Here is a 71,005-nt window from a genome sequence, read left to right as displayed (position 1 = left end):
CTTGCTTCTCGCTTGTGCCTCAACTTCTCTGAACAAGAAATCTCTTTCAAAATGTGGCCCAAACCTTTTTGGGGGTGACATTCCTTCTGCCTCCTCCAACAGCCTTTGCACCCATTCTCCAGTGACTGCATACGTGGACAGAAAACCAGAGACCCCTAAAGTGTTACAGTTCCAAATGTGTCATAAAAGCAGGTGGACACCTCAAAGACAGAGACAGCATTCAGACCTGGCAGGAAAATCTCACAAGCTCCCTGCTCTTTTCACAGGGACAATTTCTAAAGCACACACACCCTGGCAATAAGAGATTACTAACACCACTGCTCACAACAGCACTAGATTCATTTAGCAGCCTCAAAAGTCTACTTGGACTCCCTGGCTGACCGGGAGGAGGCTGCAAGCTTCTGCTTAGCAAGAAGTGGAGAGTCCAACTCCATGTCCATGTCTGCCAGAGAACATCATCCACATTTGAAATGTAGCAGTACTAACGCATGATGACTGAGCGGAATGAAATTTGTGCCAGATGATGGGGAACATCTACTTCTGCCTGATTAATGAGTTGCATTTCTGTACTGCTGTAGAGCTCTTCAGGGGTCAATCCCTCCTCTGAGCACACGCAACAAACCCAGAAGTGACCTCACCACCAACATCCAAGCCATGTGTCTTCTCCTCACCTATCAGCTGCTCACAGAGAGGTGACCTCACAAGTGCATACTCCCACCACTTGTTTAACTGCCTGCTGCTGGCCTAGCAGGAGCTCAGAAAGACGCGACCTCACAGTCACCTTCACAGCCGTGTCTCTGTCACTGGCCTAAAAGTCTCTAAGACAGAAATTACCTCACTACAAGTTCCCCAGCCATGAGACAAATCCTGGCTTTTCAGCTGCACAGGCAGAAATGATCTCAAAAACACACATCCCTGCCATGGACCTGCTGCTGCCCTATCAACCACTGAGGTAGAAATGACCTCACAATCACCTCTCCAGCCACATGGCTCCTGCTACCCAATCAGCTCAGCAGTCAGAAGGGACCTCACAAGCAACAGCCAAGCCTTCTTCCTCCACCTGCACTATCAGGTACTCAGGCAGAAGTGACCTCGTCATCAACAGCTGAGCCATGTGCCTCCTGCTGGCCTATCAGCTCCTTGCAAAGAACTGATTTGACACTGGTGATTTTCTGGCATAGCTCTCACAGACAGTGGTGACCTCACTGCCCACACCCTGACCATGGGGCTGTTGCTGCCTCCAGCTCCCCCTGCCCTCCCCGAGGCTGAGCCAGCTCCTGAATGGCCTCCCTGATTTACCTCGTGGCTTCACAATGCTCAGAGTGCAGCAAAACACCCCTCAGGTACCAGTTATGACCCCAAAACAAGATTACCTTTTGCCTAGGTAGTCTCACACATAGCCCATTAAAGTTAGGAATTGGGAAAAGGTCTGCAAGTAATTCTTGGCAACATTTTCTAACAGGAGGGTTGCATGGGAGCAGCGATCATGAACCTGAAGACAGCAGGGCCTCAAGTCCCAGGCAGAGGGAGAAGCCTTCCCGCAACTCAGAAGTCTGATTCCTTCCGCCATGCTGAACAATCCCAGCAAATCCTCTACACATCCAGGACAACAAGCATTCTCCTATTTTATGCCCCAACAATTGGTGACACGCAGAAGGACTCAGGCCATGCCATCTCAGCTGGTGAAACCAGCAGAGCCACAATTCAGCAACTCTTCATCCTGACCTAAGAGGATGGAAATAACAACAGCAAGTGTGAGGACTGGTCGTTCATCAACTTTCAAGGCCCTTGACAAGCAAAACAGCTCACACTTATAGAGCTGCTCTGGAAACACCCTTCACACTGCTGCCAGGCTCACAGGTCTCAGGGAGAAGCAAGAGGCCTGGAGCAAAAACACCGGCTAAGGCATGACATGACTTGCGGGGACAGCCTCTCTCAGAGACACTCGGAAATGCCGTTTTCAGAACAGAAGAGACCGTTGGGAAGGGCACCTCACGAGGACACCAGCAGCCTGCTCACACTCTGCCCAGCAGCTCCCAAACGCAGCTCTGAGCAGCACCTGGGGCTGCACTGGCAGCAGCAGCTCAGGGAAACGCTTTAACAGAGATTCCAGAGCCACCACAGGAACAAAGGTTCCTGCACCCAAACCCCACCGAGCCGCCCCGGCCCAGCTGCTTGGGGCAGGCTGCCATGTCTGGCTGCAGGGCAGCTCCCCGCTCTGGCCCACATCGCTCTGGCCCCTGCTCACGGCCCCTCCAGCCCCTGCTGCAGCTCCTGCAGCAAAGCAGCCCCGGCGCCAGCATCGCTGCCCCCGCCCCAGCGGGAGGGCACCCGTCAGCAGTTGAACGCACCCGCAGCCCCCACCAAACCCACTCACACCCACTCTCTCTCCTGCTCGCTTCTTGCCTGCTTTGCTCCCGCTCCTCCTTTACTTCCCTCCTTGGTGTCTTTTTCCCTTGCCATGTTGGATGGTAATTGGCTGTCAGAGCCATCAGTGAAATTGATGCCCGCCCTCCTCCTCCTGCCAGCCAATAGGAGGTCTGCACTGGGGTGGTGCCATGGCGACGTTGAGTCCTCCTGTCCTGGTGGCCCACTCTGCCCCCTCCCCCACAGTCGGGCACCATGTTGTGGGCGGCAGTGCGGGGCCAGGGCAGGGCGGGGCCTGGGGGCAACATGGTGCTGTGTGGCTGAGCAATGCAGGGCCCCATGGTGCGGCCGCTGCCCGCCGGGGCTGGGTTCTGCAGCAGGGGCCCTGTGGGTCTGCTGGCTGCCCTGCGCCCTGGAGGCTGTGGGGGCATGGGGGGGCAGTTCTGGGGCCTGTGCTGGTGGCACTAGCCTCGGGGTCACAGGACCCCTTTCCTCTCAGAGCCAGACGCCAAAGGAGGACCCACTCCCAGGGAAACCTGGCCATGGATTGCCCACCCCATCCCTCCACCCAGAAGGGCATGGAGCTGGCCCCACAGAAGCCTTGTGGCTCAGGGCAGCCCCAGCACCAGGACCCAGGAGTCCTGGCTGCCACATTGTCCATTGGAGCCAGAGGGAACCCTCAGGCAGGACTCTCTTGGCAGCCCCCAGCCCTGTGCAGCCACCACCACAGCTCAGGATCCCCAGCAGTTTTTGCAGTTAACGGGCTCTGTGCGACACCTTGGGAAGGAGCTCCCAAAGACCTTACCCTCAGTGGAGAGCTGCAGGAGCGTTGGGAAGAAGGAACTGTGGTCCAGGCTGATGGTGTCCATCCAGCAGTCCTCCATGTCACTTATCCCCTTGCCCTCGGCTTGCCTCTCCAGCCACAGAGGAAGGATTCTCTTCCTGTTTCATCCCCCCAAACTCCTTTCCAATGTGCTCCTGCTCCTCTGCCTGCTGGCGAGGGGCCCCCAACACGGCCCCACTGCCTCCTGTCCCCTCTCCTTGCTGTAGAGCCACTACGAAGGGCAGCTGTGGGTATCGCATGAGCAGTGCCCAGCAGCACACAGGGAAGTGAGGGCCCCCACCCATGCCACCGAGAAGACCTGCCTGTGATGCAGCACATCCCACTGTGACCTCAGCTCATGTCATGTGGGGGCTCGGTAGGTCACTGCCATGGAGATGGCAGAGGCAGGAGAGAGCAGAGAGATTTCCCCTCATGTCCTGGAAAGCAGTCACCTCCCTCCACCCCAGGTATTTTTCTGTATATTCTTCTGATAACTCCTTGAGGAACATCTCCAGATGTTGCCAAAGGCAGTGAAATTCCTAAAATGGGGAACTAGAGAAGTCACTTCTGCATCCCTGCACTGGCAGATGGCTGCACTAGGCAGATCTTTGCAGGCATCTGGGGTCTGGGGATTGGTTTGAGGCTTGGCATTTTTACAACATCAAAGTCAATTGGGTTGAAACAGCACAAAGCGTGGCCACGCGTTGAGATGCTTTGGTGAGCCTCAAGACTGGTTTCTCCTGTGGGTCCCTCTTTTTGGAGAAGCAGGATGTAGGAGAACATGGGAGAGGAGAGAGCCTTCCTCCTTTGGGCACCAAAGCAGGCTCTTTGCTTGTGAAAGTCCTCAGCAAGGTTTCTCAGTCTGCGGTGCTTAAGATAGAGATGATGTGCCATAAAAGAGCAAACGTGCTGCGACAGTGTGCTCCTTTCCCCTTGTGATGTGCTCTCTCCCCCTCAACCTGACCTCCCTGTATAGAGTATGTATGCAGGGGCTAATTGAGCATGCACCAACTAAGGCCTGTCTAGCATGCAAATATGACTATGAGTCAATCACCCCCTCCCCAAATATAGGGGGCAGTCCTGAGCCCATTGAGCTCTCCTGCACAGCAGCGGGCTGCACTGCAGAACCTCCTCTTGAGCAGGGACGCCTCTCAAGGTTCCTCCTCAAGGTTGAGCGATTCCTTACCCATGACACATCCACTGCAAAACCTCACGAAATTTTGCTGAGTTATATCTCTGATTAATTGTGCACATAATCCCTTAGACATCAACCGTTGACCAAGTCTGAGACTAGGATTGGATCCAGCCACAACTAGGCTCCTCTCCAAAGGAATTTAGAAAGCAAGGGGGTCCTTTCTGAACCTCCTGACTCAACAGAAGGTCTCCATTGCATGTGTATCTGACCCTGTCCTTCATGCAATAAATAACTGAGTGAACCTTGCCAATCGAACCTCTTTATACCATTCTTATTTACGCTTGGAATTTGTTAACTCGCTATCTTACCACAATAAACATAGTGCTGCTTCCCTCTTGCGAGTGAAGTGCATCACTCCTTTGTGAGACCTTGACATCCCCTGCAAGTGTCTATCCTAGAGGAGCTTTGGCTTCCCGAACAGCAACCCTACTTTGCTTGACAACAATACACTGTTTAGTCCAGCTGTTGTCCTGAGATGTCTACTGGTTTTACTGAGTATTGGTCTGGACCATTTTTGCGCTTGTTGGGTGCTGTTCACAGAATCACAGAATCACAGAATCACAGAATCACAGAATGGTTGAGGTTGGAAGGGACCTCTGGAGATCACTTAAGTCCAACCGCCCTGCTCAAGCAGGGTCACCTAGAGCACCTTGTACAGGATCACATCCAGGTGGGGTTTGAATATCTCCAGAGAAGGAGACTCCACAGCCTCTCTGGGCAAGCTGTTCCAGTGCTCTGTCACCCTCACAGGGAAGAAGTATTTCCTCATGTTCAGATGGAACTTCCTGTGTTTCAGTTTGTACCCGTTGCCTCGCGTCCTGTCACTGGGCACCACTGAAAAGAGTCTGGTCCCATCCTCTTGACACCCTCCCTTCAGATATTTGCATACCTTTATAAGATTCCCTCTCAGCCTTCTCTTCTCCAAGGTAAAAGGCCCAGCTCTCTCAGCCTTTCTTCATAGGGCAGACGCTCCAGTCCTCTTATCATCTTTGTATCCCTCCGATGGACTTGCTCCAGTACTGCCACATCCCCCTTGTACTGAGGAGCCCAGAACTGGACACAGTACTGCAGCTGTGGCCTCAGCAGGGCTGAGGAGAGGGGGAGGATCCCCTCCCTTGATCTGCTGGCTACACTCTTCCTGATGCACCCCAGGATATGGTTCTTAAAGGCCTGCTGGCTTTCCTGCGCTCCTGTGCCCTTCAGAGCTCACTCCCATGGGATCCCCCAGCAGTCCTCAAATAGGCCAAAGTCTGCTCCTCTGAAGTCCTGAGTCTGTACTCTGCTGCTGTCCTTCCTCCCTGCCTTCAGGATGTGGCACTCCACTATTTCATGGTCCCTGCAGCCAGCGTTTCCACTGATGGTCACCTCCCTGATCAGTTATTCCTTGATTGCGAGTACCAGCTCCAGGAGAGCGTCGCCCTTCTTAGCCCATCTGGCAGCTGTGCTAAGAAGGTGTCCCTGACACCCTGCAGAAACCTCCTGGACTGCTTTCACCCTGCGCTTTGCCCTTCCACTGCATGCCAGGGGGATTAAAATCCCTTCATAAGCAGCAGGCCCTGTGTGCCACAGACTTCCTCAGCTTGCTTAAAGGAGCCTGCGTCCACTTCCTCGCCCTGATTGGGTGAACTGTAACTCCCATCGCAAGGTCACCCTTACTCCGATGCTCACTCACCTTTTCCCATCCAGCACCTTGTCCTTCCCTTGGAAGAGCTCCACAAATCCCAGATGTCTCTTCGCACAGAGGGCATTGCCCCCATCATCAGCCCTAAGAGTCCCTGCTGAAGAGCTCGTAGCACGCCATCAGAGCACTGCAGTCTGGTGAAACATATGTAATGGTGAAAGGAGGTTCCCGCTAAGAGAGCAAGGCCTGCAGTGCACAAGGCCAGGGAGAAACAGAGCTGGGCTGTGCAGAAATGGCAGGAGAGGGGTTTGCTGCCTGAGCTGCCTCTGCAGCACATTGGCGCCTTTGATGGAGGTAAATCGATGTCCAGGAAGGAGAAGGTGCCCCTGAGAAAGTTTTGGACCTGCACAGCCTGCCATGCAGCCATGCTGTGGACATCATTAGCACAGTCCCTGTTCATATGATGTGGGAGTGGGAAGAGCCTCAGGGAGAGGAGAGCTAGAAGGTGTTAAGCGTGCAGGGACATGAGTAGAGCCCTTGGTGTGATGTGCAGCTCTCTGCTGCACACTTGGATGTAGAGGGGATGGACTTCACCTAAAGACAGAAGTGGGATTCAGTTGTTTGGACACAGGCAGGTCCCATGCGGTATGTGCTGGAGACATATGGTTGTGCTTGACACCCCAGGCATCACTGAACCTAGTGCCTGCACTGAATGACATGAACTGCTTGCAGTGTAGGGATCTGCTTGTGCCTCAGCCTCGTAATGTGTGGAGCTCTGGCAGTATTAGGCATCTCGTGTCATTTCAGATGGCCAAGGAGATTCTCCACCTGGCCACCACCTAATGCTCTAGAAGGATGTGGGTCTCACGGTTGCTCCATCAGAGCCAGCAGACACTGGCATATGCCTTGCACCACCTCTCTCTCTTCAGATGTCACCACGTGTTTGTGTGTGGGCAGCTGGCTACTCCCCTGCCTCTCCAGTGATTATCATGGGAGCTTAGAGAGGGAGCTCGCATGCCGGCATCTTTGTTGTGCACAGTCCAGGTTGTGAAAGGCGAATCCCACCTCCTGTGTGTTTGTGGAGTGCACAGAAGGGCTCTGAATCCCACTCCATCCCAGGGGCTTCTAAACCAGCATGAGAAGCACAGACTGACGTGCCTGAAGAAATACCTGAGCCATGGAGATTTGAAATCCCTTCTTGCCCCTTTCCTAGGTGTCCTGCCTAGTTAAGAGATGGGAATAGGGTCTTCCAGAGTGGGACATTTCCATGTGTCCTAGATGACCATCCTCTGATGAGACAAATTGCAATGCTGGAATGGGTCTCTCTCCACTCTTTAGAAAAGGCCCATAGGTGATTCTTTCAGTCTACTTCAGTGACCGTGTCCCAGGAGGAGGAAGCACAAGGGAGAGAGAAATTCACGCCTTCAGCTGGACCACTGTTGCTGAGCAGAGGCAGGCTCCTGGGACAGAGAGAGCTCCTGGCAACGTGGCAGCCCTGCTGGGAGACAACTCTTTGCAGGAGCAGCTCCCCTGTCAAGAGCACCAGGGCTCTGGGCACTGCCTGCTCTTGCTGACATCCATGAGAGAAGGCAGAGAGAAGTGAAAGGGAGTGTGGAGTGGGAGGCCGGAGGAGAGCTCCTTGTGGGAGGAATCTTCACAGCCCTTTGCACGGTAAGCCTCTGGCTGCAGGGCAATGCTACTGCTGTTGCTGCAGGGGTCTTCTAAACCCAGCCCAGAACGGAGAGTTTTCTTCAGGCTTGCTCTCCTGGCTTCTCCAGAGTGGAGTAGGGATTCCCTGCCACAGCATGCCAGGGACAGGGTGTCCTGCTGCCTTCTGCCAGGGAGAGCTGCATGGGTGTGAAGCCAGGGTGTGCCACAGGTCTAGCCAGGGCTGTCATTCAGAGCAGTGTTCCTGCACCCCAGGGTGCTGTGTGCCCCGGGCACTGAGTCTGCTGCCTGCGAGGCTCACCACTCAGCCTGACCAGCAAACTCCCCACAGTGCTGCAGGGAGAAGCTCTGGGTGGGAGGAGAGAGCCCAGCAGGGGAGGTTGAGTGTGCTGTGGAGAGGGTGGTGCGTGGGTCAGGGCTGCTCACAGCTCCAGCTCACCCTGAGAACATTTCTGGAGGGCACTTTTCAAAAGGAAAGTCAAAGCAGGGGATACTTGTAAGGGAAGGAGCTTTCCTTCTAGGCTGTGTGCTTTCAGTTTTGTAATTTGGGGAGGGGTGAAAAACAGGAAAGAGTTTTGTGCTTTGGGAAGGAACTGAGACTCTCAACCCTTCCCTCTCTGAGATCACTAGGTGTGTGAGAAAGCTCAGCAAACCCCTTCAACCCCACCTCAGCCTACAGACAGCACCAGCATCACCTTTATGGTCTTGTCAGGGTTTTTCTGACCTGCTCCTCAGGACCTTTGAGCACAGCAATGCCTCTGCCCAGCGCCCTGTCCCGGTAGGTTTCTGTCAGGCAGAACTGAGCGTGCAGAGGGTGGGATGGGGTCTGTGAGCACCGTCAGGGAAAAGACATTGGGATAGAGAAGGAGCTGCCAGCAGGGAGAGCTCCAGGCAGCGAGATGGGCAGGGAACGAGAGGGAACTGCAAAGAGAATTGCCATGGGGGAAGGATTTGGGCAAGTCATGGTCAGTCCCTCTGATGCAGACACCTTCCTCTGAGTCAGTCCCCTGTGTCTCTGCTCCCACCCAGCAGATCCTCTGCCCTGACACCTGTGGAATACAGGCCATGAGCCACCTCTTCTGCAGCCAGACCTGCAGCAGAGAAAAGGGGCATCTTTCCTGCCACCAGCCACATCCCTTGACTCTGTAGAAAGTCACGGTGAGCCCTTTTTTCCTCTTGGGGTGCACAAATGCTCATCCTCAGAGCAGCTGAAATGCCAAACATTTCTACAGCATTCTAAAGCTTTCTGTGCAACAGCTTTGGTCAATCACACCCTACCTTATCCCCTGAGCTTCATGAGCACATGCCCCTTGCCCTCCTCGCCTGAGACTTCTTCCGTTGTAGGGGTTTATTGGTTGGTCCAAGTGCTATATTCCTCTCTCCTTCTGGTAAACAGAGACTATTCCCACTGGGTCACCGGACTGAGTGTCCTTAGCTCAGCTCATGGAGCCCAACCCCCTCCTATCCCAACCAAAGAACTGGAAATGATTGTCACCTTCCTCCATTTACACCCCTCAGCAGAGCAGCACTGACTCCTCTGGAAATTGTTAGCAGAGGCCCCTGCTCTGCATGGCACACTCAGGCAGCACAAAGCGGAGCTCGAGCCAGGGAGCTGAACGAAGGTAAAGGAGAGAGGCAAAGTGGGAGGTTCAATGAGAAAGGCAAAGGGTTTGTCTCGCAGAAGACTGCTCTAATTTGTCCCTGTCTTTTCCTCCTTGGACAGGCCCCCATGCCCAGCGTCAGCAAATGTCCAACAGCAGCTCCTTCAACGAGTTCCTCCTCCAGGCATTTGCAGATACGCGGCAGCTGCAGCTCTTGCACTTCTGGCTCTTCCTGGGCATCTACCTGGCTGCCCTCCTGGGCAATGGCCTCATCATCACAGCCGTAGCCTGTGACCATTGCCTCCATACCCCCATGTACTTTTTCCTCCTCAACCTCTCCCTCCTCGACCTTGGCACCATCTCCACCACTGTCCCCAAATCCATGGCTAATTCCCTGAGCAACAGCAGGGCCATTTCCTACTGGGAATGTGCTGCACAGGTTTTTAATTTTAACTTTCTCTTGTCAACTGAGTATTCTCTTCTCACTGTCATGGCCTATGACCACTACGTGGCCATCTGCAGACCCCTGCACTATGGGACCATCATGAGCAGCAGAGCTTGTGTCAAAATGGCAGCAGCTGCCTGGGTCAGTGGTTTTCTCAATGCTCTCCTGCACACTGCTAACACATTTTCCATACCACTCTGCCAAGGCAATGTTGTGGAGCAGTTCTTCTGTGAAATTCCCCACATCCTCAAGCTCTCCTGCTCAGACACCTACCTCAGGGAACTGGAGGTGCTTGTGATTAGTATTTGTTTCGCTTTGGGATGTTTTGTTTTCATTGTATTGTCCTACGTGCAGATCTTCACTGCTGTGCTGAGGATCCCCTCTGAGCAGGGCCAGCACAAGGCCTTCTCCATGTGCCTGCCTCACCTGGCCGTGGTCTCCCTCTTTGTCAGTACTGGCTCGTTTGCCTACCTGAAGCCCCCCTCCCTCTCCTCCCCAGCTTTGGATCTAGTGATGGCTGTTCTGTACGCAGTGGTGCCTCCAGCAGTGAACCCCCTCATCTACAGCATGAGGAACAAGGAGCTCAAGGACGCACTGAAGAAACTGGTTCAACTGCTACTACTTCAGCAGCAATAAGCTGCCCATCTCTCCTCACAAAGGATTTCCAATTTACCTTGGGCAACTCTTGTGCTTTGGGCATTCTGCCTGTGATCGTCATTTGTACACAAATACTTGAACTGACCCCACTTCTAAAGAGGCACAAACCCTGTCTGCCAAATTGATTAGTCAGTGGGGACTGGATTTGGAGACTGACTCATTGTAATAAAAATGTCCATGTTTTCCCATGATGAAACACTGGAAATTGTCAGGGAGTTTGTGAATCTCAGGAGAAGAAATTTTCATCTACCCCTCAAGCTGGTGTGCCACTGCTTTGTCTGTTATGCGAAGGACTTAATCTCCGTAAGCTTTCACATATTTCCCCACATCCTGATTAAATTGATCATTTCTAAAGTCATCTTTGCAGCAGACTATCTGGACATAGACACTTTCCCTTGTTTTCCACTTTTCCTTCTCTCCTTTCTCTTTATTCATTCAGACACCTCTGCACTCTCTAGGTGCTGCTCTGAGCTTCAGGGAGTGTAAAGCTTGCCTCATCTTTCAGGAGGCTAATTGTCTCTTTAGACAATGCCTTAACTGGATTTTTTCTCTATCCTTTCCTATCAGTCTGTGTAAAACATTTCTACTAAGGCTATCCCTTGTGGAAAGTGCACTTCCCTGGAGGCAGCCTGGACTTGAAACACAGTTTAGGAGTTTATTTTGATTTTCATTCAACTCCATCATGTTTTACTTTTGCTGGATCCCAGTAAAGAAGAACCCTTCTGTGTCTATTTGCAGCTAGTTCTCGAAGGAAAGCCGGTGGGAATTGGTGCATAGAGGCTGTAACATTCAGCTACAGACTTGAGTGGAAGAAAGCTTCGATTTTAACAAGAGTGAGGTAGGTCCCCAGTGGCTGATGAGAGAAATGGCAGGGCTGGAGAGGTGAGGAACAAGGCTGTTCGTACATGTCTCCTCTCCAAAATACTGCTTTTCTCACACATCATGATTCCTTAGGAGACCCTCTGAGTCCCTATGAGTTGGAGAATGTGGCTATCACTTATTCTGTAAGCTGAAAAGTAAAGAAAACGTTACCAGCAGAAATCCTGTCTCTTTTTTTTTAGGTGCTCATTGAAATCTTCCTCTTGTAAAGACACTCCTGAAACCTCTCCAATTAGCCACACGAGAACTGCAGGAAATTATGGGGATAGACAGGGCTTGTTAGGGCTTTTTGCATTTTAATGGCCCTCGGGTGTATTTGGTGCTGAGTCCATGAACCTCAGATACTGAGAACAGGCTGAACAAAACTCTCAAGAAGATGAATTCAGAAGCCAGTCCCAAAGCTTCTAGGAGCATTAAAGGGTCCCCCTGAGGGCCATTCCTCACAGAGCCTCCCTGTTGGCTGATTAGAGCAGAAATTTGGAGGCCCTGATTGCAGGTAGGCAAAGGAAATGTGCAGGTGGCTCTGATGCCAAGTCACCCTTGATGTGTTTCATCATACAACATGGCCAGGCACTGACACCCAGCCCCTGGGTAGGGTGATCCCTTGCCTCACACTTTGCTCAGGCCTCTCTGGGGGGGCAGTGTGGGGGTGTGCAAGACTGAGTTAGGGACAACAAGATGGCACATCCCTGGCCCGCCCTGGGAGGCAGGAGGAGGAAGCAAGGGCTCTACTGCCCTTAACCTCCACTTCATCAGGATAATGTAGCCCACGTCCCTCAGCCTCCCTCTACAGGTCATGTGCTGCAGGCAACAAGCCCCATCTTGGCAGACCTCCTCTGGACCCTCTCCACATCCTCCCCATTCCTCCAGCACTGGGCATCCCACACTGGCACACATGATTCCAGATGTGGCCACACCAGTGCTGAGTCAACGGGGGATAGTAACTGTCCTTGTCTGGGTGGCTAGATGCTTCCTAATGCAGCCCCGTATGCAGCTGGCCTCATCTGTGGTGAGCACGCACCACAGGCTCATATGGCATCCCTCGTCATGTCCAGGCCCTTCTCCGCAGGGTCACTCCCCCAACGCAGCACCTGCCACTTCCCCTTGCACAACTCCAGGAGCCTTCTGTTGGCCTCATCTCCAAGCTTCTGCAGCTCCCTCTCCACTCAAGCTCCTTTCTGTCAGCTCTGAATGTGTGCCTGCAGATGCCTCTTCCCATCTTGCCAGGCCTCTCACAGGATAACAGCATGACGAACTGCAGGACACTACAGATAATAAAGGGGGTACTATTGTAAAGGAAGTGCTGGCAGTGGTGGAAATGAGCATGGCAACCATCTCGGAGAAGGCAAAGGAAGGTACAAAGGCAGCAAAAGCAGGGTCAATGGGGACAGGGTAAAGAGAGGTGGTCTGATTGCATGGGAGGAGATCAGAGTGGTAAAGGAGAAGAGCTGATAAGGTGGAAAAGAGGGGAAAATGCAATAAAAGGTGAAGCAAAAGAAAACCCAGGGCTATGTGGGAGTACCTGCCAAGCAGCCCTGAATCTGAACTCCTCTCACCAGAGCAGGACAAGACAGGAAGCGGAATGTTTTCTCCAAGATCAACAAGAGAAGACCCAGGGTGGAAGGAAATGCCAAATGCTTCAGGCTGGAAGGGACCTCAGGTTGTCTCTAGCCCAACCTCCTTCTCACAGCAGGCTCAGCCATCAGCTCCAAGCAACTTGCTGAGGCCTTCAGTCATTTAGGTCTTGAAAACCTCTGAGGATGGAGATGGCACAAACCCTCTGGGCAACCTGCCCCAGTGCTACACTGTTTGGATGGGTAAAACGTTGGCCCTTATCCCCAGCCTGAACCTCTCTTCTTTCAGATCATGCCCACTGGGCCTCATCCTCCCATGGTGCACAATGGTGAAGAGCCTGGCTCCATCTTCTGGATGACCTCCTGGTACGGATGGGCAGGCTGTTATTCGGTGTCCCCAAAGCCTCCTCTTCTCCACGCTGAACCAACCCAGCTCCCTCAGCCTCCCACAGTGACAAAGCTGACCTCACAAATGTGTGCCTAGGATGTTGAAGGCCCTCCCAATCCTTCTGGATTTTCCTGGATCTGCAAAGGACCTGAGGCCTGTTAGAGTGCAATCACCCTCATGCCATGACTTTCTGCATGCATCACACTCATTGGGAGTCGTGTTGTAGTGAAGTGGTGTTGTAGATGGTGAGGAGGGCCCATTCTGGACAAGCAGTCCTTCATCATTAAGTCTTGATTCATTCTCTTATTCTCCTGCCATGAATCCCTGTAAAATCCTGGTTCACTATGGGTGGCAGCCTTTAGTTGGGAAGCTGCTACGAGTCGCTCGAAAAGCCTTCCCTTCTCTAGGCTGAACAAACTCCTTCCCTCTGCTTCTCCTCACAGGACAAGTGCTCCAGCCCGTGATCACCTTGGGGGGCCTGCAACTGAAATTACTCAGAGGGATCAGCAGTGCTCTTATGGAGGGCCCCCAATGGATGCAGTATGGGACGTGCCTGAACTCAGGCCTTTCTTCAAAGATGGAGCCAAAAATACACCCAAGGAACTGCACCACAAAAGGGCCTCTGCTCTGCTTGTGAACTCTGTGGGCTCCATAGGACGAGCTCAGAGTGCCAGAGTGATCTGTTACAGAGCAAGGGCTGGGTCTTGGTGATGAGTGCCAGTGGAGTTGGGGAGTGGTCTCTGAATTGCCTGCTCAGGGCTGTGCCACAGGTGACAGTGCAATGAGAGATGTCCAGCCTTCTGGAGGGGAATCTTCGGTACCAGGAGAGCTCAGGGGATCTCCAGGGACATCATGTGCCTTGGGGTGGGCAGTGAGTGGAGCCTCACAAAATGAGGGACAGTCCATGGTGGAGTAACCAGAAGGTGAAGCAGTAAACCCATGTATGGATAGGGAAAGGAGGGCTCTGCAATCCCAGAGAGGCAGTGGGGACCCAGGAGGCCCAGGGAAGGGGCACTGGAGAGTGATTCCTGCACCCTCAGTGAAACACCACAGGCTGGAGCTAGTGCACACCCAAACACATCTCCTGCCATTGCAAATGCCCTGGGCTCACTCTGAGCACAGGCCATGAGCTCCGATGGGTGGCAGCAGTATCAGTGGTGGTGAGCCCTGTCCAGCTGGTTTTGCTTCCCACCCTGACCAGCACGGCCAGCGCAGAGTCAGGGGTCACCCTGTGGCCTCAGGGCCCCACAGCCCACTTGCTCTACAGAGCAGCAGTGCCAGCCCAGTGCCCTGCAGGGAGCACAGGGGAGGATGCAGGAATGGCTGGACAGACCAGCATGGACACATTCCTCTGGGGAAAGGCTGTCTGGGGAGCAGGGACGTCCCAGGAAAAGAGGAGGGCAGCATTCACAGAGAGAAAATGAGAACAAGAAACAGGTTTCTCTGTGCACAAGCTCGGGGCAGGCAGCTCTGTCCCCGGGGCAGCAGGAGCTGCCAGAGGGGCTGCAGAGCCAGGGCTTTCGTGCTGTCCTGGACAGCAGGATGGGCATGGAGGGTCTGCAGGCAGAGAGGGAGGGGGATCTGCTGGGCACAAGAGCAGGGGAGACAGAGAGTGACTGGTGTCATTGTGGGGCCTCCTGCCCTTTGCTGGAGAGCTGCTCCCCTTGTCCTGGGGCCTGGCCTGAGTTACGCTGTGGACATGCCTGTGCCTGGCCCTGCACCTCTTGGGTGCTGACCTGCCCTGTGCCCATCCTGCTGACCTGACTCCCCATCTCTGCCTCAGACCTGCCCCCTCACTACAGGCAAGAAAGCCTTGGCAAGGGAAGCTGGGATCTGAGCAGATCCCAGAGAAGGTTGTAGGTACAAAAGGTGACCGCATATCCCCACCGCAACTCTTGCCTGAAAGCCAATTCAAAGGTGTAAGGAGGGCTTCAGATTTCAGCCCCTACCCACGTAACACTGCACATGGACTCTTAGCTGAATGAAAAAGTGAGGGCAGCCACTTGGGGTCTGATTTGATGATGCATAGTTCCGAGAGCAAGTGTTTCTGTATCCCAGCTCAAGTGTTTAAGCACCATTTACCTCTGGGTTCCTGCTACAAAGAGGATGTTGTAGGGAGCAGCAAGAGCCCTTGTCCTGTCCCACTCTCCCTCATCTCCTCTGCCTCTGAGCAGGTGTCCTGCTGCCTGCCTGGTGCTGTATCCCCGATGTGGTGAGAGGTGGGGAAGGCCAGGGAGCTGCTGCCTGCAGAGCTGGTCCCCAAACTGCCAGGAGAGGGTCCAGGGGCTGGGATTGAGGGGGCAGCAGGCCAGACAGGGGCAGGGGTGGGCAGGAATGTGGCAGGGGCCTCATGGTGGGGGCACAGACAGTGATGCTGCACCGCAGCAGCTGTCACCTTTGCCTGCCTTGTAAAAGGTCCCGCATGGCCCCCAGGAAGGAGCAGGCTCTTTCCTCATCCCCATGCTGCCCTCCCAGCAGCATCGGACACACAAGGAGATATTGGCCTGCCCTGTGCTCAGGGCCAGCTCCCCGGGGCTGGCACAGCTTGGCTTGAGGCACCTCCACCTCCTCAGCCTCTGCTCCAGCACGGCTGGCACAGGGATGAGAGCTCCTCGGGCAGGGCAGAGTGAGCCTGGCTGTGGCAGCATGAGGGGTAAGATGGTGAGAAAGGGGGGTAAGAGGGGTAAGAAAACTCCCTCATGCATCCTGAGAGGCTCCATCTGCCTCTTCCACCCTGCCCTCTGCTCCCCTCCTGCTGGACAAAGTGGAGCTCAGCATTGCCTGGGGACTCTCCTCCCCATGGGGAGCAGAGGGAGGGCCTTCACCAGCCCCACACTGCCTTTTCCACCCCCAGCCTTTGCACTTGCACTTTTGCCCACTTGCCTTCACCACTGGAAGCCCATGAAAATCCCAGTGCTCCTGCCCTCGAGCTGACATCCACTGTGAACCTGGAGCCTGGCTGGCCACAAAGGCACCACCTGTCCAGTGCACTGCCAGGGTGGCTTGGGAGAGGGCAGCTCCCCTCTGCCTCGCTGGGGCGTGGCATGAGGCCGGGGCTGGGCTCAGCTTTTCCCCAGGGAGCTCCCTGAGGAGCCACTCTGGGTGCTCTTCCACCTCTGCCCTGGCAGTACCACCCATGCTCAGGGTGCCGGGGGGAAATGCACAGAGGGTGGAAGGGGGACGGGCTGCCCAGGGGAAGCATTGAGACCTTGTCCGTGCACACAGGGATGGATTGAGAAAAGCCAAAACTCAGCTGGAGCTGGAACCAGAGACCTCGCACATGGAAAGGGCTGGAGTATTATTAAACGATTAAGAAATGATCCCCCGGATTCTGGAGGATCCAAGCACCCGGCCCCTGCCCAGTCCAGGCTGGGGCCCCCAGAGCTGTTAGCAGACAGCCGTGCTCCCAGATCTGCTGGGGTCTGGTGCAGAAGAGTGACCATGCAAGGCTGGCCTTTTCCCCTCCATCGGGATATGGAGAGTTGCAGGAGGACGGAGCTGGCCATGCACCACCCCACAGCTGAGGTGAGCAGCCAGCGGTGGGAAGGGGCCATGTGAGGGGCTGGTCCAGAACGATGGCTGTGGGGCAACTTCCCCAGTGTGTCCATGCAACACAGGGAACACCCTGGGCTCTTCTCTTCTGCACCCTCCACGTCCTGCTGCCTTTCCCAGGAGACCTGCATTTGCCTGCAAGCACACTGGTGGGTGCTCCCACACTGCTGTTCACACACAGGAGCTGCCTGCTGGCGTTTTGCCTCTCCCAGGCCTTTTCCAGCCCATCGCAGCCCCTCCCCAGCTCTCCCCACCTCCCCTACCCTCTCCCCAGACCACCCAGCAGAGCAGCCCAGGCTGAGGGTGGCCCCACAGCAGTGCCCACCACAGGCGGCTGCAGAGCTCTGGGCACTTGCACCACAGCCCCAGCCCCTGTCCAGGACAGCACCAGAGTCCTGGTCCCAGGGCTGCTCAGGCAGATCCTGCTGCCCCAGGGATGGAGACACCTGCCCTGAGCTGGTGCACACAGGAAAGGGTTTCTCTTTGTGTTCCTCCCCTGCACACACATGCACCCCTACTCCCTCCTGGATGTCCCTGCTCCCCAGAGAGCCTTTCCCCAGGGGAGTATGTCCATGCTGGGATGGCTGGTTGTTCCTGCACCCCTCCCCTTTGCTCCCCAAAGGGTCCCTGGCTGCCAGTGCTGTTCTGCAGAGCAAGTAGGCTGTGGAACCCCAGGGTGACTCCGCACTGGCTGTTCTGGTCGGGGCAGACCCAGCTGGACCAGCACCATTGAGCCCGACCACCCCCTCCCAGGCTCTGTGGCTGTGGACGATGCTGGAAGCAAACACAGGACATTTCAAATGGCTCAGGAGGTGTTCACATGTGTCATTTGGCAGAATGATGGTTTTTTTTCATTTTAGATAACGTAATTATTATAGATAGAATGCCCAAAGCACAAGAGTTGCCCATGGTAAATTGGAAATAGCTTGTGAGACGAGATGGGCAGCTTATTGCTGCAGAGACAGTACTCATTGAAACAGTTTCTTCACTGCATCCTTGAGCTCCTTGTTCCTCATGCTGCAGATGAGGGGGTTCACTGTTGGAGGCACCACTGCATAGAGAACAGCTACCACCAGATCCAAAGCTGGGGAGGAGAGGGAGGGGGGCTTCAGGTAGGCAAACATGATAGTGCTGATTGATAAACAGGGAGACCATGGCCAGGTGAGGGAGGCACATGGAGAAGGCTTTGTGCCGGCCCTGCTCAGAGGGGATCCTCAGCACAACTGTGAAGATCTGCACATACGACAGCACAATGAAAATGAAACACCCAAAGCCTAAACAAGCACTAATCACAACAACCCCAAGTTCCCTGAGGTAGGCGTCTGAGCAGGAGAGCTTGAAGATCTGGGGAATTTCACAGAAGAACTGCTCCACAACATTGCCTTGGCAGAGTGGTATGGAAAATGTGTTAGCAGTGTGCAGGAGAGCATAGAGAAAACCAGTGCTCCAGGCAGCTGCTGCCATTTTGACACAAGCTCTGCTGCCCAGGATGGTCCCGTAGTGCAGGGGTCTGCAGATGGCCACATAGCGGTCATAGGCCATGACAGTGAGAACAGAATACTCAGTTGAGATGAGAAAGTAAAAATGAAACACCTGTGCAGCACATTCCCAGTAGGAAATGGCCCTGCTGTTGCTCAGGGAATTGGCCATGGATTTGGGGACAGTGGTGGAGATGGTGCCAAGGTCAAGGAGGGAGAGGTTGAGGAGGAAGAAGTACATGGGGGTGTGGAGGCGGTGGTCACAGGCTACGGCTGTGATGATGAGGCCATTGCCCAGGAGGGCAGCCAGGTAGATGCCCAGGAAGAGCCAGAAGTACAAGAGCTGCAGCTGCCGTGTATCTGCAAATGCCAGGAGGAGGAACTCATTCAGGAAACTGCTGTTTTACATTTACTTCCTCTGGCCTTTGGGGCCTGTCCAAGGAGGAAATAACAGCGACAAGTTAGAGCAGGCTTCTCTAAGGCAAACCCATTCCATTTCTCTTAGAAAACCCCATGTCTTCTCTGTCCTTTACATTCAGGTACTGCTCCCTGTCTGGAGCTCTGCTTTGCACTCGCTGAGTGTGCTGTGCGGAGCAGGGGCCTCTGCTAACGATTTCCAGAGGAGTCAGTCCTGCCCTGCTGGCGGGTGTAAATGGAGGTGTCAAAGAGTCCCAGGTATTTGGTGGGATTCCTGTGGATGGACACCATGAGATGAACGGATGGGTCTTGGTACAATGACCTAGTGGGAATTTTCTCTGTTTTCCATAATGAGAGATGAATATAGCACTCATGGCAGCTGTCTCTGAAAGAGAAGACCCTTGTGAGGGATTCCTCTCCCTCACCCTTGAGCACCTCTTGAACAGAGGTGTCTGTATCTGAATCAGTGACACCAGCTGCCACTCCAGCAAGGAAAAGAAACACTGAGGTGAAGGCAGGCGCTGACCTGCTCCTTTCTTGATGTCTCCGTTCCAATGAGATAGACCCTCTCCTCACACCAATTCACCATCTGTGCTCTTTCTCCAGGGACCGTAATGGGAGTGGGAAGTGGCTAGCTCTGATGCACACGTCCTGCAGCAGTTTACATCTACCCCTTATGTGGAAAGACTGTCCAACATGTTGACACCTATTTTCTCCAGAAAATAATCTTCAGCAGGGAGTCTGATTATATATATTGATTTCATTTTCAGATGCCTCCATCACACTGTGGGAGCATTCTTTGACTGGGTAGAAATCCTTGCCATTTCAGTTGCTCTCAGCATGAGCACTTGTGCATCCCAAGAGGAAAAAAGGGCTCGCTGTGATTTTGCAGAGTCCCGGGATCTGGTCTGTCAATGAATCTTGCCCCTCACTGCCCTGCCCTTGCACCTCACTCAGCTAAAGGACACTCACACTCACAAGTTTGTCTCAGAAAGAAACTGCACTGAGCTGAGAGCAGAGGAGTACAGTTTTAAAAGAAAGATTTCCAAATTCTTCTCTCTCAGGCCTGATATGGAGAGAGTGATGAAGAGTGTGAGAAGGCTTCCGACTCACAGGACCAGACCAAGGACTCTCAGCACAAAATCCTAGAGGGAAGCTGTGCTCTTCTGGAGGGCAGCTAGCAGCTTGGCAGGACACCCCAGGGAAACTGTCAAGGGTCCTAAAGATGGGCTCTCCTTAAGACTTAAGAGGGAGACAGCTCACTAAGACTCTAAAGGGAGAGACAGAACAAAAGGTCTGTGAGAAACCTCAGCAGGTCCCTTCATCCCCACCTCAGCCTACAAACAGCACTAGCATCACCTTTAGGGCCTCAGGAGAGTTTTTCGGACCTGCTCCTTAGGACCTGTGAGCACAGAGATAGCCCTGGCCAGTGCCCTGTCCCGGAAGCTCCAGGCAGCAGAGATGGGCAGGGACTGAGAGGGGACTGCTAACAGAAACAGCATGGGAGGATGGATTTGAGCAAGTCAGGGACAGTGGTGCAGTGCTGATGCCTTCCCCAGGGTGCTCAGGTCTGCCCTGCACAAACCTCCCAGCAGCAGCGCACTGTCCAGGGACATTCCCCTGCGTGCAGGTGAGAAGGAGCAGGTCAGATGAACCCTCAAGAGGTGACCATCCAAGGGGAGTCTGCTGCTGTCTATAGACTAAGGGGTTGCTGAAGGGTCTTTCAGAAGTTCCTAGCTGAACTATTGATTGCTCTTTGAAACTGTTAATGAATCTCAGTCCCTTGTCCCAACCTGACAGCTCCATTTCCATTTTCCCCATGCCAGCTAGAAGGAAACTTAAAGCACGAACTCAGAAAATAGCTTTTTCTTTCAGGAAACACCTGTCTTGGCCTTCCTTTTGCAAAGTGCCCTCAGAAATGTCCTGTGCCTGAACCAGAGCTGTGAGCAGCCCTGATCCACACAGCACCTTCTCAAAAGAATGAACTCTTCTACCAGCGGTCACTCCTGCCACCCAGAGCTTCTCACCACAATGCCATAGGGAGCTCTCTGGGTAGTGCTGACCTGTGCAGGCAGCAGAGTCACTGCCCCGGGCACACAGCACCCTGGGGTGAAGGGACACTGCTCCGGAAAAGAGCCCTGGGCAGATCTGTGTGCACATCCAGGCTTTGCACCCCTGCAACAGTCCCTGGGAGACGATAGTGGGATGCCCTGTGCCTGTGACGGAGTGGCTAGGAATCCCTACTCTGAAGCACCTCCTTCTCCTCTGCACTGGAGAAGCCAGAGGTACGATCCTTAAAAATCATGGGATGGGATGGGTTTAGAAGACCCCTCCAGCAACAGCAGTAGCATTGCCCTGCAGCCAGAGACTTACCGTGTCAGGGGCTGTGAAGATTTCTCCCACAAGGAGCACTCAGCTGTCCTCCCACTCCTCACTGCCTTTCACTTCTCTCTCTCTTGTCTCATCGCATCTCAGCAACAGCAGGCAGTGCCCACAGCCCTGCTGCTCTTGACAGGGGAGCTGCTCCTGGACACAGCTGTCTCTCAGCAGTGCTGCCAGGTTGCCAGGAGCTCCCTCCATTGCAGGAGCCTGCCTCTGATCAAGAGCAGAGGCCCAGCTGAAGGCATCAATCCCTTGTGCTCCCTCCACCTGGGAAAGGTTCACTGACATAGATGAAAATAATCACCAACAGTCCCTCTCTGAACAGTGAAGGGCGACTGATTCCGGCATTACAATTTTTTTCTCATCAGAGGATGGTTATCTGCAAGAGGTGGAAATGTCTCACTCTAGAAGACCCCCTTCCCATCTCTTAACTAGGCAGGAACCTAGACGAGGCCAAGAAGGGAGGTCATTTACCCATGGTTCAGGTATTGATTCAGATGAGTCAATGTGGGCATCACATGACAGTTTAGGAGCCCCTGGGCTGCGGTGGGATTCAGCTCTCTCTCAGGAACTCCACAAACACACAGGAGGTGGGATTCCCCACGCCCAACCTGAAGCGTGCGCAACAGAGATGTCTGTATGCGAGCTCCTTGTCTAAGCTCCCATTATAATCACTGGAGATGAAAGGTTGAAGGCAGTTCCTGGCAAAACCTGGTGACGTTTGCAGAGATAGAGGTGGCCCAAGGCACGTGTCAGTGTTTGCTTGTGCTGATGGAGCAAGTGTGAGACCTACATCCTTTGAGATCCTAAGCAGGGGGCCAGGTGGGGAATTTCCCAGGCCATCTGAAACAACACTGCAACTAGAGCTCCACTCATTATGAAGCTGAGACACATGCAGAACCCGACAGTGCAAACTGCTACTGTAATTCAGTTCAGACACTTGTTATAATGACAGAGAAATAGGCTGGCAGGGCCATGCCAGATTCCTGGGGTTTCTAGCACAAGGGCTCGTTCAGAATCACAGAAGCACAGAATGGTTGAGGCTGGAAGGGACCTCTGCAGATCATCTAGTCCACCCTCCCTTGCTCAAGCAGGGTCACCTAGAGCACATTTTCAAGGGATGCGAGGAGGAAGGCTAAGGCCCATTTGGAATTAAATCTGGCAAGGGATGTCAAGGACAACAAGAAGGGCTTCTTCAAAGACATCAGTAGCAAAAGGAAGACTAGAGAGAATGTGGGCCTGCTGCTGAATGGGGTGGGTGCCCTGGTGACGAAGGATGCAGAGAAGGCAGTGTTACTGAATGCCGCCTTTGCTTCAGTCTTTACTGCTCAGGCCAGCCCTCAGGAACCCTAGACCCTGGAGGCAAGAGAGAAAGTCTGGAGAAAGGAAGACTTTCCCTTGGTCGAGGAGGATCAGGTTAGAGATCATTTAGGCAAACTTGACACCCACAAATCCATGGGCTCCAATGGGATGCACCCACGAGTGCTGAGGGAGCTGGTGCATGTTATTGCTAGGCCACTCTCCATCCTCTTTGAAAGGTCCTGGAGAACAGGAGAGGTGCCTGAGGACTGGAAGAAAGCCAATGTCACCCCAGTCTTCAAAAAGGGCAAGAAGGAGGACCCGGGAAACTACAGGCCAATCAGCCTCACCTGCATCCCTGCAAAGGGGATGGATGCTCATGGGAAGTGAGCTCAGAACCAGAAAGAGCAGCAAGGGGTCTGCCGCTGGCCTATCAGATTCTCCAGCAACAATGACCTCAGAATCTCCACTGAAGCCATGGGCTTGCTGCTGGCCTGTCAGGCCCTGAGGCACAAGTGACCTCACCAGCCCCAAAGCACCAATGTGCTTGATGCTGTCTAAGCAGGTACTGAAGCAAAAGGAGCAATTGGTCTTGCTTTTCCTTTAGTACCATCAAGTCCGAGCTGGGAGCCTTTGCACTGCAACACCTACACAATGACAGCACGATGCCACTTCCACTCCTAGTGCCAAGGTGCAGAGATCAGCTGAGGGAGCAGCTGCACTGGAAAGCGTTTCTGACACTGTCAGATCAACTCAGCACTGCAGCAGGCATCAACCTGATGCCAGACCTCTGCTCTGCCACCTAGTCTACAAACACACTGTCTCTGCCCCACAGAGCTGGCTGGTCTGCTACATACAACCAGGTGCCAGCAAGAAGAGATGGATGCAGGACACTCGCCACTTGCACACTCCACAGCCACTGCTCTGCTCGCCGCCTTGCCTTGTATCCTCAGCCCAGACACTCTTGTGGAAACACCAGAAGGTGGCCAAGGCACTCTAGGCTCACAAGGCCTGTGCAAATGAGCAGCACAAGATCAGGCAGAGACACAGCTGGCTCCTTGGGCGATGCTTTTGTTTTCAGAGGGAAGGATCCTGCTTTCTTTGGGCACAGCAGGCTGCTGCTTTCCACCCCCATCCCCTCACAAACCTCCAGCTAGGCATGGGGGATGGGCATTTTCTTTAAGTATACAAAAGTTACAGATACAATGGAGAAACAGTTGAGAGTCCTGAAGGCCTCCTGAGCCCAAAGGAACCTCCTTCCTTCCCTTTAGTTACTTGGACAAGGGGCCCCAGTGAAGGGACAAAGGGTGCAGAGGCTTTGAAATGAGGCCCAAGCAATGAGAAAGCCCCAGACTGCAGGTCTGCTGAGATGCCAGCTGTCCTGGCTGCGCAGGCTCTGCAGCAGCAGTCCGGGCTCCACAGCTGGGTCCACAGAGCACTGAGGGCTGGGTGCCACAGGCAACCTGGCCCTGGGCACATCTTCACCCCTCACAGAGCCAGCAGCCCAAGAGCTCTGAGACTTCCTCAGGTCAAGCTACGGAGGCTTTGGGGCACTCACAGAAAGGCACCCAAGACATTCTGGCATTTATTATAAGGGTCTTGCACTCATCCTATATGGCACCGCAACCTTCTAGGAAAAGGAGGGGGCACAATAGCATTTGCTGAGGGGGCTGGCAGTAACAGCAGTTGTGGGAGGAGGAATTTTCAGCACAGCAGAGGTACCAGGAGGTGAACCCACACCCCAAGTCACCCAGGAAAGCCAGGCGCATGTATGGAAGCCTTCACATCCATACACAGCCTCATCTCATCCACTTGCAGCTGCTTTCATGGACGGCTCACGATGTTGGCAAAGATCTTCACAGCTACAGGGAGACACCCTGGCACCCTGCCTCCATCCTCAGGGGCTCTAGGACTGCACTGGGAACCTACATGGGTGGAGTAACCTAGAAAGAAAGAAAGAATCGGAGTGTTACTGTCAGTTCTGCTGGCCTTACACAGTCGCAACAGTCAGGGGCAAATGTCTCCCCTCTATGCTGAGCTGTATTGGTGACAGCACAGCCAGCAGGGCCACAGAGACGTTCTACCCCTCCTTTTGGCCCAGGTGAGACCATGTCTGTACACCGGGACCCGTTTGGACTCTCCAATTCTACAAAGGCACTAGCACACAGGAGGGAGTCCAGCACCTGGACACCAAGATGGTCGGGGCTGGAGCGTGGGGCATATAAGGAGGGGCTGGGAGTACTCGGTTTGTTCAGCCTAGACAAGAGAAGGCCAAGGGGGATCTTCATGCTGTGCACAGCTCCCTTATGGAGGGCACAGGGAAGATGGAGCCATATTTTCTCGGAGGTGCACACTAACAGCATGAGAGGCTCTCTGATGGATCGGAATGGATTAGGGTCTGAGATGGGAAGATGCAATGAGGGTCCAGCTTCAACAGAAAGCCTTTAAGGAGGGAGAAGATACTGGGACTTTCTCCAGGGGAGTCAGTAAAATCCCAGAGACTCAGGGAAGCATCAAGACCTTCAGAAACTGCAAGCCTGGACCTCAGCTGACAGAAACCACCAAACTGCGAGCAGCCCTGCCTCACACCAGGATGCTCCAAGGAGGGAATATGGTCACCAACAGTCCTCACCCAGATCTCCCAGAAGGACACTGTGATGGTGGGCTGGGCTCTGGGAGCAGAGCACTGCTCTCTCCAGACACCTCCTCCCATGCTGAGCAGCAAAACACTGGGGCCACCACCCAGATCCACCACAGGTCATCTTGCCCTGCAACACGCCTCTACCCCCGCACCTCACAGAGGGTTGGCAGCCAACATGTACCTCTGCATTAGTGACACACAGGGCACAGCACCACACATGGCAGCAGGCAGGGCACCCCCAAGCACCCCAACACACAGAAAGCCCAACTCTCCAGCCCTTCCATTTCCTTCTAGGCCTCCAAGGCCTTGCAACTCGCACTTCCTCTGAACATCCACTCGCAGCCTGGGGCCTGCTCACTTCCCATCTCCAGGAAGCAGAGAAGAAGTGCTCTCACAGCGGCTCATTAGGCCAGCTCTTGCCTCTCGCTTGTGCCTCAACTTCCCTGAAAAACAAATCTCTTGCAAATTGTGGCCCATAACTTTTTTGGGGGGTGACATTCCTTCTGCCTCCTCCAACAGCCTTTGCACCCATTCTCCAGTGACTGCATACGTGGGCAGAAAATCAGAGACTTCTAACGTGTTACAGTTCCAAATGTGTCGTAAAAGCAGGTGGACACCTCAAAGACAGGGACAGCATTCAGACCTTGCAGGAAAATCTCAAGCTCCCTGCTCTTTTGACAGGGGCAATTTCTAAAGCACACACACCCTGGCAAGAAGAGATTACTAACACCACTGCTCACACCAGCACTAGATTCATTTAGCAGCCTCAAAAGTCTACTTGGACTCCCTAGCTGACCGGGAGGAGGCTGCAAGCTTCTGCTTAGCAGGAAGTGGAAAGGCAAACTCCATGTCCATGTTCCCCACAGAACATCATCCACATTTGAAATGTAGCAGTAATAACTCATGATGACGGAGTGGAATCAAATTTGTGCCAGATGATGTGGAACATCTACTTCTGCTTGATTAATGAGTTGCATTTCTGTACTGCTGCAGAGCTCTGCAGGGGTCAATCCTTCCTCTGAGCACAATCAGCAAACACAGAAGTGACCTCACCACCAACATCTAAGCCATGTGTCTTCTCCTCACCTATCAGCTGCTCAGAGAGAGGTGACCTCACTGGTGCATACCCCCACCACAGGCCTGCTGCAGGCCTATGGGCTTCAGAGACACAAGTTCCCTCCAAATAACTTCGCCAGCCATGAACTACTGCTGGCCTAGCAGGTACTCTGACAAAAGGGACCTCACAATCAACGCCCATGCCTAACTGCCTGCTGCTGGCCTAGCAGGCACTCAGAAAGACATGACCTCACAGTCACCTTCACAGCCATGGCTCTGTCACTGGCCTAGAAGCCTCTAAGACAGAAATTGCCTCACTACAAGTTTCCCAGCCATGAGCCAGATCCTGGCTTTTCAGCTGCCCAGGCAGAAATGATCTCAAAAACACACATCCCAGCCATGGACCTACTGCTGCCCTATCAACCACTCAGGTAGAAATGACCTCACAATCACCTCTCCAGCCACATGGCTCCTGCTACCCAATCAGGTCAGCAGTCAGAAGGGACCTCACAAGCAACAGCCAAGCCTTCTTCCTCCACCTGCACTATCAGCTACTCAGGCAGAAGTCACCTCATCATCAACAGCTGAGCCATGTGCCTCCTGATGGCCTATCAGCTCCTTGCAAAGAACTGATTTGACACTAGTGATTTTCTGGCATAGCTCTCACAGACAGTGGTGACCTCACTGCCCACACCCTGACCACGGGGCTGTCGCCTCCTGCAGCTCCACCTGCTCTTCCCCAAGGCTGAGCCAGCTCCTGAACGGCCTCCCTGATTCACCTCATGGCTTCACAGTGCTCACAGTGAGCAAAACACCCATCAGGTACCAGTTACGACCCCAAAACAACGTTACATTTTGCCTAGGTAGTCTGTACACATAGCCCATAAAATTTAGGAATTGGGAGAAGGCCTGCAAGTAATTCTTGGAAACATTTTGTAATGGGAGGGTTGCATGGGAGCAGCGATCATGAACCTGAAGACAGCAGGGCCTCAAGTCCCAGGCAGAGGGAGAAGCCTTCCCACAACTCACAAGTCAAGTTCCTTTCTCAATGCTGAACAAACCCAGAAAATCCTCTACACATCTAAGCATTCTCCTATTTTATGCCCCAACAATTGGAGACACGCGGAAGGACTCAGGCCAGGGCATCTCAGCTAGTGACACCAGCAGAGCCACAATTCAGCAACTCTTCACCCTGACCTAGGAGGATGGAAATAACAACAGCAAGTGCAAGGACTGGCCCTTCATCCACTTTCAAGGCCCTTGACAAGCAAAACAGCTCGCACTTACACAAAGCTGCTCTGGAAAAACCCTTCTGCTGCTGCCAGGCTCACAGGTCTCGGGGCAAAGCAAGAGGCCTGCAGCAAAAACACTAAGGCACGGCATGACATGCGGGGACAGCCTCTCTCAGAGACACTCAGAAATGCCCTTTTCAGAACAGAAGACATCACTGGGAACGGCACCTCGCGAGGACACCAGCAGCCTGCTCACAGTCTGCCCACCAGCTCCCAAACGCAGCTTGGAGCAGCACCTGGGGCTGTGGTGGCAGCAGCAGCTCAGGGAAATGGTTTAACATGGATCCAGACCCACCACAGGGCCAAAGGTCCAAAGACCCACCACAGGGCCAAAACCCACCAAGCTGCCCCGGCCCAGCTGCTCGGAGCAGGCCGCCACGTCTGGCTGCAGGGCAGCTCCCCGCTCTGGCCCAGGTTGCTCTGTCCCCTGCTCACTGCCCCACCAGCCCCTGCTGCAGCTCCTGCAGCAAAGCAGCCCTCTCGCCAGCACCACTGCCCCCGCCCTGGCGGGAAGGCACCCACCAGCAGTTGAACGTGCCCACAGCCCCCACCAAACCCACTCGCCCCTGCTCTCCTTCTCGCTTCTTGCCTGCTTTGCTCCCGCTTCTCTTTCACGTTCGTTTTTTTTTCCTCCCATGGTGGGCTCCAATTGGCTGACAGAGCCATCAGTGAAATCAATGCCCGCCCTCCTCCTCCTTCCAGCCAATAGGAGGTCTGCACTGGGGCGATGCCATGGCAACATTGGGCCCTCCTGCCCTGGCAGCCAGCTCTGCCCTCTCCCCCCACGGTCAGGCGCCACATTGTGGGTGGCAGCGTGGGGCTGGGGCGCGACGGGGAGAAGAGATGCCTGTGATGCGGCACATCCCACTGTGACCTCAGCTTGTGTCATCTGGGGGCTCGGTAGGTCACTGCCATGGAGATGGCAGAGCCAGGAGAGAGCAGAGATTTCCCCTCATGTCCTGGAAAACAGTCACCTCCCTCCACCCCAGGTATTTTCCCAAATTTCTGATAACTCCTTGAGGACCATCTCCAGATGTTGCCAAAGGCAGTGAAATAGCTAAAATGGGGAACTAGAGAAGTCACTTCTGTGCCCCTGCACTGGCAGGTCACTGCACTAGGCCGATCTCTGCAGAAATCTGGGGTTTGGGTTTTGGTTGGGGTTGGCATTTTTCAAAACCAGGATCAAAGTCCTGTGGGTTGAAACTGCACAAAGCGTGGCCACGTGTTTAGATGCTTTTGTGAGCCTCAAGACTGGTTTCTCCTGTGGGTCCCTCTTTTTGGAGAAGCAGGATGTAGGAGAACATGGGAGAGGAGAGAGCCTTCCTCCTTTGGGCACCAAAGCAGGCTCTTTGCTTGTAAAAGTCCTCAGCAAGGTTTCTCAGTGTGCGGTGCTCAAGATAGACATGATGTGCCGTAAAAGAGCAAACGTGCTGTGACAGTGTGCTCCTTTCCCCCCCGCCCCACTGATGTGCTCTCTCCCCCTCAACCTGACCTCCCTGTAAACAGCACATAGGCAGGGGCTAATTGAGCATGCACCAACTAAGGCCTGTCTAGCATGCAAATATGACTATGAGTCAATCATCTTCCCCTGACCCCCATAACTAGGGGGCAGCCCAGAGCCCATTGAGCTCTCCTGCATGGCAGCAGGCTGCACTGCAGAACCTCCTCTTGAGCTGGGATGCCTCTTAAGGTTCCTCCTCGAGGTTGAGAGATTCCTTACCCATGACACATCCTTGGTAAGTGATTAATAGCATGTTGAAACACTGCAAAACTTCACAAAACTTTGCTGAGTTATATCTCTGATTAATTGTGCACATAATCCCTTAGACTTCAACCGTTGACCAAGTCCGAGACTAGGATTGGATCCAGCCGCACGTAGGCTCCTCTCTGAGGGAGTTTGGAAAGCAAGGGGTCCTTTCTGAACCTCATGACTCAATGGGAGGGTCTCCGTTGCATGTGTATCCGACCCTGTCCTTCATGCAGTAAATAACTGAGTGAACCTTGCCAATCGAACCTCGTGAAATCATTCTTATTTCTGATTGAATTTTGTTAAGTCGCCTTATTACCTCAATAAACATAGTGCTGCTTCCCTCTTACAAGTGAAGAGCATCACTCCTTTGCGACGCCTTCATATCCACTGCAAGTGTCTATCCTAGAGGAGCTTTGGCTTCCCAAACAGCAACCCTACTTTGCTTGACAACAATACACTGTTTAGTCCAGCTGTTGTGCTGAGATGTCTACTGGTTTTACTGAGTATTGGTCTGGACCATCTTTGCGCTTGGTGGGTGCTGTTCACAAAATCACAGAATCACAGAATCACAGAATGGTTGAGGTTGGCAGGGACCTCTGGAGATCATCTAAGTCCAACCCTCCTGCTCAAGCAGGTTCGCCTAGAGCATGTTGCACAGCATTACATTTAGGCGGGTTTTGAATATCTCCAGGAAGGAGAAGGTGCCCCTGAGAAAGTTCTTGGGCCTGCACAGCCTGCCATGCAGCCATGCTGTGGACATCATTAGCACAGTCCCTGTTCATATCATGTGGGAGTGGGAAGAGGTTCCGGGAGAGGAGAGCTAGAAGGTGTTAAGCGTGCAGGAACGTGAGTAGAGCCCTATGCTGCACACTTGGATGTAGAGGGGACGGACTTCACCTAAAGACAGAAGTGGGATTGAGTTGTTTGGACATGGGCAGGTCCCATGCGGTATGTGCTGGAGACATATGGTTGTGCTTGACACCCCAGGCATCACTGAACCTAGTGCCTGCACTGAATGACATGAACTGCTTGCAGTGTAGGGATCTGCTTGTGCCTCAGCCTCCTAATGTGTGGAGCTCTGGCAGTATTAGGCACCTCATGTCATTTCAGATGGCCAAGGAGTTTCTCCACCTGGCCACCACCTAATGCTCTAGAAGGATGTGGGTCTCACGGTTGCTGCATCAGAGCCAGCAGACACTGGCATATGCCTTGCACCACCTCTCTCGCTTCAGATGTCACCACGTGTTTGTGTGTGGGCAGCTGGCTACTCCCCTCCCTCTCCAGTGATTCTCATGGGAGCTTAGAGAGGGAGCTCGCATGCCAGCAACTTTGTTCTGCACAGTCCAGGTTGTGAAAGGGGAATCCCACCTGCTGTGTGTTTGTGGAGTGCACAGAAGGGCTCTGAATCCCACTGCATCCCAGGGGCTTCTAAACCAGCATGAGAAGCACAGATTGACGCGTCTGAATCAATACCTGAGCCATGGATCATTGAAATCCCTTCTTGCCCCTTTCCTAGGTGTCCTGCCTAGTTAAGAGATGGGAATAGGGTCTTCCAGACTGGAACATTTGCATGTGTCCTAGATGAGCATCCTCTGATGAGACAAATTGCAATACTGGAATGGGTCTCTCTCCATTCTTTAGAAAAGGCCCAGAGGTGATTATTTCGGGCAACTTCAGTGACCGTGTCCCAGGAGGAGGAAGCACAAGGGAGAGAGAAATTCACGCCTTCAGCTGGACCACTGTTGCTGAGCAGAGGCAGGCTCCTGGGACAGAGAGAGCTCCTGGCAACGTGGCAGCACTGCTGGGAGACAACTCTTTGCAGGAGCAGCTCCCCTGTCAAGAGCAGCAGGGCTCTGGGCACTGCCTGCTCTTGCTGACATGCGATGAGACTAGAGAGAGAGAGAAGTGAAAGGGAGTGTGGAGTGGGAGGCCAGAGGAGAGCTCCTTGTGGGAGGAATCTTCACAGCCCTTTGCACGGTAAGTCTCTGGCTGCAGGGCAATGCTACTGCTGTTGCTGGAGGAGTCTTCCAGACCCAGCCCATAACAGAGCGTTTTCTTAAGACTTGCTCTCCTGGCTTCCGCAGAGTGGAGGAGGGGATTCCCTGCCACAGCATGCCAGGGACAGGGTGTCCTGCTGCCTTCTGCCAGGGAGAGCTGCATGGGTGTGAAGCCAGGGTGTGCCACAGGTCTAGCCAGGGCTGTCATTCAGAGCAGTGTTCCTGCACCCCAGGGTGCTGTGTGCCCCGGGCAGTGACTCTGCTGCCTGCGAGGGTCAGCGCTCAGCCTGCCCAGCAAACTCCCCACAGCGCTGCGGGGAGAAGCTCTGGGTGGGAGGAGAGAGCCCAGCAGGGCAGGCTGAGTGTGCTGTGGAGAGGGTGGTGCGTGGGTGAGGGCTGCTCACAGCTCCAGCTCACCCTGAGGACATTTCTGGAGGGCACTTTTCAAAAGGAAGGTCAAGGCAGGGGATACTTGAATGGGAAGGATGATTTCCTTCTAGGCTGTGTGCTTTCAGTTTTGTAATTTTGGGAGGGGTGAAAAACAGGAAAGAGTTTTGTGCTTTGGGAAGGAACTGAGACTCTCAACCCTTCCCTCTCAGAGATCACTAGGTCTGTGAGAAAGCTTAGCATCCCCTTCAACCCCTCCTCAGCCTACAGACAGCACCAGCATCCCCTTTATGGCCTTGTCAGGGATTTTCTGATGTGCTCCTCAGGACCTCTGAGCACAGCAATGACTCTGCCAAGCAACCTGTCCCGGTAGGTTTCTGTCGGGCAGAACTGAGCGTGCAGAGGGTGGGATGGGGTCTGTGAGCACCGTCAGGGAAAAGACATTGGGATAGAGAAGGAGCTGCCAGCAGGGAGAGCTCCAGGCAGCGAGATGGGCAGGGAATGAGAAGGAACTGCAAAGAGAATCGCCATGGGAGGAAGGATTTGGGCAAGTGATGATCAGTCCCTCTGACGCAGACACCTTCCTCTGAGCCAGTCCCGTGTGTCTCTGCTGATGAGCAGATGGTAACTTGGTGTGAGGAGAGGGTCTATCGCATTGGAACGGAGACATCCTGAAAGGGTCGGGCACCCACTGCCTTCACATGAGAGTTTCCCTGCCTTGCTAGAATGGGAGCTGGTGTGGCTGCTTCAGATACAAACACCTCTGCTCAGGAGGGCAAGGCTGGGGGAGATGAATCCCACCCAAGGATCTTCCCTTTCCAAGGCAGCTGCAGGAGAGCTTGTCAGAGTCCAATCCTCCCTCACCAGGTTCTTTTAGCTATTCCACACATGGACAGTGTAATGTTGAATATCAACATTTACTTCTTTGAAGATATTGGACGTTACACAGGATTTTTGATTTGGCAGAGTGGCACAGCAATATCCTGAAATCACAATACAAGTGTGAGTTACACTTAGCAAAATAGAGCAATTGCAATATCAGTTCAATCACAATACCAGTGTGATCCCCATTACTGGTCTTTATCCTGTGCTCACCGCCACAATGCTGGGCATCAATATTTTGATATCCCCACTTGGTCACCAGCCTATGTCTCCTTAGCTCCTTAGTCTCCTTAGAAATGTTTGTCACCTTCCTCCATTTACACCCCCCAGCAGAGCAGCACTGACTCCTCTGGAAATCATTAGCAGAGGCCCCTGCTCTGCATGGCACACTCAGGCAGCACAAAGCAGAGCTTGAGCCAGGGAGCTGAGCGAAGGTAAAGGAGAGAGGCAAAGTGGGAGGTTCAATGAGAAAGGCAAAGGGTTTGTCTCCCAGAGGACTGCTCTGATTTGTCCCTGTCTTTTCCTCCTTGGACAGGCCCCCATGCCCAGCGTCAGCAAATGTCCAACAGCAGCTCCTTCAAAGAGTTCCTCCTCCAGGCATTTGCAGATACGCGGCAGCTGCAGCTCTTGCACTTCTGGCTCTTCCTGGGCATCTACCTGGCTGCCCTCCTGGGCAATGGCCTCATCATCACAGCCGTAGCCTGCAACCACCGCCTCCACACCCCCATGTACTTCTTCCTCCTCAACCTCTCCCTCCTCGACGTTGGCACCATCTCTGTCAGTGTCCCCAAATCCATGGCCAATGCCCTCTGGAACACCAGGGCCATTTCCTACTGGGAATGTGCTGCACAGATTTTTCATTTTACCTCTCTTGCCAACTGAGTATTTTGTTCTCACTGTCATGGCCTATGACCGCTATGTGGCCATCTGTAAACCCCTGCACTATGGGACCATCATGAGCAGCAGAGCTTGTGTGAAGATGGCAGCAGCTGCCTGGGCTGCTGGTTTTCTCAATGCTCTGCTGCACACTGCTAACACATTTTCCATACCACTCTGCCAAGGCAATGTCCTGGAGCAGTTCTTCTGTGAAATTCCCCAGATCCTCAAGCTCTCCTGCTCAGACGCCTACCTCAGGGAAGTTGGGGTTCTTGTGGTTACTCTTTGTTTAGTCTTTGGGTGTTTTGTTTTCATTGTGCTGTCCTATGTGCAGATCTTCACAGTTGTGCTGAGGATCCCCTCTGAGCAGGACCGGCACAAAGCCTTCTCCATGTGCCTCCCTCACCTGGCCGTGGTCTCCCTCTTTGTCAGCACTGGCTTGTTTGCCTACCTGAAGCCCCCCTCCCTCTCCTCCCCAGCTTTGGATCTGGTGGTGACTGTTCTGTACGCAGTGGTGCCTCCAGCAGTGAACCCTCTCATCTACAGCATGAGGAACAAGGAGCTCAAGGACGCCCTGAAGAAACTGGTTCAACTGCTACTACTTCAGCAGCAATAAGCTGCCCATCTCTCCTCACAAGGGATTTCCAATTTACCTCGGGCAACTCTTGTGCTTTGGGCATTCTGCCTGTGATCGTCATTTGTACACAAATACTTGAATTCATCCCACTTCTCCAGAGGCACAAACCCTGTCTGCCAAATTGATTAGTCAGTGGGGATTGGATTTGGAGACTGACTCATTGTAATAAAAATGTCCATGTTTTCCCATGATGAAACAATGGAAATTTACAGGGAGGTTGTGAATCTCAGGAGAAGAAATTTTCATCTACCCCTCAGGCTGGTGTACCACCGCTTTGTCTGTTATGCTATGGACTTAATCTCAGTAAGCTTTCACATATTTCCCCACGTCCTGATTAAATTGATCATTTCTAAAGTCATCTTTGCAGCAGCCTGTCTGGACATAGGCACTTTGCCTTGTTTCCCACTTTTCCTTCTCTCCTTTCTCTTTATTCATTCAGACACCTCTGCTCTCTCTAGGTGCTGCTCTGATGGTCGGGGAGTGTAAAGCTTGCCTCATCCTTCAGGAGGCTAGTTGTCTCTTTAGACAATGCCTTAACTGGGTTTTTCCTCTAACCTTTCCTATCAATCTGTCTAAAACTTTCTGTTAAGGCTATCCCTAGAGGAACGTGCACCTCCCTGGAGGCAGCCTGGACTTGAAACACAGTTTAGGAGTTTATTTTGTTTTTCATTCAACTCCATCACGTTTTATTTTTGTTTCATCCCAATAAAGAAGAAGCCTTCTGTGTCTATTTGCAGCTAGTTCTCAAAGGAAAGCAGGTGGGAATTGGTGCATAGGAGCTGTAACATTCAGCTACAGACTTGAGTGGAAGAAAGCTTCGATTTTAACCAGAGTGAGGTAGGTCCCCAGTGGCTGATGAGAGAAATAGCAGGGGTGGGGAGGTGAGGAGCAAGGCTGTTCGTACATGTCTCCTGTCAGAAATACTGCTTTTCTCACACATCATGATCCCTTAGGAGACCCACTGAGTCCCTATGAGTTGGAGAATGTGGCTATCACTTATTCTGTAAGCTGAAAAGTAAAGACAACATTACGAGCTGAAATTCCTTCTCTTTTTTTTTAGGTGCTCATTGAAATCTTCCTCTTGTAAAGACACTCCTGAAACCTCTCCAATTAGCCACACAAGAACTGAAGGACTGAAGGAAATTATGGGGATAAACAGGGCTTGTTAGGACTTTTTGCATTTTAATGACCCCTCGGGTGTATTTGGTGCTGAGTCCATGAACGTCAGATTCTGAGAGGAGACTGAGCAAACCTCTCAAGAAGTTGAATTCAGAAGCCAGTCCCAAAGCTTCCAGGAGCATTAAGGGGTCCCCCTGAGGGCCGTTACTCACAGAGCCTCCCTAGGGGCTGATTAGAGCAGAAAGTTGTAGGCCCTGATTGCAGGTTGGCAAAGGAAATGTGCAGGTGACTCTGATGCCAAGTCACCCTTGATGTGTTTCATCATACAACATGGCCAGGCAGTGACACCCAGCCCCTGCATAGGGTGATCCCTTCCCTCACACTTTGCTCAGGCCTCTTTGTGGGGGCAGTGTGAGGGTGGGGGTGTGCAACACTGAGTTAGGGACAATGAGATGGCACCTTCCAGGCGCTCCCTGGGAGGCAGGAGGAGGAAACAAGGCCTCTCCTGCCCTTAGCCTCCACTTCACCAGGATAATGTAGCCCAGGTCCCTCAGCCTCCCTCTACAGGTCATGTGCTGCAGGCAACACGCCCCATCTTGGCAGACCTCCTCTGGACCATCTCCATATCCTCCCCATTCCTCCAGCACTGCGCATCCCACACTGGCACACATGATTCCAGATGTGGCCACGCCAGTGCTGAGTCGAGGAGGGATAATAACTGTCCCTGTCTGGGTGGCCAGATGCTTCCTAATGCAGCCCCATATGCAGCTGGCCTCATCTGTGGTGAGCACGCACCACAGGCTCATATGGCATCCCTCCTAATGTCCGGGCCCTTCTCCTCAGGGTCACTCCACCAAGGCAGCACCTGCCACTTCCCCTTGCACAACTTCAGCAGGCTTCTCTTGGCCTCATCTCCAAGCTTCTCCAGCTCCCTCTCCACTCAAGCTCCTTTCTGTCAGCTCTGAATGTGTGCGTGCAGATGCCTCTTCCCATCTTGCCAGGCCTCTCACAGGATAACAGCATGACGAACTGCAGGACACTACAGATAATAAAGGGGGTAGTATTTTAAAGGAAGTGCTGGCAATGGTGGAAATGAGCATGGCAACCATCTCGGAGAAGGCAAAGGAAGGTACAAAGGCAGCAAAGGCAGGGTCAATGGGGACAGGGTAAAGAGAGGTGGTCTGATTGCATGGGAGGAGATCAGGGTGGTAAAGGAGAAGAGCTTGTAAGGTGGAAAAGAGGGGGAAATGCAATGAAAGGTGAAGCAAATGAAAGCCCAGGGCTATGTGGGGGTACCTGCCAAGCAGCCCTGAATCTGAACTCCTCTGACCAGAGCAGCACAAGACAGTAAGCAGACTGTTTTCTCCAAGGTCAACAACAGAAGACCCGGGGTGGAAGGAAATGCCAAATGCTTCAGGCTGGAAGGGACCTCAGGTTGTCTCTAGCCCAACCTCCTTCTCACAGCAGGCTCAGCTATCAGCTCCAACCAGGGTGATGAGGGCTCCAGTCATTTAGGTCCATTCTGGACAAGCCGTCCTTCATCATTAAGTCTTGATTCATTCTCTCATTCTCCTGCCATGAATCCCTGTAAAAGCTGGTTCACTATGGGTGGCAACCTTGAGTTGGGAAGCTGCTACGAGTCTCTCCAAAAGCCTTTCCTGCTCCATGCTGAACAAACTCGTTCCCTCAGCCTCTCCTCACAGGACAAGTGCTCCAGCCCCCAATCACCTTGGGGGCCTGCAACTGAAATCACTCAGAGTGATCAGCAGTGCTCTTCTACAGGGCCCCCAAATGGATGCAGCATCGAGATGTGCTCTAATGAGGCAGAGCAGAGGGGGATAATCACTTCCCTCCATCTCCTGCCTTTGTTCTGGTTCATGCAGGCCAGGATGCTGTGGCCTCCGTGGCTGCCAAGGAACACTGCTGACTCACATTCGGCTTCTGCCCACAAAATCTCCCAGGTGCTTTTCCGCTGAGCTGCTGCCCAGACAGGGACTCCCCAGCCTGTATCGCTTCAGGGTGTTGGTCTATGCAAGGTGCAGGACCTGGCATTTGTCCTGCTTGAATTTCACGAGGATCCTGATAGCCCATTCCTCCTCCCTGCTGAGGTCCCTCTGAATGGCAGCCCTCAAGCATGTGACTGCTCTGCCTGATGAGGTGTCATCTCAAATGTGATGAGAATTGCCTCCTCCAGGTCACTGATGAACCTGTTAGACAGGTCAGGTGCCAGTAGAGACCCCTGCATACTCCACTTGTCAGCAACTTCCAGGGAAAGAACAACCCCTTCCTCAAAACCCTCTGAGCTCGATCATCCAGCCAGCTTGTTAGCCATCTGGTTGTCTACCCAGCCTATCACAATGCCTTTCCTGTATACAAGAATATTGTGGGAGACAGTGTCAAACACCTTGCTTAAAATCATGGTAAGGAATCTCCACTACTCTCCGGTCCTCCACAAGACAGGTCTTTTATCACAGAAGACAATCAGGTTGGTCAGGAATGACTTCCCTTCACTTAATCTATGTGGACTGTTCGGAGTCACCTTCTTCTCCTTCATGTGCCCAGAAAGGTGATCTAAGATGAATCGCTCCGTGACACACTCCACACTCAAGTGAGGCAGAATGGCCTGCAGCTCCCCGGGTTGTCCTTGTGGCCTTTTTGGAAGATGGCCACAACATCTTCCTTCTTCTCGTCATTGGCACCTCCCCCGATCTCCACAACCTTTCAAAGAAGAGCCTTCTTGTCATAGTGGTCAGCCCTCTCAATGTCCTGACACCCTCCAGAAACCTCCTGCACTGCTTGCACTCTGCTGTGACAGGGGCATGAAATTCCCTGCATAAGAAGCAGGCCCTGTGATCCACAGGCTTCCTCACATTGATTCAAGGAGATGCATCCACCTCCTCAGCATAACTGAGTGGTCTGAAAGTCATGCTCACCCACAAGCGCTCACCCACCCCCTGGTCCATCCCAGGCAAGACCTCCATACGTCTGAGCTGCCCCTTCACACAAAAGGCATCCTCCTGCCTCATCTTCCACGACAATCTCTCCTGAAGAGCTTGTAGCCTGCCATCACAGCCCTCCAGTGGTGTGAGCGATTCCACCACATTTCCATTATTCCAGCCATCTGGCAGCACTGTGAAAGCTTGTGCATCTCCACCTGCTCCTGCCTGTGCCCCAGGCTGAAGACATTTGCAGATATTTGGGCTGCAGAGCTGCAGCTATGGCACAGCTCCCTCTGCTTCCCTCCCTCAGCAGAAATATCATGGGATTGCTCTCTGGTACCCACCTGTCCATGCTGCCCTTGTCCTTGCCCTTGGACTCTCTGGGCAGGGGGGTTTCTGATGCAGTTCAGACACTGACCCTGTGGGTCCTGCCATGCAGACATGTCCTTGACACTGAGGTGCCCAAGCACCCCTCTAACGTGTGGGGCTCTGGGCAATGCAGTGTTGGGGGCTGGGAACAACAACTCTCTCTTAAGGGCACCCCATCTTAGGACATTCCACTAGTTCCTTGGGGTGTCCAGCTGGGCTGCACTCTGCCCTCCAGAAGGCCACAGATCCCCCATTGCATACTGGTGTTATCTAGGTGCCCCATGGAAAAGCCACCTAGATACTGAGGCCATGGAAATGCTGCTGGCAGGCTGCATGTGGGCAACTGGAATGAGTCCAAGGTGCTCCTGGTTAGAAGGGGAGTGCTGAGATGTCCCTTGGATGCTCAGGGAAAGGGTGCTGGGTTGGTTGCTCTGCGCTTTGGAACTGGATTCCTCTGTGGTGTTGTTTCTTTTTAGGGTAACATGAGTGCAATTGTCCTCCACCTCTGTGGTGCGAGCACAGGACAGCTGGGAACAAGACAGATGGGCAGACCAGCTCTCCTCACTCTGCACTAAAGCTATAGTGAATCCCTTTGCCTCTCAGGAACCACAGCTGGTCACTCTGAGTGCAGTAGCAGTGCTGAGGATTTCTGTCTCCAAGAATCCTCCACGGGTGTGACAAGGGCACCTAACAGAAAAGAAAAGAAAACAAAACAAACAAATCCTTAAAACTCTTAATGAACTCCCATTGTTTAGAACTGGGAGTGAAGATGCTGAAAGCCCTTCTACATGAGCAGTGGATTCAATCTGATTCAAAAGGTGAATATAGAAGTTTAGACACCCCTGCTCCCATGTATGCAGTGCTGTAGGTCAGGGCTGACTCCTCTGGAGACCACGGGCAGAGGCCCCTGCTCCTCACAGCAACCTCAGCCAGCACAGACCAGAGGTCCAGCCATGGAGCTCAATGACAGTGGTGCTGAGATGGCGAGAGGTAATGTGTGTGTGTTTGGGGGAGGTTATGTGGAAATTTTCCGCAGAGACGTCTGTCCTAACTTGTCAATGACTCTTCTTCAGACAGTTTCCTCAGCCGGGAGGGAGCAAATGTCCAATAGCAGCTCCCTGAATGAGTTCCTCCTCCTGGCATTCGCAGGCACACAGGAGCTGCAGCTCTTGCACTTCTCGCTCTTCCTGGGCATCTACCTGGCTGCCCTCCTGGGCAACGGCCTCGTCATCACAGCCGTAGCCTGGGACCACCGCCTCCACACCCCCATGTACTTCTTCCTCCTCAACCTCTCCCTCCTCGACCTTGGCACCATCTCTGTCACTGTCCCCAAATCCATGGCTAATTCCCTATGCAACACCAGGGCCATTTCCTACTTGGGATGTGCTGCCCAGGTCTTTCTGCTTCTCTTCTTTTTCACCCAGTGCCATGAGCAGAGTTTCCCTTTGCAGTGTCTTTCTTGGCACTGACACCAAGGGAGCTCAGGTGAGTACAGGCAGGGTGACATGATGGGTCCTGTGTCCATTAGAAGAGCTCAGCTTCCCTGTCCAAAGCCAGGGTGTGATCTCACACTCCTCTTCTGCAAGGGTGGCAGCCAGGTGTCACCGTGGGCTGGTCCCTTCCCCATACTGTGCTCCATTGTTCACAGTGGAGCGGGAGTGGAGGGTCTGGATGCAGCAGGGCAGTCTGGACGCAGCCTGTGGGGACAGACCCTCTGCTCCTCAGGACCATCCCCCCACTACCACAGCCCACATTTCCTCACTGCAGCCTTTGCATGGGGGCTGCAGCCCTCCTGGAGACACAGCCACCAACAGTAGCAGGACTTTCTTTCTTCAGGGCTTCTTTTCCTCACTTCCACACTGGCCTGCTGTGCTCTGAAGTGAGTATATGGCCTAAGTACTGTCGTAATGTGGTGGTGGTGCATTCCTGTGAGCCCCAAGAGAACCAGGCATTGGGCACCTTATGCCAGCCCTGACCTCCAGAATAACATTTCCATAATAAAAGGAGCTCTGCCCTGTGACGTGCCTGATCTCAGGCCTTTCTTCAAAGATGGAGCCAAAAATACACCCAAGGAACTGCACCACAAAAGGGCCTCTGCTCTGCTTGTGAACTCTGTGGTCTCTGTAGGATGAGCCCAGAGTCCCAGAGAGATCTGTTAGGGAGCAAGGGCTGGATCCAGGGCTCATCTCTTGGTGAGCAGTGCCAGTGGAGATGCAGGCAGAGAGGGAGGGGGATCTGCTGGACACAAGAGCAGTGGAGACAGAGAGTGACCAGCCTGACCATATATCCCCACAGCAACTCTTGCCTGAAAGCCAATTCAAAGGTGTAAGGAGGGCTTCAGATTTCAGCCCCTACCCACCTAATACTGCACACAGACGAACAGCTGGATGAAAAAGTGAGGGCAGCCACTTGGGGTCTGATTTGATGATGCATAGTTACGAGAGAAAGTGTTTCTGTATCCCAGCTCAAGTGTTTAAGCACCATCTGCATCTGGGTTCCTGCTGCAAAGAGGATGTTGTTGGGAGCAGCAAGAGTGGGGCTGCTCCATGTGGGAAGGGGAGTCGGGAGCCAAGTGTGCTGGCAAGGCAGGCAGGACAGTGCCCCACCAATAAGAGGTGCCATCCCGCAGTACCTAGACAAGAGGAGCAGAGGAGGTTTGGGGATGGTAACCGGGGTCAGGCACAGTCCAGCGATCTCCAGACAAGAGTGTAGGGCTCCAAGCAGCCCTGCTTTGTGCAGCAGGTTGGACTAGAGACCTCCAGAGGTCCCTTCCCACTGAAACTCCTCTGTGACTCCATGAATGGGAAGACACTGGGTACACAGACAGGCTCTGTCTTTCCTGCAGGCTTCACTCCTGGCGAGCGAGGGGCAGAGCCCTTGCCCAGCCCCACTCTCCCTCATCCTCCTCTGCCTCTGAGCTAGTGTCCTGCTCCCTGGCTGGGGCTGAATACCCAATGTGGGGAGAGGTGGGGATGGTCGGGGGCCAGGGAGCTGCTGCCTGCAGAGCTGGTCCCCACGGTGCCAGGAGAGGGGCCAGGGGCTGGGAACAATGGGGCAGCAGGCCAGGCAGGGGCAGGGGTGGGCAGGGATGTGGCAGAGGCCTCAATGGAGGGGGCACAGATGGTGCTGGTGCAGCGCAGCGGCTGTCGACTCACCTCCCTCGCAGAAGGTCCCGCATGGCCCCTGGGCAGGAACAGGCTGTTTTCCCCATCCCTGTGCTGCCCTCCCAGCAGCATGGGACACACGAGGAGGGGCTTGGCCTACACCATGATCAGGGTCAGCTCCCCGGGGCTGGCACAGCTTGGCCTGAGGCACCTCCAGCTCCTTGACCTCTGCTCCAGCATGGCTGGCACAGGGATGAGAGCTCCTCAGGCAGGGCAGAGAGAGCCTGGCTGGGGCAGCATCAGGGGTGAGATGCAAAGGTGTCTGGCTCAGCGCTGGCCTTTGGAAAACTCCCTCTGGCATCCCGAGAGGTTCCATCTGCCTCTTCCACCCTGCCCTGTGCTCCCCTCCCGTTGGACAAAGTGGAGCTCAGCATTGCCTGGGGACTCTCCTCCCCATGGGGAGCAGAGGGAGGGCCTTCACCAGCCCCACACTGCCTTTTCCACCCCCAGCCTTTGCACTTGCACTTGTGCCCACTTGCCCTCACCACTGGAAGCCATGAAAATCCCAGGGCTCCTGCCCTCGAGCTGGCATCCAGCCTGAACTTGGAGCCTGGCTGCCCACAAAGGCATCACCTGTCCAGTGCACTGCCAGGGTGGCTTGGGAGAGGGCAGATCCCCTCTGCCTCACTGGGGCTGGGCATGAGGCCGGGGCTGGGCACAGCTTTTCCCCAGGGATCTCCCTGAGGAGCCATTACGGGTGACCTTGCACCACTGCCCTGGCAGCAGCACCCATGCTCAGGGTGCCAAGATGGAGGGCACAGAGGGTGGAAGGGGGACAGGCTGCCCAGGGAGAGCATTGAGACCTTGTCCGTGCACACAGGGATGGAGTGAGGAAAGCCAGAACTCAGCTGGAGATGGAACCAGAGACCTCGCACATGGAAAGGCCTGGAGTACTATTCAATGATTATGAAATAATTCCCCAGAGTCTGGGGGATCCAAGCACCCGGCCCCTGACCTGTCCGGGCGGACCCCCCACGGCTGCTAGCAGACAGTCGTGCTCCCAGATCTTCTGGGGTCTGTTGCAGAAGAGTGACCATGCAAGGCTGGCCTCTTCCCCTCCATCGGGATATGGAGACCTGCAGGAGGACGGAGCTGGCCATGCACCACCCCACAGCTGGGGTGAGCAGCCAGCAGTGGAAAGGGGCCATGTGAGGGGCTGTTCCAGGATGATGGCTGTGGGGCAGCTTCCCCAGTGTGTCCATGAAACACAGGGAACAACCCGGGCTCTTCTCTTCTGCACCCTCCATGTCCTGGTGCCTCTCCCAGGAGACCTCCATTTGCCTGCAAGCACACTGGTGGGTGCTCCCACACTGCTGTTCACACACAGGAGCTGCCTGCTGGTGTTTTGCCTCTCCCAGGCCCTTTCCAGCCCATCGCAGCAACTCCCCAGCTCTCCCCACCTCCCCTGCCCTCTCTCCAGACCACCCAGCAGAGCAGCCCAGGCTGTGGGTGGCCCCACAGCAGTGCCCACCTCAGGGGGCTGCAGAGCTCTGGACACTTGCGCTACAGCTTCAGCCCCTGTCCTGGACAGCACCAGAGTCCTGGTCCCAGGGCTGCTCAGGCAGATCCTGCTGCCCCAGAGACAGAGACGCCTGCCCCGAGCTGGTGCACACAGGAAAGGGTGTCTCTTTGTGTTCCTCCCCTATGCACACATGCCCTGGATGTCCCTGCTCCCCACAGAGCCTTTCCCCAGGGGAGTGTATCCATGCTGGGCTGGCCAGTCATTCCTGCACCCCTCCCCTGTACTCCCCACAGGGCCCCAGGCTGGTGGTGCTGCTCTGCAGAGCGAGCGGGCTGTGGGGCCACAGGGTGACTCGGCACTGGCTGTGCTGCTCAGGGCAGACCCAGCTGGACCAGCACCATTGCGCCTGACCACCCCCTCCCAGGCTCTGTGGCTGTGGACAATGCTGGAAGCAAACACAGGGCATTTCAAATGGCTCAGGAGGTGTTCACATGGGTCATTTGGCAGAAGGAATGTGGGCTTTTTCTTCCTTTTAGATGACATGAACCACTCTTGAGGCTCCCTTTCCTGTGCCTGCTGGGTCCCCACTGCTTCTCCTGAGATTTCTGAGCTCTCATTCAGTGCATTCTTCCGTTTAGCCCTTTACCTTTGGGGGACTCCACTTGATTTTGGGAGTCTCCACTCACTGCCCATCCCAGGCACATGCTGTCCCAGGAGATCCCCTGTGCTCTCGGGGTGGCTCCATATTCCCTTCCAGAAGCATGGACATCTCTCACCAGCCCTGTAATATGACAGACAGTCCCCAGGAGACACCACTTGACCACTCACCTGCTCCAGGGACACTGGGCACCCACAAGTTACAGCTGACTCCAGCCCTCCTGCCCAAACACATCACCCTATGAGCTCATGCCCCTTAGCCCATGGAAAATCCAAGCACAGCAAAGGGCCTTTTCGGGTGCAACTCCCTGAGGACATTCTTGGCTCCAGCTTGGGAAGAAGAGCCCAACCTTCAGGCACTGTCCTCAGGGGTCTGCAGATGGCCACGTAGCGGTCATAGGCCATGACAGTGAGAACAGAATACTCAGTTGAGATGAGAAAGTAAAAATGAAAAACCTGTGCAGTGCATTCCCAGTAGGAAATGGCCCTGGTATCCCACAGGGAATTGGCCATGGATTTGGGGACAGTGGTGGAGATGGTGCCAAGGTCAAGGAGGGAGAGGTTGAGGAGGAAGAAGTACATGGGGGTGTGGAGGTGGTGGTCGCAGGCTACAGCTGTGATGATGAGGCCATTGCCCAGGAGGGCAGCCAGGTAGATGCCCAGGAAGAGCCAGAAGTGCAAGAGCTGCAGCTGCCGCGTATCTGCAAATGCCTGGAGGAGGAACTCATTGAAGGAGCTGCTGTTGGACATTTGCTGACGCTGGGCATGGGGGTCTGTCCAAGGAGGAAAAGACAGGGACAAATTAGAGCAGTCTTCTGGGAGGCAAACCCTTTGCCTTCCTCACAGAACCTCCCACTTTTCCTCTCTCCTTCACCTTCGTTCAGCTCCCCGGCTCCAGCTCTGCTTTGTGCTGCCTGAGTGTGCCATGCAGAGCAGGGGCCTCCACGAACGATTTCCAGAGGAGTCAGTGCTGCTCTGCTGGGGGGTGTAAATGGAGGAAGGTGACAAACATTTCCAGTTCTTTGGTGGGGATAGGAGGGGGTTGGGCTCCATGAGCTGAGCTAAGGACACTCAGTCCGGTGACTCAGTGGGAATAGTCTCTGTTTACCAGAAGGAGAGAGGAATATAGCACTTGGACCAACCAATAAACCCCTACAATGGAAGAAGGCTCAGGGGAGATGGGCAAGGGGCATGTGCTCATGACTCTCAAGGGATAAGGTGGGGTGTGACTGACCACAGCTGTTGCACAGAAAGGTGACTTTATCTCAGCGCAAAGGGGACCATGACTGGAGGGTAACCTTGGTTTTAGATAAACAGCTGTGTCAGTTGAGTGGATCAAGTGACTACACCCCAACTGAGTGGATCAGCTGGTGTCAGTGTTTTCCCCTGAGTCCATCAAAAGAGTGTGAATGTCTCCCTCAGTTAGCCAGACCAGCATGGGGGGGGAAGGGTATTCATGGCTCAGCCCAACACGGAGTGTAAAAACTGAACAACTAACAAAAGAACTTGGAAGAGAGCAATGGGATTGAGCTGATGGGGATGCCCAGCGTTGTGATGGTGAGCACAGCATAGAGACCAGTAATGGGGATCACACTGGTATTGTGATAGAACTGATATTGCAATTGCTCTATTTTGCTAAGTGTAACTCACACTTGTATTGTGATTTCAGCATATTGCTGTGTCACTCTGCTAAATCAAAAATCCTGCGTAACGTCCAATCACAGAATCACAGAATCACTGAGGTTGGAAGGGACCTCTGGAGATCGTCTAGTCCAACCCCCCTGCTCCACCAGGGTCACCTAGAGCACATTGCACAGGATTGCATCCAGGCGCGTTTTGAATATCTTCAGAGAGGGAGACTCCACCACCTCTCGGGGCAACCTGTTCCAGTGCTCTGTCACCCTCACAGTGAAAAAGTTTTTCCTCATGTTAAGATGGAAGTGTCTGTGTTTCAGTTTGTGCCCATTGCCTCGCGTCCTGTCGCTTGGCACCACTGAAAAGAGTCTGGCCCCATCCTCTCGACACCCTCCCTTCAGATACTTATACACATTGATAAGATCTCCTCTCAGCCTTCTCTTCTCCAAGCTAAACAGGCCAAGCTCTCTCAGCCTTTCCTCATAAGAGAGATGCCCCAGTCCCCTAATCATCTTTGTGGCCCTTCGCTGGACTTGCTCCAGTAGTGCCACATCCCTCTTGTACTGGGGAGCCCAGAACTGGACGCAGTACTCCAGATGTTAATGTTGATATTCAACATTACACTGTCCATGTGTGGAATAGCTAAAAGAACCTGGTGAGGGAGGATTGGACTCTGACAAGCTCTCCTGCCAGCTGCCTTGGAAAGGGAAGATCCTTGTGAGGGATTCATCTCCCCCAGCCTTGCCCTCCTGAACAGAGGTGTTTGTATCTGAAGCAGCCACACCAGCTCCCATTCTAGCAAGGCAGGGAAACTCTCACGTGAAGGCAGCGGGTGCCCGACCCTTGCTGAATGTCTCCGATCCAATGCGATAGACCCTCTCCTCACACCAATTTACCATCTGCTCTTCAGCAGAGACACAGGGGACTGGCTCAGAGGAAGGTGTCTGCATCAGAGGGACTGACCATCACTTGCCCAAATCCTTCCTCCCATGGCGATTCCGTTTGCAGTTCCCTCTCATTCCCTGCCCATCTCGCTGCCTGGAGCTCTCCCTGCTGGCAGCTCCTTCTCTATCCCAATGTCTTTTCCCTGACGGTGCTCACAGACCCCATCCCACCCTCTGCACGCTCAGTTCTGCCCAACAGAAACCTACCGGGACAGGGCACTGCACAGAGGCATTGCTGTGCTCAAAGGTCCTGAGGAGCAGGTCAGAAAAACCCTGACAAGGCCATAAAGGTGATGCTGGTGCTGTCTGTAGGCTGAGGAGGGGTTGAAGGGGTTTGCTGAGCTTTCTCACAGACCTAGCGATCTCTGAGAGGGAAGGTTTGAGAGTCTCAGTTCCTTCCCAAAGCACAAAACTCTTTCCTGTCTTCCCCCTCCCCAAATAAGCGAACTCAAAGCACACAGCCTAGAAGGAAAGCTCCTTCCCTCTCAAGCATCCCCTGCCTTGACCTTCCTTTTGAAAAGTGCCCTCCAGAAATGTCCTCACGGTGAGCTGGAGCTGTGAGCAGCCCTCACCCACGCACCACCCTCTCCACAGCACACTCAGCCTGCCCTAACGGGCTCTCTCCTCCCACCCAGAGCTTCTCCCTGCAGTGCTGTGGGGAGTTTGCTGGGCAGGCTGAGTGCTGACCCTCGCAGGCAGCAGACTCACTGCCCGGGGCACACAGCACCCTGGGGGGCAGGAACACTGCTCTGAATGACAGCCCTGGCTAGACCTCTGGCACACCCTGGCTTCACACCCATGCAGCTCTGCCTGGCAGAAGGCAGCAGGACACCCTGTCCCTGGCATGCTGTGGCAGGTGAGCAGTCCGTAAGAAAACTCTCCGTTATGGGTTGGGTTTAGAAGACCCCTGCAGCAACAGCAGTAGCATTGCCCTGCAGCCAGAGGCTTACCGTGCAAAGGGCTGTGAAGATTCCTCCCACAAGGAGCTCTGCTCTGGCCTCACACTCCACACTCCCTTTCACTTCTTCTGCCTTCTCTCATGGATGTCAGCAAGAGCAGGCAGTGCCCACAGCCCTGCTTCTCTTGACAGGGGAGCTGCTCCTGCAAAGAGCTGTCTCCCAGCAGGGCTGCCACGTTGCCAGGAGCTCTCTCCATCCCAGGAGCCTGCCTCTGCTCAGCAACAGTGGTCCAGCTGAAGGCGTGAATTTCTTTGTCCCTTGTGCTTCCTCCTCCTGGGACATGGTCACTGAAGTAGACTGAAAGAATCACCTATGGACCTTTTCTAAAGAATGGAGAGAGACCCATTCCAGCATTGCAATTTGTCTCATCAGAGGATGGTCATCTAGGACACATGGAAATGTCCCACTCTGGAGGACCCTATTCCCGTCTCTTAACTAGGCTGGACACCTAGAAAAGGGGCAAGAAGGGATTTCAATTCTCCATGTTTCAGGTATTGATTCAGACACATCAATCTGTGCTTCTCATGCTGGTTTAGAAGCCCCTGGGATGCAGTGGGATTCAGAGCCCTTCTGGGCACTCCACAAACACACAGGAGGTGGGATTCCCCTTTCACAACCTGGAATGTGCACAACAAAGATGCCGGCATGCGAGCTCCCTCTCTAAGCTCCCATGATAATCACTGGAGAGGGAGGGGAGTAGCCAGCTGCCCACACACAAACACGTGGTGACATCTGAAGCGAGAGAGGTGGTGCAAGGCATATGCCAGTGTCTGCTGGCGCTGATGGAGCAACCGTGAGACCCACATCCTTCTACAGCATTAGGTGGTGGCCAGGTGGAGAATCTCCTTGGCCATCTGAAATGACACGAGATGCCTAATACTGCCATAGCTCCACACATTCGGAGGCTGAGGCACAAGCAGATCCCTACACTGCAAGCAGTTCATGTCATTCAGGGCAGGCACTAAGTTCCGTGATGCCTGGGCTGTCAAGCACAACCATATGTCTCCAGCACATACCGCATGGGACCTGCCTGTGTCCAAACAACTGAATCCCACTTCTGTCTTTAGGTGAAGTCCATGCCCTCTACATCCAAGTGTGCACCATAGAGCTGCACATCACACCAAGGGCTCTACTCATGTCCCTGCACGCTTAACACCTTCTAGCTCTCCTCTCCCTGAACCTCTTCCCACTCCCACATGATATGAACTGGGACTGTGCTAATGATATCCACAACATGGCAGGCTGTGCAGGCCCAAGAACTTTCTCAGGGGCACCTTCTCCTTCCTGGACATCGATTTACCTCCATCAAAGGCCCCAAGGTGCTGCAGAAGCAGCTCAGGCAGCAAACACCTCTCCTGACATTCCTGCACAGCCCAGCTCTGTTTCTCCCTGGCCTTGCACACGGTAGGCCTTGCTCTCTTAGCGGGAACCTTTTTCACCACTACATATGTTTCACCAGACTGGAGTGCTCTGATGGCATGCTACAAGCTCTTCAGCAGTGACTCTTAGGGCAGATAGATGTTGGGGGTATGCCCTTTCTGTGAAGAGGCACCTGGCTTTGTGGAGTTCTTCCAAGGGAAGGACAAGGTGCTGGATGGGAAAAGGTGAGTGAGCATCGGAGTAAGGGTGACCTTGCGATGGGAGTTACAGTTCACCCGATCAGGGCGAGGAAGTGGACGCAGGCTCCTTTAAGCAAGCTGAGGAAGTCTGTGGCACACAGGGCCTGCTGCTTATGGAGGGACTTTAATCCCCCTGGCATGCAGTGGAAGGGCAAAGCGCAGGGTGAAAGCAGTCCAGGAGGTTTCTGCAGGGTGTCACGGACATCTTCTTAGCACAGCTGCCAGATGGGCTAAGAAGGGCGACGCTCTCCTGCATCTGGTACTCGCAAACAAGGAAGAACTGATCAGGGAGGTGACCATCAGTGGAAACGCTGGCTGCAGGGACCATGAAATAGTGGAGTGCCACATCCTGAAGGCAGGGAGGAAGGAGAGCAGCAGAGTACAGACTCGGGACTTCACAGGAGCAGACTTTGGCCTCTTTGAGGACTGCTGGGGGATCCCATGGGAGGCAGCTCTGAAGGGCACAGGAGCTCAGGAAAGCCAGCAGGTCATTAAGAACAGCCCCCATCAAGCACAAAGATGGTCCATACCAACACTCTGTAAAACCAATAGTAAAACCAGTAGGCATCTCAGCACAACAGCTGGACTAAACAGTGTATTATTTTCAAGCAAAATAGGGTTGGTGTTCAGGAAGCCAAATCTCCTCTAGGATAGACACTTGGAGGGGACATCAAGGTGTCGCAAAGGAGTGATACTCTTCACTCATAAGAGGGAAGCAGCACTATGTTTATTGTGGTAAGGTAGCGACTTAACAAAGTTCAATCGTAAATAAGAATGATTTAACAAGGTTCGATTGGCAAGGTTCACTCAGTTATTTACTGCATGAAGGACAGGGTCAGATGTACATGCAATGGAGACCCTCCCGTTGCGTCACGAGGTTCAGAAAGGATCCCCTTGCTGTCTAAACTCCCTCAGAGAGGAGCCTAGGTGTGGCTGCATCCAATCTTAGTCACAGACTTGGTCAATGGTTCATGTCTAAAGAAGTGTGTGCCAGGAAGACCCTCCTGTTGAGATACAAAGTTCAGAAAGGACCTCCTTGTTTTCCAAACCCCTCCTCAGAGGAGCGTGGGTGTGGCTGGATCCAATCCTACTTCCAGACTCGGTCAATGGTTTATGTCTAAGGGATTATTTGCACAATTAATCAGAGATATAACTCAGAAAAGTTTCATGAAGTTCTGCAGTGTTTCAGCATGCTATTAATCACTTACTGAGGATCTGTTGCAGGTAAAGAATCTCTCAGCCTCGAGGAGGAACCTTGAGAGGCGTCCCTGCTCAAGAGGAGGTTCTGCAGTGCAGCCCACTGCCGTGCAGAAAAACTCAGTGGGCTCTGGGCTGCCCCCTAGTTATGGGGGTCAGGGGGAGATGATTGACTCACAGTCATATTTGCATGCTAGACAGGCCTTAGTTGGCGCATGCTCAATTAGCCCCTGCATACATGCTGTTTACAGGGAGGTCAGGCTGAGGGGGAGAGAGCACATCAGTGGGGCGGGGGGGAAAGGAGCACACCGTCACAGCACGTTTGCTCTTTTATGGCACATCATCTCTATCTCAAGCACCGCAGACCGAGAAACCTTGCTGAGGACTTTTACAAGCAAAGAGCCTGCTTTGGTGCCCAAAGGAGGAAGGCTCTCTCCTCTCCCATGTTCTCCTACATCCTGCTTCTCCAAAAAGAGGGACCCACAGAAGAAACCAGTCTTGAGGCTCACCAAAGCATCCCAACGCATGGCCATGCTTGTGCTGTTTCAACCCACAGGACTTTGATCATGATTTTGAAAAATGCCAAGCCCCAAACCAACCCCCAGACCTCAAATTCCTGCATAGATCTGCCTAGTGCAGCCATCTGCCAGCGCAGGGGTGCAGAAGTGACTTCTCTAGTTCCCCATTTTAGCTATTTCACTGCCTTTGGCAACATCTGGAGATGTTTCTCAAGGAGTTATCAGAAAAATTTGGAAAATACCTGGGGTGGAGGGAGGTGACTGCTTTCCAGGACATGAGGGGACATCTCTCTGCTCTCTCCCTGCCTCTGCCATCTCCATGGCACTGACCTACCGAGCCCCCACATGACACGAGCTGAAGTCACAGGGGGGTGTGCTGCATCACAGACAGGTCTATCTCATTTGCATGGGCGGGGGCCCGCACTTCGCTGTGAGGCCCAGGCACTGCTGGGCACTGCTTATGCGATACCCACAGCTGCCCTTCATAGTGGGTCCATGGCAAGGAGAGGGGACAGGAGGCAGTGGGGCCTCGTTGGGGCCCCTCACCAAAGGGCAGAGCAGAGGAGCACATTGGAAAGGAGTTTCAGGTGATGAAACAGGAAGAGCATCCTTCCTCCATGGCTGGAGAGGCAAGCTGAGAGCAAGGGGACAAGCGAGATGGAGGACTGCTGGATGGACAACATCAGCCCACACCACAGTTCCTTCTTCCCAATGTTCCTGCGGCTCTCCACTGAGGGTAAGGTCTTCAGGAGCTCCTTGCCGAGGTGTCGCACAGAGACTGTTAACTGCAAAAACTGCTGTGGATCCTGGGCTGTGGTGGTGGCTGCACAGCGCTGGGGGCTGCCGCAAGAGTCCTGCCTGAGGGTCCCCTCTGCCTCCATGGACAATGTGGCAGCCAGGACTCCTGGGTCCTGGCGCTGGGGCTGCCATGAGCTCCAAGGCTTCTGTGGGGCCATCTCCATGCCCTCATATGTGGGTGGAGGGGGTGGGCAATCCATTACCCAGGTTTCCCTGGGAGTGGGTCCCTCTTTGGGGTCTGCCTCTGAGAAGAATGGTGTCCTGTGTCCCAGAGGCTGGGGTGGCCTGCAGCTCCTGTGGGATCCACAAAAGCCTGCTGGAAATGTCCATATGCAATAATGAAACCTTCGCCTTGTACTAACCCCAAGTCCTCTGCGTGTTTGAGAAAACCTGATCCTTCCCTGTGGATCCTTTTATGCTTCCAACTCAGCAGAGCATGTTTTGAGCTCAGAGATGCCATCTTGAGATGGCCACAGCCCCTCTCATCCTGCAAATTGGGGTCAAACCTCTGCACCCAAAAGACAGCATGTTGGGGAGAGCATCTTGCCAACAGGTGGGGGATGCCCACCTGGCCACTGCCCAGCCCAGCCGAGCACACAGCGAGGGCTGCCGAGCCCCGGGGCTGCACCCCAGCCATCCCCAGGGCCCCCTCGCCTGTGCCAAGGCTGCCACAAGCACAGGGCCCAGCGCTGCCCCCCTACAGCCCCCCATGGCCCCCCGGGTACAGGGCAGGCAGCAGCCCCACGTGACCCCTGTGGCAGAGCACAGGCCCAGTGGGGCAGCGGCCATACCCAGGGGCCCCGCGCTACCCAGCCACATGTTGCCGTTTTGCCACCAGGCCCCACCATGCCCCAGCCCCGTGCTGCCGCCCACAACATGGCGCCCGACTGCGGGGGAGGGGGCAGAGCAGGCCACCAGGGCAGGAGGGCCCAACGTTGTCATAGCATTGCCCCAGTGCAGCCCTTCTATTGGCTGGCAGGAGGAGGAGGGTGGGGATCGATTTCACTGATGGCCCTGACAGCCAATTGCAGTCCATCGTGATGGTGCCCTCCTGCTGGGGCGGGGGCAGAGGTGCTGGCGACGGGGCTGCTTTCCTGCAGGAGCTGCTGCAGGGGCTGGTGGGGCGGTGAGCAGGGGACAGAGTGACGTGGGCCAGAGCGGGGAGCTGCCCTGCAGCCAGACGTGGCGGCCTGCCCCGAGCAGCTGGGCTGGGGCGGCTCGGTGGGGTTTGGGTGCAGGAACCTTTGGCCCTGTGGTGGGTCTGGAATCCATGTGAAAGCGTTTCCCTGAGGTGCTGCTGCCAGCGCAGCCCCAGGTGCTGCTCGGAGCTGCGTTTGGGAGCTGCTGGGCAGAGTGTGAGCAGGCTGCTGGTGTCCTCGCGAGGTGCCCTTCCCAATGGTGTCTTCTGTTCTGAAAACGGCATTTCCGAGTGTCTCTGAGAGAGGCTGTCCCTGCATGTCATGCCATGCCTTAGCTGGTGTGTTTGCTCCAGGCCTCTTGCTTCTCCCTGAGACCTGTGTGCCTGGCAGCAGCGTGAAGGGTGTTTCCAGAGCAGCTCTGTAAGTGTGAGTTGTTTTGGTTGTCAAAGGCCTTGAAAGTTGACGAAGGGCCAGTCCTTGCACTTGCTGTTGTTATTTCCATGCTCCTAGGTCAGGGTGAAGAGTTGCTGAATTGTGGCTCTGCTGGTTTCACCAGCCAAGATGCCCTGGCCTGAGTCCTTCCACGTGTCCCCACCTGTCAGGGCATAAAATAGGAGAATTCTTAGATGTGTGGAGGATTTTATGGGTTTGTTCAGCATTGAGAAAGGAACTTGACTTCTGATTGCAAGAAGGCTTCTCCCTGTGCCTGGGACTTGAGGCCCTGCTGTCTTCAGATTCCTGATCGCTGCTCCCATGCAACCCTCCCGTTAGAAAATGTTGCCAAGAATTACTTGCAGACCTTCTCCCAATTCCTAAGTTTTATTGGCTATGTGTGGAGACTACCTAGGCAAAAGATACTCTTGTTTTGGGGTCGTAGCTGGTACCTGAGGGGTGTTTTGCTTACTCTGAGCATTGTGAAGCCACGAGGTGAATCAGGGAGGCTGTTCAGGAGCTGGCTCAGCCTTGGGGAAAAGCAGGGGGAGCTGCAGGTGGCAACAGCCCCATGGTCAGGGTGTGGGCAGTGAGGTCACCACTGTCTGTGAGAGCTATGCCAGAAAATCACCAGTGTCAAATCAGTTCTTCGCAAGGAGCTGATAGGCCAGCAGGAGGCACATGGCTCAGCTGTTGATGATGAGGTGACTTCTGCCTGAGTAGCTGATAGTGCAGGTGGAGGAAGAAGGCTTGACTGTTGCTTGTGAGGTCCCTTCTGACTGCTGACCTGATTGGGTAGCAGGAGCCATGTGGCTGGAGAGGTGATTGTGAGGTCATTTCTACCTGAGTGGTTGATAGGGCAGCAGCAGGTCCATGGCTGGGATCTGTGTTTTTGAGATCATTTCTGCCTGTGCAGCTGATAAGCCAGGATTTGTCTCATGGCTGGGGAACTTGTAGTGAGGTAATTTCTGTCTTAGAGGCTTCTAGGCCAGTGACAGACATGGCTGTGAAGGTGACTGTGAGGTCATGTCTTTCTGAGTGCCTGCTAGGCCAGCAGCAGGCAGTTAGGCATGGGCGTTGATTGTGAGGTCCCTTTTGTCAGAGTACCTGCTAGGCTAGCAGTAGTTCATGGTTGGGGAAGTTATTTGGAGGGAACTTCTGTCTCTGAAGCCCATAGGCCAGCAGCAGGCCTGTGGTGGGGGTATGCACCTGTGAGGTCACCTTTCTCTGAGCAGCTGATAGGTGAGGAGAAGACACATGGCTTAGATGTTGGTGGTGAGGTCACCTCTGTGTTTGTTGCGTGTGCTCAGAGGAGGGATTGACCCCTGCAGTTTTCTACAGCAGTACAGAAATGGAAGTAATTAATCAAGCAGAAGTAGGTGTTCCACATCATCTGGCACAAATTTGATTCCACTCCATCATCATGAGTTAGTACTGCTACATTTCAAATGCGGATGATGTTCTGTGGGGAACATGGACATGGAGTTTGACTCTCCACTTTTTGCTAAGCAGAAGCTTGCAGCCTCCTCCCGGTCAGCTAGGGAGTCCAAGTAGACTTCTGAGGCTGCTAAATGAATCTAGTGCTGGTGTGAGCAGTGGTGTTAGTAATCTCTTATTGCCAGGGTGTGTGTGCTTTAGAAATTGCCCCTGCCAAAAGAGCAGGAAGCTTGTGAATTTTTCCTGCAAGGTCTGAGTGCTGTGTCTGTCTTTCAGGTGTCCACCTGCTTTTATGACACATTTGGAAGTGTAACACGTTAGAGGTCTCTGATTTTCTGTCCACGTATGCAGTCATTGGAGAATGGGTGCAAAGGCTGTTGGAGGAGGCAGAAGGAATGTCACCCCCCAAAACAGGTATGGGCCACATTTTCCAAGAGATTTCTTTTTCAGGGAAGTTGATGCACAAGCGAGAGGCAAGAGCTGGCCTGATCAGCCGCTGTGAGAGCACTTGTTCTCTGCTTCCTGGAGGTGGGAAGTGAGCAGGCCCCAAGCTGTGAGTGGCTGTTCAGAGGAAGTGCGTGTTGCAAGGCCTTGGAGGCCTAGAAGGGAATGGAAGGGCTGGAGACTTGGGCTTTCTGTGTGTTGGGGTGCTTGGGGGTGCCCTGTGTGCTGCCCTGTGTGGTGCTGTGCCCTGTGTGTCGCTGATGCAGAGGCACATGTTGGCTGCCAACCCTCTGTGAGGTGCCAAGATAGCAGTGTGTTGCAGGGCAAGATGCCCTGTGGTGGAGCCAGGTGGTGGCCCCAGTATTTTGCTGCTCAGCATGGGAGGAGGTGGCTGGAGAGAGCAGTGCTCTGCTCCCAGAGCCCAGCCCGCCATCACAGTGTCCTTCTGGGAGACCTGGGTGAGGACTGTTGGTGACCGTGTTCCCTCCTTGGAGCATCCTGTTGTGAGCCAGGGCTGCTCACAGTTTGGTGGTTTCTGTCAGCTGAGGTCCAGGCTTCCAGTTTCTGAAGGTCTTGATGCTTCCGTGAGTCTTTGGGATTTTACAGACTCCCCTGGAGAAAGTCCCAGTATCTTCTCCCTCCTTAAAGGCTTTCTGTGGAAGCTGGACCCTCATTGCATCTTCCCGTCTCAGACCTTAATCCATTGCGATCCATCAGAGAGATGGGTAGTTAATGAAAGCAGTCAGAGCCATTTCTCCACTTTGTGCCTACGCAGAGCCTTGCCGACAGGGGAGATGCCACCTCACAGGAAGTCAGGCCTCTGAGGGTGATGGGTGGCTCTGAGACACCTGTCCTTGGTCAGTGGTGGAGGCGACATCTCCAAAGCTGCTGGTGCCTTTGGCAAGAGTCTCAGAATAGCAGATTCCTTGAGGTTGCAATGGGGGAGACGTCTGGAGGTAGGAATCCAACACCCTGCTCAAGGCAGGCCCCAGGAGATGAGGTATCTTGGGGCCTTTTCCAGTGAAGTTTTGATTGTCTCCAAGGATGGAGATCTGAGAACCTCTCTGGATCCCTGTGCCACAGTCCAGCCACCTTCACAGACAAAAAGGTTTCTTCTTAACATCTAAGAAGAATTTCCCATTATCCAATTTGTCCCTGTTGCCTCTCATGCTGTTAGTGTGCACCTCCAAGAAAATCCGGTTCCGTCTTCCCTGTGCCCTCCATAAGGGAGCTGTGCACAGCAGGAAGATCCCCCTTGGCCTTCTCCTGTCTAGGCTGAACCAACTGAGCTCTCCCAGCCTCTCCTTATATGCCCCACGCTCCAGCCCCTGACCATCTAGGTGTCCCTGTGCTGGACTCCCTCCTGTGTGTTAGTGCCTGTGCAGAACTGGAGAGCCCAAATGGGACCTGGTATACAGACATGGTGTCACCTGTGCCAAAAAGAGGGGTAGAATGTCTTGGTGGCCCTGCTGGCTGTGTTCTCACCGATACAGCTCAGCAGAGAGGGGAGACATTTGCCCCTGACTGTTGCGACTGTGTAAGGCCAGCAGAACTGACAGTAAAACTCCGATTTTTTCTTTCTTTCTAGCTTGCTGCACTCATGGAGGTTCCCAGTGCAGTCCTAGAGCCCCTGAGGATGGAGGCAGGATGCCAGGCTGTGTCCCTGCAGCTGTCAACATCTTTGCCAACATCTTGAGCCCTCTGTGAAAGCAGCTGCAAATGGATGAGATGAGGCTTCATACAGATGCGAAGGCTTCCATAAATGCACCTGGCATCAGTGGATGACTTGGGGTGTGGCTTCACCACCGGGTACCTCTGCTGTGCTGCAGATTACTCCTCCCACAACTGCTGTTACTGCCAGCCCCTCAGCAAATGCTATTGTACCCCCTCCTTTTCCTAGAAGGTTGTGGTGCCATATAGGACGAGTCCAAGACCCTTATAATAAATGCCAGCATGTCTTGGGTGCCTTTGTGTGAGTGCTCCAAGGTCTCCGTAGCTTGACCTGAGGAAGTCTCAGAGCTCTTGGGCTGCTGGCTCTGGGAGGGGTGAAGATGTGCCCAGGGCCAGGTTGCCCATGGCACCCAGCCCTCAGTGCTCTGTGGACCCAGCTGTGGAGCCCGGACTGCTGCTGCAGAGCCTGTGCAGTCAGGACAGCTGGCATTTGAGCAGACCTGCAGTCTGGGGCTGCCTCATTGCTTGGGCCTCATTTCAAAGCCTCTGCACGCTTTTCCCTTCCCTGGGGCTACTTTTGCTAGTAACTAAAGGGAAGGAAGGGGGTTCCTTTGGGCTCAGGAGGTCTTCAGACTCTCAAACGTTTCTCCATTGTATCTGTAACTTTTGTATACCTAAAGAAAATGCCCATCCCCCCATGCCTAGCTGGAGGTTCCTGCAGGGATGGAGGTGGAAAGCAGCAGCCCGTTGTGCCCAAAGAAAGCAGGATCCTTCCCTCTGAAAACAAAAGCATCGCCCAAGGAGCCAGCTCTGTGCCTGCCTGATCTTGTGCTGCTCATTTGCACAGGCCTTGTGAGCCCAGAGTGCCTTGGCCACCTTGTGGTGTTTCCACAAGAGCTTCGCTGTGTGTCTGGGCTGAGGAGCCAAGGGAAGGCAGTGAGCAGAGCAGTGCCTGGGGAGTGTGCAAGTGGCGAGTGTCCTGCATCCATCTCTTCTTGCTGGCACCTGGTTGTATGGAGCAGACCAGCCAGCTCTGTGGGGCAGAGACAGTGTGTTTGTAGACTAGGTGGCAGAGCAGAGGTCTGGCATCAGGCTGATGCCTGCTGCAGTGCTGAGTTGATCTGACAGCATCAGAAATGCTTTCCAGTGCAGCTGCTCCCTCAGCTGGTCTCTGCATCTCGGCACTAGGAGTGGAAGTGGCATCGTGCTGTCATTGTGTAGGTGCTGCAGTGCAAAGGCTCCCAGCTCGGACTTGATGGCACTAAAAGAAAAGCAAGACCAATTGTTCCCTTTTGTGATTTGTGCCCAGGGTGACAGAGTGGAGCTGTCGCATGACCTGGAGAGAGTCTTGCCAGGAGATGAAAGCTGTTTGCAGAAGACTGTTCTGTACGGAGTCATAACAGCGTAATCAAGGGACGTGCGAGTGGCCCTGGTGAGCTTCTCCTCTGTGAAGGTTTGCACTTTTCAGATCCCTTGTGACTCCGTGCCAGCTAGGGCAGCAGCAGGCACGTCGATGCCATTTGTGCTTGTGAGGTCAGTTGTGCCTTTGAAGCTGGTAGGCCAACAGCATGCCCATAGCTTTGGTGATGATGGTGAGGTGCCTTGTGTCTCAGTGCCTCAGAAATGGGGAGCAGGCCCATTGCTGCTGTTTGTGCTTGTTTAGGTCAATTGTGCCTCAGTCGCTAACAGGTCAGGAGCAGATATACGGCTTCATGGATTCCTGTGAGGTCACTTCAGCCTCAGCACTTGACAGTCCAGCTCGATGTAGATTGCTGCTGTTTGTGTTTGTGGAGTCCTTTGGCCTCAGGATCTGCTCGTCCACCAGCAGCCCCATTGCTCCTTTCTGTACTTGTGAGGTGACTTTTGCTTCAGTACCTGCTTAGACAGCATGAAGCACATTGCTGCTTTGGGGCTTGTGAGGTCACTTGTGCCTCAGGGCCTGACAGGCCAGCAGCAAGCCCATGGCTTCAGTGGAGATTCTGAGGTCATTGTTGCTGAAGAATCTGATAGGCCAGCGGCAGAGCCCTTGCTGCTGTTTCTGGTTCTGAGCTCACTTCCCATGAGCACCTGGTAGAGCAGCGGTGTGGCGGTTAGTACTGTTTGTGCTTCTGAGGTTCGTGTGCCTCAGTGCATGCCAGGCCAGCAGCAGGCACTTGGCTTCAATGCAGAGTGTGAGGGCACTTTTGTTTGAGAATTTGGGAGGCCAGTGGTAGGCACATGGCTGCTGGTTTTGCTTGTGAGGTCACTGTTGCCTTACTATGTGATAGGCCAGCAGATGGCACATGGCTTTGATGAAGCCTGTGAAGTCACTACTTCCTCAGAACCGGATAGGCAAGCAGCAAGCAACTTCCTTTGATCCACACTGTTAGGCCGCTTGTGCATCTGTAAATGACAGGCAAGAAGGAGACACATTACTGCTGTTAGTAGTTGTGTGGTCACTTGTACCTCAGTGCCTGATTGGCCAGTGCTGGTCATGTGGCTGCTGTCTGTGGTTTTTGAGGTCACTTGTGTCTCAGTGCCTGATAGGCAAGTGAAAAGCACATGGCTGCTCTTTGTGCTTGTGAGGTCATTGGTGCCTGAGTGCCTGATAGGCCAGTGCTGGTCATGTGGTTCCTGTTTGTGGGTGTGAGGTCACTTGTGCCTCAGTGCCTGGTTTGGGTTGTGAGGTCACTTGTGCCTACGTGGCTGTTGGGCAGTGCTAGTTATGTGGTTGGTGTTTGTTGTGGTGAGGTCACTAATTCCTCACTGCTTGATAGGCCATTGGTAGGCCCATGGCTCTGTTTGTGTTTGTGAGGTCACTTCTGCCTCAGTGCCTCATGGGCCAGTGCTGATGATATGGTGGTTCTTTGTTATGTCACTTGTGCCTCAGTGCCTGGTAGGCCAGTGCTGGTCAGGTGGCTGCTGTTTGCGGTTGTGAGGTCACTTGTGCCTCAGCGCCTCATAGGCCAGTACTAGGCAAATGGCTGCTGATTGCGGTTGGAAGATCGTTTCCTCCTGAGGCCCTCATAGGCCAGTGCTGGTCATGTGGCTGCTCTTTGTGTCATGGGTGGCTGCTCTGAGGCCCTAATAGGGCAGGGCTAGGCCCATGGCTGCTCTTTGTGCTTGTGAGGTCACTTGTGCCTCACTGCCTGATTGTTGCATATAACAGCATTTGCTTAGCACTTGGAGCTAAACCTACTGAAGCCTAAGGCTGCACATTGCTGAACTTTTCCCTCAATTGTTTGAGCCAGTTGGAGGAAGCAGGGAACAAGGAGATCAGGAAGTAACAAAATAGCTTCAGCAAAGATTAGTGAGTACGATGACTCCGCCTGGAGACGATGGGGAAACCAACCAGGACCGAAGAAGCTACTACTTGTCGAGCAATCAATCATTGGTGCAAGAAATCGGAGAATGGACAAAGAACTTAAGCCGTAGGGGTTTAAATACCCAGGGAATTTTCCATTCAGGGGCCACCCGGGGAGGCACCCAGCTTGAGCCGTAATATTGATAAAATCATCTTGTAAAGAATTATTATGTATCTCTTGGATAAAGCGGAAACCTAGAGTTAAACCCTGTTAGGGACATTGGATTGAACAGTTTCCCTAACAGTGACCAGCACTGGCCTATCAGGCACTGAGCCACAAGTGACCTCACAACCACAAACAGCAACTACATGACCAGCACTACTCTATCAGATATTGAGACACCAGTGACCTCACAACTACAAAGAACCCGACCTCCCTATAAACAGCATGTATGCAGGGGCTAATTGAGCATGTGCCAACTAAGACCCATCTAGCATGCAGATATGAGTATTAGTCAATCATCTCCCCCCCCATTAATAGGGGGCAGCCCAGAGCCCATTGAGCTCTCCTGCACGGCATCTGGCTGCACTGCAGAACCTCCTCTTGAGCAGGGACACCTCTCAAGGTTCCTCCTCGAGGTTGAGAGATTCCTTACCTGCGATAGATCCTCGATAAGTGCTTAGTAGCATGCTGAAACACTGCAAAACTTCACGAAACTTTGCTGAGTTATATCTCTGATTAATTGTGCACATAATCCCTTAGACATCAACAGATGACCAAGTCTGGGACTACGACTGGATCCAGCCACACTCAGGCTCCTCTGTGAGGGAGTTTGGAAAGCAAGGGGGTCCTTTCTGAACCTAGTGACTCAATGGGAGGGTCTCCATTGCATGTGTATCTGACCCTGTCCTTCGTGCAGGAAATAACTGAGTGAACCTTGCCAATCGAACCTCGTGAAATCATTTATGATTGAACTTTGTTAAGTCGCCTTATTACCTCAATAAACATAATGCTGCTTCCCTCTTACGAGTGAAGTGCATCACTCCTTTGTGACACCTTGACGTCCCCTGCAAGTGTATATCCTAGAGGAGCTTTGGCTTCCCGAACACCAACCCGACTTTGCTTGACAACAATACACTGTTTAGTCCAGCCATTGTGCTGAGATATGTACTGGTTTTACTGAGTATTGATATGGACCATCTTTGTGCTTGGTGGGTGCTGTTCACAGAATCACAGAATGGCTGAGGTTGGAAGGGACCTCTGGAGATCATCTAGTCCAAACCCCCTGATCAAGCAGGGTCACCTAGAGCACCTTGCACAGGATCGCGTCCAGGCGGCTTTTGAATATCTCCAGAGAAGGAGACTCCACAACCTCTCTGGGCAACCTGTTCCAGTGCTCTGTCACTCTCACAGTCAAGCAGTTTTTCCTCATGTTCAGATGGAACTGTCTGTGTTTCAGTTTGTGCCCATTACTTCTCGTCCTGTCGCTGGGCACCACTGAAAAGAGTCTGGTCCCATCCTCTTGACAACGTCCCTTAAGATATTTGCACGCGTTAATAAGATCTCCTCTCAGCCTTCTCTTCTCCAGGCTAAACAGGCCCAGCTCTCTCAGCCTTTCTTCATAGGAGAGATGCTCCAGTCCCCTCATCATCTTTGTAGCCCTCTGCTGGACTGCTTCTGGTAGTACCATGTCTCTCTTGTACTGGGGAGCCCAGAACTGGAGACAGTACTGCAGATATGTCCTCAGCAGGGCTGAGGAGAGGGGGAGGATCCCCTCCCTCGACCTGCTGGCAACACTCTTCCTGATGAACCCCAGGATATGGTTCTTAATGTCCTGCTGGCTTTCCTGAGCTCCTGTGCCCTTCAGAGCTCACTCCCATGGGATCCCCCAGCAGTCCTCAAAGAGGCCAAAGTGTGCTCCTCTGAAGTCCCGAGTCTGTACTCTGCTGCTGTCCTTCCTCCCTGCCTTCAGGATGTGGCACTCCACTATTTCATGGTCCCTGCAGCCAGCGTTTCCACTGATGGTCACCTCCCTGATCAGTTCTTCCTTGTTTGCAAGTACCAGATGCAGGAGAGCGTCGCCCTTCTTAGCCCATCTGACAGCTGTGCTAAGAAGGTGTCCCTGACTCCCTGCAGAAACCTCCCAGACTGTTTTCACCCTGCGCTTTGCCCTTCCACTGCATGCCAGGGGGATTAAAGTCCCTCCATAAGCAGCAGGCCCTGTGTGCCACAGACTTCCTCAGCTTGCTTAAAGGAGCCTGCGTCCACTTCCTCGCCCTGACCGGGTGAACTGTAACTCCCATCGCAAGGTCACCCTTACTCCCATGCTCACTCACCTTTTCCCATCCAGCACCTTGTCCTTCCCTTGGAAGAGCTCCACAAATCCCAGGTGCCCCTTTACACAGAGGCCATCCCCCCCATCATCTGCCCTAAGAGTCACTGCTGAAGAGCTTGTACCCTGCCATCAGAGCACTCCAGTCTGGAGAAACATATGTAATGGTGAAAGGAGGTTCCCGCTAAGAGAGCAAGGCCTACAGTGCACAAGGCCAGGGAGAAAAAGAGCTGGGCTGTGCAGGAATGTCAGGAGAGGGGTTTGCTGCCTGAGCTGCCTCTGCAGCACCGTGGGGCCTTTGATAGAGGTAAATCGATGTCCAGGAAGGAGAAGGTGCCCCTGAGAAAGTTCTTGGGCCTGCACAGCCTGCCATGCAGCCATGCTGTGGACATCATTAGCACAGTCCCTGTTCATATCATGCGGGAGTGGGAAGAGCCTCAGGGAGAGGAGATCTAGAAGGTGTTAAGCGTGCAGGGACATGAGTAGAGCCCTTGGTGTGATGTGCAGCTCTATGGTGCACACTTGGATGTAGAGGGCATGGACTTCACCTAAAGACAGAAGTGGGATTGAGTTTTTTGGACACAGAGAGGTCCCACGTGGTATCTGCTGGAGACATATGGTTGTGTTTGACACCCCAGGCATCACGGAATCTAGTGCCTGCACTGAATGACATGAACTGCTTGCAGTGTAGGGATCTGCTTGTGCCTCAGCCTCCGAATGTGTGGAGCTATGGCAGTATTAGGCATCTCGTGTCATTTCAGATGGCCAAGGAGATTCTCCACCTGGCCACCACCTAATGCTGTAGAAGGATGTGGGTCTCACGGTTGCTCCATCAGCGCCAGCAGACACTGGCATATGCCTTGCACCACCTCTCTCGCTTCAGATGTCACCACGTGTTTGTGTGTGGGCAGCTGGCTACTCCCCTCCCTCTCCAGTGATTATCATGGGAGCTCAGACAGGGATCTCACATGCCGGCATCTTTGTTTTACATACTCCAGGTTGTGAAAGGGGAATCCCACCTCCTGTGTGTTTGTGGAGTGCACAGAAGGGCTCTGAATCCCACTGCATCCCAGGGGCTTCTAAACCAGCATGAGAAGCACAGACTGACGTGTCTGAATCAGTACCTGAGCCATGGATAACTGAAAACCCTTCCTGCCCCTTTCCTAGGTGTCCTGCCTAGTTAAGAGATGGGAAAAGGGTCTTCCAGAGTGCGACATTTGCATGTGTCCTAGATGACCATCCTCTGATGAGACAAATTGCAATGCTGCAATGGGACTCTCTCCATTCTTTAGAAAAGGCCCAGAGGTGATTCTTTCAGTCTACTTCAGTGACCGTGTCCCAGGAGGAGGAAGCACAAGGGACAGAGAAATTCATGCCTTCAGCTGGACCACTGTTGCTGAGCAGAGGCAGGCTCCTGGGACAGAGAGAGCTCCTGGCAACGTGGTAGCACTGCTGGGAGATAACTCTTTGCAGGAGCAGCTCCCCTGTCAAGAGCACCAGGGCTCTGGGCACTGCCTGCTCTTGCTGACATCCATGAGAGAAGGCAGAGAGAAGTGAAAGGGAGTGTGGAGTGTGAGGCCAGAGCAGAGCTTCTTGTGGGAGGAATCTTCAGAGCCCTTTGCACGGTAAGCCTCTGGCTGCAGGGCAATGCTACCACTATTCCTGGAGGGGTCTTCTAAACCCAGCCCATAACGGAGAGTTTTCTTAAGGACTGCTCTCCTGGCTTCTCCAGAGTGCAGGAGGGGATTCCCTGCCACAGCATGCCAGGGACAGGGTGTCCTGCTGCCTTCTGCCAGGGAGAGCTGCATGGGTGTGAAGCCAGGGTGTGCCACAGGTCTAGCCAGGGCTGTCATTCAGAGCAGTGTTCCTGCACCCCAGGGTGCTGTGTGCCCCGGGCAGTGAGTCTGCTGCCTGCCAGGGTCAGCACTCAGCCTGCCCAGCAAACTCCCCACAGTGCTGCAGGGAGAAGCTCTGGGTGGGAGGAGAGAACCCGTCAGGGCAGGTTGAGTGTGCTGTGGAGAGGGTGGTGCGTGGGTGAGGGCTGCTCACAGCTCCAGCTCACCCTGAGGACATTTCTGGAGGGGACTTTTCAAAAGGAATGTCAAGGCAGGGAATACTTGAAAGGGAAGGAGCTTTCCTTCTAGGCTGTGTGCTTGGAGTTCCCTAATGTGGGGAGGAGGAAAACAGGAAAGAGTTTTGTGCTTTGGGAAGGAACTGAGACTCTCAACCCTTCCCTCTCAGAGATCACTAGGTCTGTGAGAAAGCTCAGCAAACCCCTTCAACCCCTCCTCACCCTACAGACAGCACCAGCATCACCTTTATGGCCTTGTCAGGGATTTTCTGACCTGCTCCTCAGGACCTTTGAGCACAGCAGTGCCTCTGCCCAGCGCCCTGTCCCGGTAGGTTTCTGTGCGGCAGAACAGAGCATGCAGAGGGTGGGATGGGGTCTATGAGCACTGGCAGGGAAAAGACATTGGGGTAGAGAAGGAGCTGCCAGCAGGGAGAGCTCCAGGCAGCGAGATGGGCAGAGAATGAGAGGGAACTGCAAAGAGAATCGCCATGGGGGGAAGGATTTGGGCAAGTGATGGTCAGTCCCTCTGATGCAGACACCTTCCTCTGAGTCAGTCCCCTGTGTCTCTGCTCCCACCCAGCAGATCCTCTGCCGTGACAGCTGTGGAATACAGGCCATGAGCCACCTCTTCTTCAGCCAGACCTGCAGCAGAGAAAAGGGGCATCTTTCCTGCCACTGGCCACATCCCTTGACTCTGTAGAAAGTCACGGTGAGCCCTTTTTTCCTCTTGGGGTGCACAAATGGTCATCCTCAGAGCAGCTGAAATGACAAAGATTTCTACATCATTTTAAAGCTTTCTGTGCAACAGCTTTGGTCAGTCACACCCTACCTTATCCCCTGAGCTTCATGGGCACATCACCTTTGCACACCTCGCCCGAGACTTCTGTTGTAGGGGTTTATTGGTTGGTCCAAGTGCTATATTCCTCTCTCGTTCTGGTAAACAGAGACTATTCCCACTGGGTCACCGGACTGAGTGTCCTTAGCTCAGCTCATGGAGCCCAACCCCCTCCTATCCCCACCAAAGAACTGGAAATGTTTGTCACCTTCCTCCATTTACACCCCCCAGCAGAGCAGCACTGACTCCTCTGGAAATCGTTAGCAGAGGCCCCTGCTCTGCATGGCACACTCAGGCAGCACAAACCGGAGCTCGAGCTGGGGAGCTGAGCAAAGGTAAAGGAGAGAGGCAAAGTGGGAGGTTCAATGAGAAAGGCAAAGGGTTTGTCTCGCAGAAGACTGCTCTAATTTGTCCCTGTCTTTTCCTCCTTGGACAGGCCCCCATGCCCAGCGTCAGCAAATGTCCAACAGCAGCTCCTTCAAAGAGTTCCTCCTCCAGGCATTTGCAGATACGCGGCAGCTGCAGCTCTTGCACTTCTGGCTCTTCCTGGGCATCTACCTGGCTGCCCTCCTGGGCAATGGCCTCATCATCACAGCCATAGCCTGTGACCACCGCCTCCACACCCCCATGTACTTCTTCCTCCTCAACCTCTCCCTCCTCGACCTTGGCACCATCTCCACCACTGTCCCCAAATCCATGGCCAATTCCCTGAGCAACACCAGGGCCCTTTCCTACTGGGGATGTGCTGCACAGCTCTTTCATTTTTACTTTCTCTTAGCAACTGAGTATTCTGTTCTCACTGTCATGGCCTATGACCGCTACGTGGCCATCTGCAAACCCCTGCACTATGGGACCATCATGAGCAGCAGAGCTTGTGTCAAAATGGCAGCAGCTGCCTGGAGCAGTGGTTTTCTCTATGCTCTCCTGCATACTGCTAACACATTTTCCATACCACTGTGCCAAGGCAATGTCCTGGAGCAGTTCTTCTGTGAAATTCCCCAGATCCTCAAGCTCTCCTGCTCAAACACCTACCTCAGGGAACTTGCGGTGCTTGTGGTTAGTGGCTGTTTAGCTTTGGGATGTTTTGTTTTCATTGTGCTGTCCTACGTGCAGATCTTCACTGCTGTGCTGAGGATCCCCTCTGAGCAGGGCCGGCACAAAGCCTTTTCCATGTGCCTCCCTCACCTGGCCGTGGTCTCCCTGTTTATCAGCACTATCATGTTTGCCTACCTGAAGCCCCACTCCCTCTCCTCCCCAGCTTTGGATCTGGTGATGGCTTTTCTCTATGCAGTGGTGCCTCCAACAGTGAACCCTCTCATCTACAGCATGCGGAACAAGGAGCTCAAGGACGCCCTGAAGAAACTGGTTCAACTGGTACTACTTCAGCAGCAATAAGCTGCCCATCTCTCCTCACAAGGGATTTCCAATTTACCTGGGCAACTCTTGTGCTTTGGGCATTCTATCTGTGATAATTCTGTTTGTATATGCTTGAATTCATCCCACTTCTCCAGCAGCACAAACCCTGTCTGTCTGACCTGGAAGCCTTCCGTAAATCTGCATAGCACTGTGTCCCGGCAGGCCTGCCAGTCAGCATGTCTGTAATAAAAGGGGATTTCCTGCGGACAGTGCCTGAAGGTTGGGCTCTTCTTCCCAAGCTGGAGCCAAGAATGTGCTCAGGGAGTTGCACCCGAAAAGGCCCTTTGCTGTGCTTGGGTTTTCCATGGGCTAAGGGGCATGAGCTCCTAGGGTGATGTGTTTGGGAAGGAGGGCTGGAGTCAGCTGTAACTTGTGGGTGCCCAGTGTCCCTGGAGCAGGTGAGTGGTCAAGTGGTGTCTGCTGGGGACTGTCTGCCATATTAGAGGGCTGGTGAGAGATGTCCATGCTTCTGGAAGGGAATATGGAGCCACCGCGAGAGCACAGGGGATCTCCTGGGACAGCATGTGCCTGGGATGGGCAGTGAGTGGAGACTCCCAAAACCAAGTGGAGTCGCCCAAAGGTAAAGGGCTAAACGGAAGAATGCACTGAATGAGAGCTCAGAAATCTCAGGCGAAGCAGTGGGGACCCAGCAGGCACAGGGAAGGGAGCCTCAAGAGTGGTTCATGTCATCTAAAAGGAAGAAAAAGCCCACATTCATTCTGCCAAATGACACACGTGAACACCTCCTGAGCCATTTGAAATGCCCTGTGTTTGCTTCAAGAATCATCCACAGCCACAGAGCCTGGGAGGGGGTGGTCAGGCGCAATGGTGCTGGTCCAGCTGGGTCTGCCCTGACCAGCACAGCCAGTGCAGTCACCCTGTGGCCCCAAACCCACTCGCTCTGCAGAGCAGCACTGCCAGCCCAGGGCCCTTTGGGGAGCAGAGGGGAGGGGTGCAGGAGTGACCGGCCAGCCCAGCACAGACACACTCCCCTGGGAAAAGGCTCACTGGGAGCAGAGACATCCAGGGGGGAGTAGGGGTGCATGTGTGTGCAGGGGAGGAACACCAAGAGAAACCCTTTCCTGTGTGCACCAGCTCAGGGCAGGCGTCTCTGTCGCTGGGCCAGCAGGATCTGCCTGAGCAGCCCTGGGACCAGGACTCTGGTGCTGTCCTGGACAGGGGCTGGGGCTGCGGTGCAAGTGCCCAGAGCTCTGCAGCCACCTGCGGTTGGCACTGCTGTGGGGCCACCCTCAGCCTGGGCTGCTCTGCTGGGTGGTCTGGGGAGAGGGTAGGGGAGGTGGGGAGAGCTGGGGATTTGCTGAGATGGGCTGGAAAGGGCCTGGGAGAGGCAAAATGCCAGCAGGCAGCTCCTGTGTGTGAACAGCAGTGTGGGAGCAACCACCAGTGTGCTTGCAGGCAAATGGAGGTCTCCTGGGAAAGGCACCAGGACTTGGAGGCTGCAGAAGAGAAGAGCCCAGGGTGATCCCTGTGTTGCATGGACACACTGGGGAAGCTGCCCCAGGGCCATCGTCCTGGACCAGCCCCTCACATGGCCCCTTTCCACTGCTGGCTGCTCACCTCAGCTGTGGGGTGGTGCATGGCCAGCTCCATCCTCCTGCAGGTCTCCATATCCCGATGGAGGGGAAAAGGCCAGCCTTGCATGGTCACTCTTCTGCACCAGACCCCAGCAGATCTGGGAGCACGGCTGTCTGCTAACAGCTGTGGGGGCCCCAGCCCATACTGGGCAGAGGCCGGGTGCTTGGATCCCGCAGACTCTGGGGAATCATTTCATAATCATTGAATAATACTCCAGACCTTTCCATGTGCGAGGTCTGTGGTTCCATCTCCAGCTGAGATCTGGCTTTCCTCACTCCAGCCCTGTGTGCATGGACAATGTCTCAATGGTCCCCCTGGGCAGCCTGTCCCCCTTCCACCCTCTGTGCCCTCCATCCTGGCACCCTGAGCATGGGTGCTGCTGTCAGGGCAGAGGTGGAAGATCACGTGTAGCGGCTCCTCAGGGAGATCCCTGGGGAAAAGCTGAGCCCAGCCCTGGGCTTATGCCCAGCCCCAGTGAGGCAGAGGGGAGCTGCCCTCTCCCAAGCCACCCTGGTGGTGCACTGGACTGGTGATGCCTTTGTGGCCAGCCAGGCTCCAGGTTCAGGCTGGATGCCAGCTCGAGGGCAGGAGCACTGGGGTTTTCATGGGCTTCCAGTGGTGAAGGGAAGTGGGCACAAGTGCAAGTGCAAAGGCTGGTGGTGGAAAAGGCAGTGTGGGGCTGGTGAAGGTCCTCCCTCTGCTCCCCATGGGGAGGAGAGTCCCCAGGCAATGCTGAGCTCCACTTTGTCCAGCGGGAGGGGAGCACAGGGCAGGGTGGAAGAGGCAGGCGGAGCCTCTCAGGATGCATGAGGGAGTTTTCGAAAGCCCGGGACTGAGCCAGGACCTTTGCATCTTACCCCTGATTCTGCCCCAGCCAGGCTTGCTCTGCCCTGCCTGAGGAGCTCTCATCCCTGTGCCAGCCATGCTGGAGCAGAGGCCGAGGAGCTGGAGGTGCCTCAGGCCAAGCTGTACCATCCCCGGGGAGCCGGCCCTGATCACGGGGCAGGCCAAGCCCCTCCTCACATGTCCCATCCTCCTGGGAGGGCAGCACGAGGACGGGGGAACAGCCTGCTCCTGCCTGGGGGTTGTGCGGAACCTTTTGCAAGGGAGGCGAAGGTGACAGCCACTGTGCTGCAGCAGCACCTGCTGCACCCCCTCCATGAGGCCCCTGCTGCTTCCCTGCCCACCCCTTCCCCTCTCTGGCCTGCTGCCCCCTTGCTCACAGCCCCTGGCCCCTCTCCTGGCACCGTGGGGACCAGCTCTGCAAGCAGGAGCTACCTGGCCCCCGACCATCCCCACCTCTCCCCACATCAGGGATCCAGCCCCAGCTGGGCAGCAGGATGCCAGCTCAGAGGCAGAGGAGGACGAGGGAGAGTGGGACAGGACAAGGGCTCTGCCCCTCGCTCGCCAGAAATGCAGCCTGCAGGAAAGACAGAGCCTGTCTCTGTGCCCAGGGTCTTCCCATTCATGGAGTCACAGAGGAGTTTCAGTGGGAAGGGACCTCTGGAGGTCTCTAGTCCAAACTCCTGCACAAAGTAGGGCTGCTTGGAGCCCTGCGGTCTTGTCTGGAGAGCGCTGGACTCTGCTGACCCCAGTTACCATGCCCAAACCTCCTCTGCTCCTCTTCTCTGGGTATTGCAGGATGACATCTCTCGTTGGTGGGGCACTTCCCTGCCTGTCTTGCTGTCACCCCTGGCTCCCGACTCCCCTTCCCATATGGAGCAGCCCCACTCTTGCTGCTCCCAACAACATCCTCTTTGTAGCAGGAACCCAGATGTAGATGGTGCTTAAACACTTGAGCTGGGATACAGAAACACTTGCTCTCGGAACTATGCATCATCAAATCAGACCCCAAGTGGCTGCCCTCACTTTTTCATTCAGCTGTTCATCTGTGGGCAGTGTTACGTGGGTAGGGGCTGAAATCTGAAGCCCTCCTTACACCTTTGAATTGGCTTTCAGGCAAGAGTTGCTGTGGGGATATACGGTCACCTTTTGTACCTACAACCTTCCCTGGGATCTGCTCAGATCCCAGCTTCCCTTGCCAAGGCTTTCTTGCCTGTAGTGAGGGGGCAGGTCTGAGATAGAGATGGGGAGTCAGGTCAGCAGGATGGGCACAGAGTCAGGTCAGCACCCAAGAGGTGCAGGGCCAGGCACAGGCATGTTCACATTGTAACTCAGGCGAGGCCCCAGGACAAAGGGAGCAGCTCTCCAGCAAAGGGCAGGAGGCCCCGCAATGAGGCCGGTCACTCTCTGTCTCCCCTGCTCTTGTGTCCAGCAGATCCCCCTCCCTCTCCGCCTGCATCTCCACTGGCACTGCTCACCAAGAGATGAGCCCTGGACCCAGCCCTTGCTCCCTAAAAGATCTCTCTGGCACTCTGAGCTCGTCCTATGGAGCCCACAGAGTTCACAAGCAGAGCAGAGGCCCTTTTGTGGTGCAGTTCCTTGGGTGTATTTTTGGCTCCATCTTTGAAGAAAGGCCTGAGTTCAGGCACGTCACAGGGCAGATCTCCTTTTATTATGGAAATGTTATTCTGGAGGCCAGGGCTGGCAGAAAGGTGCCCAATGCCTGGTTCTCTTGGTGCTCACAGGAATGAACCACCACCACATTACGACAGTGCTTAGGCCATATACAAACCTCAGAGCACAGCAGGCCAGTATGGATATGAGGAAAGGAAGCCCTGAAGAAAGTCCTGCTACTATTGGTGGCTGTGTCTCCAGGAGGGCTGCAGCCCCCATGCAAAGGCTGCAGTGAGGAAATGTGGGCTGTGGTAGTGGGGGGGATGGTCTGAGGAGCAGAGGGTCTGTCCCCACAGGCTGCGTCCAGACTGCCCTGCTGCATACAGACCCTCCACTCCCGCTCCACTGTGAACGATGGCAGCACGGTATGGGGAAGGGACCAGCCCATGCAGGGGCTCGCAGAAGAGGTGTGTGAGATCACACCCTGGCTGTGGCCAGGGAAGCTGAGATCTCCTAATGGACATGGTCTCACCCCGCCTGTACTCACCCGAGCTCCCTTGGTGTCAGTGCCAAGAAAGACACTGCAAAGGGAAACTCTGCTCATTGCACTGGGGGCATCAGAGGGAGATCAGACTAGTGGGCTCTGA

Source organism: Apteryx mantelli, chromosome 24 (genome assembly GCF_036417845.1).
Source record: "Apteryx mantelli isolate bAptMan1 chromosome 24, bAptMan1.hap1, whole genome shotgun sequence".
NCBI classification, from domain to species: Eukaryota; Metazoa; Chordata; class Aves; order Apterygiformes; family Apterygidae; genus Apteryx; species Apteryx mantelli.
Note: the sequence above shows the minus strand (reverse complement) of the source record.